Source organism: Bidens hawaiensis, unplaced genomic scaffold (genome assembly GCF_021521415.1).
Source record: "Bidens hawaiensis isolate Kalapana, Puna unplaced genomic scaffold, B.hawaiensis_p1.1 tig00062135_1, whole genome shotgun sequence".
NCBI lineage: Eukaryota > Viridiplantae > Streptophyta > Magnoliopsida > Asterales > Asteraceae > Bidens > Bidens hawaiensis.
In genome coordinates, this window is record NW_027501144.1 from 1 (window position 1) to 59498 (window position 59498).

Here is a 59498-nt window from a genome sequence, read left to right on the forward strand (position 1 = left end):
GTGCAAAATTTCAAGATCCGAGACTAAACGGATATTTATTTGTGCTAAATGGAACTTAAAAACAAACTTTTAAAGCTTAAAACGTGTAAACCGGCAAAGTTCGCCTAAGCGAGCTGACTGGTGTATAAAAACCTTAAAAATGGACTATTTTCATGAAACTAAGTTAGTCAAGTAAAAATAAATCATCCGAAAATAATTCGGATGATTTGGGTAATTTTACCCGATTTAGTCGTTTCCGGTATATTAAAGACGGAAACGGGCCCCACGGCCAAACGGGGTGTCTAAACCGAGCTCTAATTTCACCACTTTAATTAAAATATCAATAACAACTATTTTCGGGTCGTATGTGGCCAAACTCATCTTTTGAAAACATAAAGACGAATAACCGTGCTAGGCACGCAAAACGAGAAAACAAACTAATGGTAGTTTTGACTAAAGAACTCTAAGTGATATCACAATCTAAGTCCTGAGAAGTGTATCGGGGTTAACATTGTCCCCGGATCGTGTACGGTACTGGTTAACAGTGTCCCCGGACGTACCGGTTAACACGAATTTAAGTTATATTAATAGAAATTGTGTAGTAACGACTTAGGGATCGTATTACAGATCCGGACAGGTAGCCGTGCCAGTATTACATCCCTGCTCACCAAAAAGGTGAGTTTTCACGAGCCCCTTTTTACTGAACTGTTTTAAATATTTTCCCGGGGCGGAAAGCATGTTTTTATCAAAATGTTTAAGTACATGCCGATCGCATGGAAATGAATGTATTTATATATGTTTTATTGTACGGGAATCGTACGGAAATGTACTAAGATGGTAATTGTCTGAGTTACTAACATTGTAAGGCCCCGCAACACCAGTGATTAGCTAAAAGCCGGTAGAGTGTGAATAGTACTATTGGTCTGACAAACCCAACTGGTCCGGCATGGATTTGCTGATGTTTCCCAGCCAGTTGCACATGTCTATTTTGGGTGTTATATATATTTTGCTATGTAATGTTAGACATAGCGGTTTGGGGCAGTTCCGTGGACGGGGGATATGTCACGGGTCCGTGGGCGGGGGATATGCCACGGGGATTGTGTGTGATAGTCAGAGGTTTCACTTGTGGGCTCAGCATAATTACATCGATAATAATATGATTATTATAATGAATTGTCACTGTTGTTTAAATTAGTGAAACTCACCAACTATTCGTAGTTGACCCGTTTTCTTTACATGCTTTCTAGGTACACCAAAATTGGAATGAATGATACGTGCTTGCTGATGTGTGCTATTTTGTGGAAGCTTAAGAGTCTATATTTTGTTTTAAATATGTTAATGTACTATCGGTAAAACTTATGTGATAACACCTAGATGGTAACGAAACTCGGAACAATGTAATTCGTTTAAATTAATGTAGTGGTGTTTTCTTTATAAGCAATGCTGTTGATATCAGATGTGTCTGTTGCATCCCGTGTACGTTTCCGCTGCGGTTACGGGGTGTTACAGAACTTGGTATCAGAGCCATTGGTTATAAAGAATTAGGATGTCTTTAAAAGATACCTAAAATATAACCAGTAGCTCCATTATTATAAGATCTGAATATCAACTAATAATTTATTGTGACGAGATCGGGATGAACTTGGATGGACAAGTGAGTTATTATGGTCCGGAACATAATAACATATTTGTCCGCACGAGGGAATTCAGAGGAAGTCACGGGGGACTTTAATATGTAAAATCGGCAACATATGTGTCAGTATATGATAATATTTTTATGTGACAAGGTTGTATGAATGTGTGTATTTTAATTTAATTAGGATTTACATTATGAAAAGGACTATATGTTTGCTAACTTGTGTACAGGTAAGCATGTCAAGATCACGAAGTTTATCTGTAGAGGAGGACCCGGAGGAGGCCAGTTCCGGGGACTCTAGGAGTGTACGCTTAGCTTCCAGCACCGAGCCTTCTGAGACTAGCCTTAGGAGTGCTAGCTTGTCCTCCCCTGCTAGGGTTACCAGGTCTCCCACCCCACCCGCACCTCAGGTCACCCTCACCCCTCCCAGACCAGGTCCCCCGCCTCACGGCGCGGATCAGTGTCCCGTATGTTCCACCTACCTTTACCCCACCCAGATCCACTTACCACAGAGGCGAGTCCTCCCGCCCTCAGCCTGGGCCTGTGCCGCCACCTGTGTGGGGTACCCCCAGGCCAGTGAGGGATGAGCGTCCCTCCACCGAGGCGGCATGGCTCGCGGGTGCTCACCGAGCGGATGAATGAGCACACCACCGCCTTGACGGTGGGTATTTAGAGGAGGAACCTCTTGGTGGATTGCATACTGGACAGCCAGCATGTGATCGCGCAGCTGAGGAGGGAGGACGCGTACTCCCTGGGGTTGATTGACCGGATGGAAACACGGATCCGGGGTTTAATGGCAGTGATTGTGGGGATGGCGGCGGTGCTGGTGTGGTTGGTATACCACCGTGTTTAGTTGTGTTAGGACGGGAGTAGACAAGGGCCGCTTTTTGATACTCTGTGTAAGCAGTTAGTGGTGATGCTAACATGGAGTGAATCTTGGGTAGTTATAATACAACCACTGGCCCTTAGAGGGTCTCTTTTGGGGTATATCGTTATAGATACTTTTGGGTATCATTCAAGCACTAACCCATTGTGGGTTATGTCGAGATGATGCCGACATAGGCCCTAAGTAGGAAAACTTAACTTATGTAATGATGACAGGAAACGTATGTGAACTGATATGGATGTAAAATGTACTAACGTTATTAATGAATGGAATGTTTGTTGTGTTTTATGATTGGAACTTGTATTAATTATATATATTTTCTTGATGTTGTGTAGAATGGCACCAAAACGTTCAGCCCAATTGTCGGAAGTAGACGTGAGCCGTTTGATTGCTCAACAGTTAGAGGCGGCGATACCGGATATAGTATCGCGCATCGCCGCCAGTATTAACAATTCGACCAATCCAGCCCCTCCGAGCAATCAAACGACCACCAATAATGACGGGGAACAAAATGTTAATCCTCCTCAGAATGATAACACGATTCCGAGTAATGACGCACCCGCCTAGGGTGGTCGTTACAGATAGTAATGGCCCTATACCTACGGTAGAGACGAACCGTACTGAACCAATTCCTGTATCCAGGGGATGTTCAATCAAAGACTTTATGTTGTGCAAACCCCTAGAATTTAGCGGAACTGAGGGACCCAATGGGTTGGTTAAGTGGATTGAGAAAATAGAGGCTGTTGTGAACATCAGCAACTGCCCTGAGGATTACGTTGTTAAGTATGCTACCTGCACGTTCACGGACCATGCCTTGACATGGTGGAACACCATAGTGCAGACTCGCGGTCAGGCGGCGACAAACCGCATGACCTGGACAGAGCTCAAGGCTCTCGTACTGGAACATTTCGGCCCGAAAAACGAACTGCAAAAGTTAGAAAACGAATTGTGGAACCTGGAGATGCAGGGGGCAGACCACTTAGGTTATACAAACCGATTTAATGAATTGTCGCGATTGGTGCCATGGTTGGTCACCCCAGAGTCAAAGAGGGTTGAGCGTTATATTTGGGGACTAACTCCACTAGTAAGGAGTATAGTCAACTCTGGGGGACACCAGACGTTTGAGAGTGTGGTGACGCAAGCTGGTATCGTCACATACGATTTCGTGAGGAGTGGGTCACTGAAGGTGGCAGGAGAGTCTGCTGGGGGAAAGCGAGGTACATATGACAATAGGATCCGGGAGAAGCAGCAAAGTAAACGTGCTAGGCCCGCTGCCCAGAAATACACCATGACTAGTTCAGGCGGAAGGCAGGAATCGCAGAAAGGGACGTTCCCTAAATGTGGGAAATGCGGTTGCCAGCATGGTGGCGTGTGCAAGGAGGTAGTGTGCCACCGGTGTGGCAGGAATGGGCACTACGCACCGAGTTGTAGGACAACCCTGAACAATCTGAACCGACAACCGCAACCTATCCGTGCGCAGCCATTTAGGACCCAACCAACCCGACAACAAAACCCAAAAGGAAACCAAATGATGACCACTAGCCGTGCTTGCTTTGAATGTGGCAGCACAGATCACTTCAAGAGAAACTGTCCGAGGCTGAACCAGGGAGGAAATGGGAGACAAGCAGTGGGTCAGGCATCGTCGTCCAATCCGGCGAGAGGCCGAGCTTTTGTGTTGGGGGCGAACGAAGCACGCCAGGACCCCAGCGTAGTGACAGGTACATTCCTCATCTCTAATCATTACGCTTCTGTATTATTTGATACAGGCGCCGATAGAAGTTTTGTCTCTGTCAAGTTTCTATCAATAGCAAACCTTCCGATTAGTGAAACCATAGAACCTTATACTGTAGAAGTAGCTAACGGTAAAACCATGATAGTTAATCAGATATTTCGGAATTGCCCTTTTATTCTGAATGATCAATCCCTTCCGATTGACTTGTTACCCGGTAGAATTGGGTAGTTTTGACGTGATAGTGGGAATGGATTGGTTAGCACGTAACAAAGTAGAAATAAACTGTGAAAAGAAAATCGTCAAGATCCGGGTGTCGGATGACGAAGAAGTATTAGTGCAGGGTGAGAAGTCGGGCAATATGATACCATTTATATCCCACCTCAAGGTGTTAAAATATATACGCCAGGGATGCGTGGCATACCTAGCGAGCCTGACGGCCACGGATCCTGAGGAAAAACGGGTGGACGATATTCCAGTGGTACGCGAATTTCCACAAGTTTTCCCAGAGGAACTTCCTGGATTACCGCCAACCCGACAGGTCGAATTCAGAATCGACTTATTACCTCAAGCTGGCCCTGTTGCTAAGGCGCCCTACCGACTTGCACCATCCGAGATGCAAGAATTATCCAACCAGTTGCAAGAATTGTGGAATAAAGGATTTATACGTCCTAGTTATTCCCCGTGGGGTGCACCGGTACTATTCGTGAAAAAGAAGGACGGAAGCCTTAGAATGTGCATTGATTACAGGGAGCTGAACAAGTTGACAATCAAAAATAGGTATCCTCTCCCCCGAATTGACGACCTGTTCGACCAACTGCAAGGTGCGAGCTATTTCTCAAAAAGTGATCTTAGATCGGGATACCATCAGGTTAGAATTCAGGAGGAGGATATCCCAAAACCGCATTCCGGACTCGCTACGGCCATTACGAGTTCTTAGTTATGCCTTTCGGGCTAACAAATGCGCCAGCAGTGTTCATGGATCTCATGAATCGAGTCTGTAAACCCTACCTCGATAAATTCGTCATCGTGTTTATTGACGATATTTTGATATACTCGAAGAGTAAAGAAGAGCACGAGCAACACTTAAGATTAATTTTAGAGCTTCTAAATCAGGAGAAGTTGTATGCAAAATTCTCCAAGTGTAACTTCTGGTTACAAGAAGTGCAATTCCTTGGACACGTTATAAACCATCAAGGAATACACGTTGATCCAAGTAAGGTTGAAGCAGTTAAGAATTGGCAAGTGCCTAAATCGCCAAAGGAAATCCGCCAATTCTTAGGCTTAGTTGGATATTATCGTCGATTTATAGAGAACTTTTCCAGCATCGCCCAACCTTTAACCCTTCTGACCCAAAAAGATCGAAAGTATGAATGGGGTGAAGAGCAGGAAACGGCGTTTCAAACGCTAAAACAAAGATTGTGCCAAGCGCCGATCTTAAGTCTCCCCGACGGAGACGATGGTTTTGTCGTGTATTGTGACGCATCCCGGAGAGGGTTAGGATGCGTGTTGAGGCAAAATAATAAGGTCATAGCCTATGTTTCTCGACAGTTAAAAATACACGAGAAAAATTACACTACTCATGACTTAGAACTGGGAGCAGTTATCTTCGCACTTAAAATCTGGAGACATTATCTCTATGGTACAAAGTGCATCATCTTCACCGATCATAAAAGTTTGCAACACATATTCGATCAGAAAGAACTGAATATGAGGCAACGAAGATGGGTCGAGTTGTTAAGCGACTATGACTGTGACATCCGTTATCACCCCGGCAAGGCTAACGTTGTAGCCGATGCCTTGAGTAGGAAAGATCGAGTTAAACCATTGCGTGTGCGAGCGCTGGGGATGATTGTCCAGTCGAACCTTTCAGATTTAATTCGAGTCGCTCAACGCGAGGCGTTGAAAGAGGAACAATTGGAAAAAGAGGGATTTTACGGTAACGAGAAGAATTTCGAACAGCGCGTGGACGAAATTCTCTATTTCAAAAATCGGATTTGGATCCCGACCCTCCATGACCTTCGTGAATTAATCATGGACAAAGCGCATAAATCGAAATATTCCATACATCCCGGATCGGATAAGATGTACAAGGATGTGAAGGAGTTCTACTGGTGGTCGGGTATGAAAAAGGATATAGCCACATACGTCGGCAAGTGTACGACGTGTGCGAGGGTTAAGGCGGAGCACCAGAAACCCTCAGGAATGTTACAACAACCGGAAATTCCTGAATGGAAGTGGGAGCAGATCACGATGGATTTTGTGACACATCTCCCCAAGACGTCCCGAGGACATGATGCAATTTGGGTAATCGTGGATCGATTAACCAAAATAGCACATTTTATCCCGATTAGAAATAATTATAACACAGAGAGACTTGCGCAGATTTATATAAATGAAATTGTGTCTCGTCATGGGATACCCATCTCAATCATCTCCGATCGGGATAGCCATTTCACCTCCAAGCTTTGGCAAGCTGTGCAAGAAGCGCTGGGAACACGTATTAATCTAAGCACAGCTTACCACCCTCAGACCGACGGTCAGTCTGAGAGGACCATACAAACCCTGGAGGATTTGCTTCGTGCATGCGTACTGGATTTTAAGGGAAATTGGGATCAACATCTCCCACTCGTTGAATTTTCCTATAATAACAGTTATCATAGCAGTATAAAGGCAGCACCATACGAAGCATTATATGGACGGAAGTGCTGGTCACCACTCTGCTGGACTGAAGTGGGCGACACACAGGTTATTAGATCAGATCTGGTCCAGGAAACGACCAGCAAAATTCTTGAAATTAAGAACAATCTGAAGGCCGCACGGGATCGGCAGAAGAGTTATGCCGATACCCGTAGAAAACCGTTATCATTTGAGAAAGGTGATAAAGTGTATTTGAAAGTATCACCTTGGAAAGGAGTAGTCAGATTTGGAAAGGCGGGGAAGTTAGCCCCAAGATTCATTGGACCGTTCGACATTATTGCAAAAATCGGTCCTGTAGCATACCGATTAGAACTGCCTGATGAACTGAGTGCAGTTCACAACGTGTTTCACGTGTCGAACTTGAAAAGGTGTCTGTAGGATGAGACATCGGTGTTACCTTTAGAGGGTGTCCAAATAAATGATAAGCTCAACATTGTAGAGGAGCCCATAGAAATAGTAGACGGGAAGATCAAGCAACTTAGACACAATAAGATCTCGTTGGTCAAAGTTAGATGGAACTCGCAACGAGGCCCAGAATATACTTGGTAACGAAAGGACGAATTTCGGAAGAAATACCCCCACCTATTTCCTCAAAAGAAAGTAGTTGACGCGTAAAATTTCGAGGACGAAATTTTTATAACGGGGGGAGAATGTAACGATTCCGGCAAATTCAGGTATACCCTAGCCGGAATATACTATTTACGTGTTATTCAATACTGAATATATGAATTATAATGTGTTTATACGAGTATATAAGATTCACAGTACGAATTATACTCGAATGAACAGTTAGTCGTATTAGAATTACGATTAACCGATGAACTGTTATTGAAACCCGAACGAATCGGGGATTACGTCATAGATGAAATATATGATGTTTAGTAAGGTTTACGAAGTATTAAGGCTTCGGGATAAGTGAATTTATAGCACAGAAAAAGGATTTCGATTTATTAGTACGTCGGTACGTTAAACGAAACCTTTAACATCAAACCAAGCAAGAGACGATCGATCAAGCCGAAAAAGATGCACAATGACCGACAATATGATGTGTTGAGTCAATAAATGTCATGGTTTAAGTTTTTAAAGATTTTAAATCGGTTTTATATAAATTTTATTTTTAAGCCGAAAAACGACCGTTTTGGCCTCGTTTTAAGCCGAATTAAGTGTTTAACCGAAAAACGAACTGAACCAGATTATCCACAACATTATCCGGATTACACAATCCAAATGTGTGGCCATGGTTGGAGATGTGGGCCCCCCCCCACACATACTAGGACCGATCGGTCCCAATACACACACACACACATTTCATTTTTCTTTTTCTACATTCCAACTCTCCAAATCCTCTCAACCCTTTACACATTCATCCAACCCCCTTTGATTTATACCAAGAAACCGAGGTAAAGATCGGATTATAGTCGTGTTCATCGTCTTTTTCTCGAGTCATTTACAAGAAAATGAGGTTTCAAGTGAAAAATGGGTGAAAACCCGAGATGAAACCGATTCTTGCATGATCAAGGGATGTATACAAGTTATACAAGGGATCTTGGTCCAAGAAAGGAGTTAAAAGAGTCAAAAACGAATTTTTACGGTTAAAATCTTTGTTTTGATGTCTTAACCGAAACCATGAAAGTAATGGCTTGATTGTGGGTATAACTTGCTTGGTGTGGTGTTGTTGTGCTTGTAGGTGTTGTATCTAGTTGCTAGCAAAGGCTAGAAATCAAGATCTTTGCGATCTAAAGCTAGAAACACAAGGTAGTTCGGTTTTTCGTATGATTTGTAAGATTTGGACAGATTGTGGTAGACTTAGAGTTGAGTCATGAAATTTCACAGAGATGATCTACACATGAAAATATGAGATCTGTGAATTTTTGGTAATTTTTGGATAAAGGATGAATATTTGGTGAATTTAATGCTCGGTTTTGGCCAAAAATGGTGAAAAATAGCTAAACATCATGAAAAATTCTGGAAAATTTAAGATAAGCTTTTTATAACATATAAAATTCACACACAAAATTTTAGGTCCATTGGAGAAGTCTAAGTAGGCTTTTTGGTAAAACGAGTTCTAGGGTTTTCTAGCTCGGTTTTGGTGAAAATGGCATGAAAACTGAGTTTTTGGTTCTGTAAAAATTACTGGGAACCATATGGATGGCAGTAGTCATCTCAGAAAAGTTTTTGATTTTTCTAAAGTCATTTGGTATTTTCGGCATATTTGGTGTTTAAATGACGTTTAAAAATAGATAAGTAAATGTTAAATATAAAAATTAATTCTGGAAATATTTTTTATAAAATTCCTTACTGTCAAAAACTGAGTTGTGCAAAATTTCAAGATCCGAGACTAAACGGATATTTATTTGTGCTAAATGGAACTTAAAAACAAACTTTTAAAGCTTAAAACGTGTAAACCGGCAAAGTTCGCCTAAGCGAGCTGACTGGTGTATAAAAACCTTAAAAATGGACTATTTTCATGAAACTAAGTTAGTCAAGTAAAAATAAATCATCCGAAAATAATTCGGATGATTTGGGTAATTTTACCCGATTTAGTCGTTTCCGGTATATTAAAGACGGAAACGGGCCCCACGGCCAAACGGGGTGTCTAAACCGAGCTCTAATTTCACCACTTTAATTAAAATATCAATAACAACTATTTTCGGGTCGTATGTGGCCAAACTCATCTTTTGAAAACATAAAGACGAATAACCGTGCTAGGCACGCAAAACGAGAAAACAAACTAATGGTAGTTTTGACTAAAGAACTCTAAGTGATATCACAATCTAAGTCCTGAGAAGTGTATCGGGGTTAACATTGTCCCCGGATCGTGTACGGTACTGGGTTAACAGTGTCCCCGGACGTACCGGTTAACACGAATTTAAGTTATATTAATAGAAATTGTGTAGTAACGACTTAGGGATCGTATTACAGATCCGGACAGGTAGCCGTGCCAGTATTACATCCCTGCTCACCAAAAAGGTGAGTTTTCACGAGCCCCTTTTTACTGAACTGTTTTAAATATTTTCCCGGGGCGGAAAGCATGTTTTTATCAAAATGTTTAAGTACATGCCGATCGCATGGAAATGAATGTATTTATATATGTTTTATTGTACGGGAATCGTACGGAAATGTACTAAGATGGTAATTGTCTGAGTTACTAACATTGTAAGGCCCCGCAACACAAGTGATTAGCTAAAAGCCGGTAGAGTGTGAATAGTACTATTGGTCTGACAAACCCAACTGGTCCGGCATGGATTTGCTGATGTTTCCCAGCCAGTTGCACATGTCTATTTTGGGTGTTATATATATTTTGCTATGTAATGTTAGACATAGCGGTTTGGGGTAGTTCCGTGGACGGGGGATATGTCACGGGTCCGTGGGCGGGGATATGCCACGTGGATTGTGTGTGATAGTCAGAGGTTTCACTTGTGGGCTCAGCATAATTACATCGATAATAATATGATTATTATAATGAATTGTCACTGTTGTTTAAATTAGTGAAACTCACCAACTATTCGTAGTTGACCCGTTTTCTTTACATGCTTTCTAGGTACACCAAAATTGGAATGAATGATACGTGCTTGCTGATGTGTGCTATTTTGTGGAAGCTTAAGAGTCTATATTTTGTTTTAAATATGTTAATGTACTATCGGTAAAACTTATGTGATAACACCTAGATGGTAACGAAACTCGGAACAATGTAATTCGTTTAAATTAATGTAGTGGTGTTTTCTTTATAAGCAATGCTGTTGATATCAGATGTGTCTGTTGCATCCCGTGTACGTTTCCGCTGCGGTTACGGGGTGTTACAGAAGTGTCGACATTAGAACACTTTAACAACTTGTTTCCCGGTTTGTTCTTAAAGTCAATTAAGTGTAAGTTAGAGTTTTTTGGTGAGACCAAGAGGTGATCTAGCTTTCTTGAGTGAACCTTAGTTGTGTTATCCTTAGATACCGGTGTCGTGAGATTCTTCAATCCATTTGCTTATTGTAACAACTCGGATTTTCAAACTACTGTTTTATATCCGTTAACGACCCGCTTTTACGTTCGGGTTATTTTATCAAATAAATATCGAGTTAATTAAATTTTATGATAATATTATTTAATTATTTATATTATATATTTATAACTTGTACATTATGGCATTTTTTGCCCAAAACTGTACTTTTACCCCCTTGTGTTTCCATCTCTATATTTGAAGGACCAAAATGAAAATCTGCATTTTATAACCCATTCACCCAATTACCTATTAACCCAACCCGTATCCATGACCCTTTACCAAACCCGTAGACCCGAATTGATTTCTTGAACCGCAATTGTCGGTTAAATTATGGAATTTATTATTGTAAATCGCGTATATGGTTATAACTAACTCACCGACGTTGTGAATTAGGTAAACAGGATTCCATAATAAACGAGTTGATCTTATGTTCAAGTCATCTTTAACCCGGCTGCGATATACCATATAATCATCTTCATAATTCAATTAATCATACCCACAATATCCTCCACCCATTGTCGTCTTAACCTATACATTTAATTGGATTATCGCGACTGTAGAGGCATGTTTATGAAGCTCGTTTCTGCCGACGGTGTTCGTTCTATATGGCCATCAATTAAACAGCTTTAAGGTAATTAATTTATGTTACAGGATCGTCTTACTGTGTTTAGCATTAACACTATTGATAATTGAATCAAAGGCGAACAAACTGAACGATTGCAGATTTAGGGTTCTAATGGATTTGGGGCTTTTTGATCATTGTCGTATTACTATATCTGTTTTGGTAGGGTTCTAATGGATTTGGGGCTTTTTGATCATTGTCGTATTACTATATCTGTTTTGGTAACATAACCAACTGGAAACACCGGTTTGTGTATGTTAAACATGGAGCTGTTGGTCCACCCGGGTTCGAGTCCCAGCACTCCCGTTATTATCTCTTTTATTTTTTTAGGCCTATTAATGATTTGCAATTATTAATAAATATTAAATAAACACTATTTTATTAAAACCGACATCTAAGAGTTTACGGTCTTGTCAAATCTCGTTACAAGCTTTCAGTTGCGTGTATATATACATGTATGTGTCTATATATATATATATATATATATATATATATCGGTATATGTATGTATTTTAAGTATATTATATATATTAATAATAAATCATCATTACCTTATTAAAACCCGACACTTTAAATTCACGTTTTATTGTCATTGAACGTTTTACAAACTTTTATCCTTATTGCATAGGTATTATTTGTTTTTTTAAAAAAAATAACATAATAAACGTGTCAACTATATCTTTACTATTAAATTTTGTTAGAGATTTAGGAAAAATATTTATTAAAAATTAATAGCTTTATTACTAAATTATTATAATTATTTATTTAAAAACTTATATATTGGTATTTTATATATTCGAATAATTATAGGTATGTTTTATATTAAAATTAGTTATTTAAATTATTATTTGATTATTTATCATATCAAGTAAACAAGGGTGATTTTATAAATATTAAAAATAATGACTTTAATAAATAAATCTGAAACAATAATATTAATCTTTGCAATAAGAATAACCGTAGAGATCGATCAATCAATAACGCACTAATCACAAATCATAACTTAAATCACATCGAAACTTTAATTCATTATACGTGTTGTCTCATTAATAGTTAATTCATATTGATACTATTTAACTAGGAATCCGTGATGGTATATCCGAAGGGTTCATCTTTCACACATCATCATTTATACTTTGTTCATTTAATCAGGTGAGTAATTACTCCCCTTTTTACTTATTTTTAACCTTTTTGGGGACATACGCGTATCGTATCATAGTTATCTATTATCTAGTATTCAAAATCGCAATTGTTTAATCATTGTGTGTATATCAGTTTATGCCTAACTTGCTATTTGCTTACTTGCTTTATTTGAACTGCATTCGGAGAGGTCCACCATATTCTCAGTCTAGTATGATCATACGACCGTCGTAGTAGCCGGCATCCGACGCATTGACAATGGTTTCACCGACACCTCATTTTTGGTAACCAATGCCCATTCGCATGGCAACGGTTTAGCCCTTTCTTTATGTTTGATTGTTTGTGTATGTGCAATGGTTTAACTGTTTATCTCACAGGAACAGTTTGCATTTCTCTTTATATATATACTATATATACTATTAATGTTGTGTCTTCAACTGGTGTTTTACTCACTCAACATGTGTTGTTGACAAAGATATATTTTATACACATTTGCAGGTTATCAGTTTGGTTGTTTAGCAAGATGAAGATCACGTAGAGATGCGTTTTAGGATACAAACTTAATTAATCATTGTTGTAATTTTATTATACTTGAGGTACTTAACTGTAATTGTTTTGAAATTATTAAATAGATATTGAAACTTAAAATGTTGTATGATAGTAACCTTGTGAGCTGTGACAATCAGTTCGCGCCCCGGTATTTCTGCCGTAGGTTGGGGTGTGACATTTATTATACCTTCAATATTATTCTTACCTAGGTAGACGTTTTCTCCAATTGCAGTTAAGTCTCTAAGTTTCGTTAAGTGTTTAGTTAAGTTAAGTTAAGTTTAGTTAATTAATTTAGTTAAAGTAAGTTAGGTCAAGTAGTTAATTATTAAAAATCATTTAAATATTATCAGGTGAGTCTTGGTTAGGGTTAAGTATTAAAAACGTTTTCACGTGTCCTTGCGTTCGATACTCGTACTTCCTTAGTTCTATACTATTAGTGATCGGTACACTTTCCGGTCTTGTGTGGTTTCTTTAGGAGTCTTGTTTATAAATTTAAAGCTTAGTTGTGAGTTACTTAGAAAGAGCATCATTAGACACACATCAAGTTTTTGGCGCCGTTGCCGGGGACACGGTTAGAGGCGTATTGAGAACGACTCGAGTTAGGACTTACCTTGTTTGCTACTTGTTTTTCTTATTTGCTTTGTTTATTAGTTTAAAATAGTTTAGCTAATTTAAGTTTATTTTGTTTATTTTAATAGTTGTCTGCGACGTACTCGATCTCTAGGACCACCAGAACCCGAAGGATTTCCCGAACCTGAGAGAGAGTTGCGTGAGAGACGTCGTACAAAGCCGTCTTCCAGTTCTTCTTCGTCGTCTGTTGGTAATACATCCTCTTCTCCCACTTTTTCTGAATCCGATATTAGGGATAGGATTATGGCCGACGCACAACCGAGGAGGACAGTTGCAGACCGGGCCCGTCCGGTCGACCCTGGCGCGAGATCCAGCATTGCTCCACCAGCCATCGCAGTTCAGACAACTTGGCAGATTCCATCGAACGTTCTGAACACCATTTCCCATTCTGCTCAATTTCACGGGTTTCTCCACTAAAACCCGCATTCTCATCTCACGCATCACACGTATTTGCGACATGTTTCATCTTGCCGGCGTATCCGATAACGCCATCAAACTCCGCATCCGATCTCACTCGTTGATCAGGCGAGTCTGTGGCTTGAGTCCCTCCCACAGGGATCCATTGCTACTTGGGCCGCCATGCAGACCCAGTTTCTTGAGAAATACGATCCTCCAGCTAAGGCCGCTCATTTTCGTAACCAGATTCATTCTTTCCAGATGGAGGACACCGAGAGCTTCTATGAGGCATGGGAGAGATTCGAAAATTTACTCGCTTTATGTCCGAACCATGGCCTACAAGACTGGGAAGTTGTTGAGAAGTTCTATAACGGTGTGATGTACGCGACTCAGAATATGCTTGACACTGCTGCGGGAGGCAACTTATTGACGACAAAGGATACCGATGAGTGAATTTCCTTGTTTAACGGTTTAGCCATGAGTGGATACCAGCGACCATTCGCTAAGAGCACCAAAACCGTCGACTCCTTATCACGCGGTATACATTCGATCGACACGAGCACCGCACTTGCGGCATAGGTTGAGGCGTTGGCAAAGATTGTGAAGGACTTGCAGGTGAAGAGTAAGTTGTGCGAGATCTGTAGAGGAGGGCATGATACCGTTCAGTGCCCCATTGGTTTCCAGGAGGAGGCTGTCAACTTTGTTAATAATCCAAACCGAAATCTAAATTCATTCAATTTTTATAATTCGGGTTGGAGAGGTAACCAAAATTCCAACTGGAGGAACGGAAATCATTTCGGCTTCCAGCCGCGTAAGAGTCTATTCCAAGATTCAAGTGAGGGAGCGAGTAGTGGGGAGAAGAAGCCCACATTAGAGGAGATTATGGCACAGCAGACTCAGATGCTGTCTCATCTTATGACTCGAGAGGACTCCCGCCACAAAGAGACCCAAGATAAATTTCGGGAACACGAGTCATTCTGGAGGAATCAGGGGGGCATCAATTCAAAATCTTGAGCGTCCGATGGGGGAAATAGCAAGTCGTCTAAATGAGAGGTCGCCAGGTACCCTTCCGAGTAACACTAAGCAAAATCCGAAGACATTCGCAAAGGTTGTGACGACGAGGAGCGGTGTAGGGGCACGTAGTGAGAGAGTGAATCAGGAACCTGCAGTCGATGGAGAGGAGCAGGTGGATGAGGAGATCCAGATGGAGTCTCCACTGGCCAAGGTGCATCAGAGGCGAAGCTCAGGAAGTACAGCACAGGCCGAGGACTAGCCATTACCAAGCACACCACCGAGAGTCTACAAACCTAGACATCCATATCCCAGGAGAGTCCGCAGGGATAGAGACGAGGAGCAAAACTCCAAATTTCTTGATCTTCTGAAGCAACTTCATCTTAACATTCTGTTCCTTGAGGCACTAACTCAAATGCCCAAATATGATAAGTTCCTTAAAGATATTCTTTCGAATAAGGAGAAGTTAGCCGAGGTCTCTTCCATCCCACTGAGTGTTGGTTGCTCTGCAGTCTTGCAGAGAAAGTTACCAGAAAAGATGTCCGATCCTGGAAGTTTCACGATTCCCTGCATCTTAAGTGATAATACGGTTGTTCATGCGCTGGCGGATCTTGGTGCCAGTATTAATCTCATGTCATATTCTGTGTATCGCAAGTTGGGCTTAGGCGAACCGAGGCGTACCCGTATGAGTATCCATCTTGCTAATCGTTCTATGAAATACCCCCGAGGAATGGTCGAGAACATGCTCGTTCGTGTCGACAAGTTCATCTTCCCGGTGGATTTTGTCATCTTGGACATGAACGATGATGATGGTGTCCCACTTTTCTTAGGCCAACCATTCCTTGCCACTTCACAGACGTTGATCGACGTATGCGAGGGTAAGTTGATTTTGAGAGATGGGGATGAGAACGTCACCTTTGACGTTCGACAGTCACGGAAACACCCCAAGTCTGCTGATGACTCCTTATACTTCATCGATACCATCATGGAACATGTAGGGGAGTTTTTCAGCGAGATCTGTGGAGGATCTGCCTCCGACACCCAGATTCTCGAAAGGGAGATTCCGGAGATTGAGATGGTTGCCATGACCAATCAGTCCTTAGATGACGACACCAAGTCGCATATCCCTGAATCTGGTGTGTCTGCTGAAATCGTACGAGAAAATCCGATGGACCGACCTTTCTTCGAGAGTCCTCCTTCTTCCTTAGAGCTTAAGGATTTGCCTGCCCATCTTGAGTATGCGTTCTTAGTGAAGAGAGGAAGCTTTCGGTTATCATTGCATCTGCTTTGACGGAGGTCGAGAAGGAGAAGTTGTTGAGGGTGCTATGAGAGCACATGGAGGCGATTGCATGGAAGATTATTGACATTAAGGGTATCAACCCTTCGTTTTGCATTCATAAAATCCTCTTGGAGGATAATTTCAAAACTGGAGTTCAGCCGCAACGGCTGCTTAATCCGAAAATGCAAGAGGTCGTGATGAAGGAGATCATTAAACTCCTTGATGCGGGGATTATTTACCCCATTTCTGATAGTGCTTGGGTGAGTCCAGTCCAAGTGGTTCCTAAAAAGGGTGGCATGACTATCGTCGCCAACGATAGGAACAAGCTTATTCCCACTAGGACTGTGACGGGATGGCGAGTCTGCATCGACTATCGCAGAGCGAATGATGCCACCAGGAAAGACCACTTTCCTTTACCCTTCATTGATAAGATGTTGGAGTGTTTAGCAGGTCAGCAGTACTACTGTTTCTTAGATGGTTTCTCCGGGTATTTCCAGGTTCCGATAGCTCCTGATGACCAGGATAAAACCACTTTTACCTGCCCTTACAGAACGTTTGCCTACAAATGTATGCCGTTCGGACTGTGTAACGCTCCGGGCACATTCCAGAGGTGTATGGTGGCCATTTTCCATGATATGATCGAGGACTCCATAGAGGAGTTCATGGATGATTTTTCCGTATTTGGGAGTTCCATCGATCATTGTTTGTCTAATATTGAGAGGATGATATCCCGTTATGTTGGCACCAACCTAGTCCTTAATTGGGAGAAGTGTCATTTCATGGTTCGTAAGGGCATTGTTCCGGGGCATCGGATTTCGAGTGCGGGGATAGAGGTTGACCGAGCGAAGGTCGAGACCATTTCTAATCTTCCCCCACCCACTTCTGTGAGATCCATTCGTAGTTTTCTAGGTCATGCTGGGTTCTACCGCCGGTTCATCAAAGATTTTTCTGAGATCGTGAGACCCATGACCAAACTTCTGGAGAAGGATGCTCCACTCGTCTTTTCTGAGTAGTGTATCGAGGCACTTGATCTTCTGAAAGACAAACTCATTAACGCCCTGATCATGGTTTCTCCCGACTGGTCGTTACCATTCGAGTTGATGTGTGACGCAAGCGACTTCGCAGTCGGAGCGATTCTTGGACAGCGGAAGGATAAATACTTCCATCCGATTTACTATGCTAGCCGGACCTTAAATGGCGCAACGGAGAGCTATACCACCACCGAGAATGAGCTTTTAGCTGTGGTGTTCGCATTAGATAAATTTAGGTCCTATCTTGTTTTGTCCACGATGATTGTGTACACGGACCATGCTGCTATTCGATATATCTTCAGCAAGTAGGATGCTAAGCCTCGTCTTATCCGTTGGATCATGTTGCTTCAAGAGTGTGATATTGAGATCCGTGATAAAAAGGGGACCGAGAATGTTGCGATCGATCATCTTTCACGTCTAGAGGGAGCAGAGTTAGGAGATTCGGGGGTCAGGATCGACGATCGTTTTCCGACAGAGAGTCTCATGTTCGTTACGGCACAGGAGGAGGGTTTTCCAGGGTCCGCTAACTTCGCAAACTATCTTGCTGACGGATACCTCCCGAAGATGCCTTATCAGCAAAAGAAGAAATTCTTTGCTGATGTTAAGTTCTACCTATGAGACGACCCTTATCTTTTCCGTATTGGTGCTGATAAGTTGATTAGGATGTGTGTAGATGTTAAGGAGGGAAGGCAGATCTTGAGCCATTGTCATGTGGGATCGACAGGAGGTCACCACGGTGCGAGTTCGATGGCGAAGAAGGTGTTTGATTCTGGATTCTATTAGCCATCGATTTTCAAAGATGCACAATTGTTCGTTAAAATCTGCGACCGATGCCAACGTGTCGGCAATATCTCATCCCGGAATGAGATGCCCCAAAATGCGATTCATGTATGTGAGGTTTTTGACATTTGGGGTATTGATTTTATGGGCCCGTTCCCGTCGTCTAGATGGAACAAGTACATCCTTGTGGCTGTTGATTACATTTCAAAGTGGGTCGAGGCCAAAGCCTTGCCCACCAACGACGCCCGAGTTGTAGTGAGATTTTTGAAGAATCTTTTCTTGTGTGTTGGAGTCCCGAAAGCCTTGATCAGTGATCGAGGTACTCACTTCTGCAATGCGCAGATGGAGAAGGCGTTGCAGCGCTATGGGGTCACCCATCGGCTTGCGACCGCCTACCACCCACAGACTAGTGGGCAGGTGGAAGTGAGTAATCGGGAATTAAACGTATTCTTGAGAAAACCGTTAGTGCGAATCGTCAGGATTGGTCCAACAAATTAGATAACGCTTTGTGGGCCTTCCGTACAGCCTACAAGACTCCGACTGGTTCCACACCATTTCGGATGATTTATGGGAAGGCCTGTCATCTTCCAGTTAAGTTGGAGCACCATACTTCATGGGCCCTTCAGAGGGTTAATCTTGATTTATTCGCCGCATAGGGCAATCATTTCCACCGTTACACGAGTTAGAGGAGCTCCGGGATCATGCGTATGCACAGTCATTTAGGTATAAGGAGCGGACGAAGGAACTGTATGATAGAAAGCTGAAGGGTAATAAGCAGTTCAAGTGTGGGGATAAGGTCTTATTGTATAACTCCCGGTTGAGGTTATTCCCTGGAAAGTTAAAATCCCGATGGTCGGGACCGTTCACAGTCACTGAGGTATTCCCGTATGGCACGATTGAGATACAAGATCAAAGCAGGAAGTTTAAGGTGAATGGTAATAGGTTGAAGCACTACATAGGCTAGTCGGTTGCTGATCAGACAGTCGAGGTATTCTACCTTGACTCATTCACCGAGGCGTAGACGTGTCGGGAGGTAGCCCGAGTTGTATAGTTTGTATTATGATTTTCTTTACTATTTGTTTTATTTATTTTATCTTTTTTATTTAAAAATAAAAATAATAATAATAATAAATTTAATTAAAATTAATAAAAAATTCAAAAAAATTAGAAAAAAATCAAAAACATAAAAATATGTTTACTTCTTATGTTTTTCTTATCTGTTTTGTACGCCGCTACATGCGAGCGAGTTTGAGTTATTGCAAGTTTTATTATGCGCATGGTAGCTCTGGATGGCGTTTTGGAACTGGTTCTCCTGAGGTTGCGGCCGCGAATAAAAGGCTATACAGTCGTTCGATTGATACACAGCTGGTGAAGATTCTGCATATAAACCAGGGGAGTAACTCGTTCTCTATTTTACTTTTTGCTTTCAATTTTATTTTTATTTTATTTTATTTCTTTTCCTTATTCTCATCGAGGACGATTTCGTTCTAAGTGTGGGGATGAGAATTTATTTTACTTAGTTGTAGGAAAAAATAAAAAAAAAATAATAAAAAGTTTAACTTAGTTTTTGTTTTTCGTTTTCGTACTTAGTTTTATTAAAAAATAAAAAAATGAAATAAAATATAAAAAAATGTCCCTTGAAGTTGTTTTTGTTCTACGTTAAGCACGAAATGATATTACTACCAATGTGCTAACGAACTCTCGAAACTTTTGAAATATATAATATAATAATAAAAGAAGGGATGGTTCACATATTTGATTTAGCAGTTTTTTTATATATAATAATTTGAAAAACGGTAAAACCGAATTTCGATTATTAGGGAGGAATACCATAATCTGAAAACTTTGAGATGGTTATACTTAGATGCGCTCAAACCTGCACACACCACATGTCCATCTTTCTACGAGCTTAGAAATAGTTATATATTTTAGAGTGATATACAGGATTGAAAAAAAAAAAGAAAGAAAGAAAAAGAAAAGTATGTATTTAAAGTTATATTTGTGTATTCTCAAAAGTTGTTCAAGAAAAGAAAAATTCTTGTGAAGAATGTTATGTATTGTAAAATGCCAAATAAGCATTCTTTAAAGTTAGTAAAAGAGGCCAAAGATGCACATACTAGACGGGACTTAGAGTTTACGTGTTACCTTGGGGATGGTGTCTCTGAGGATACACTATTGGGGCTCGAAGGTTCTTAGTCAATAAATATCAAGTTAGGAATTTATAGGACAAAGTCCAATAATATTTAGGAATAGCTTGTACAACCTACACATGACCATTCATCCATCAAAATTTCACCAAGTGCATCTAATTAGTACCATCAACGAGTCCTTGGATTATGGTGATTTGTCGAACCAGTTTGCTTCGACTCTAGTCTTCTAGCTCTCTTTGTCTGAGATGAGGTAGGTGTAGCCTTAATTTTTGGACTTTAAACGTTTAATGCAAAAAGGGGGGCTTGATTGGCTAGTGGCTGGGTTTAAATGGACAACAATATCGGCAATCGCGGTCAATATGTCAAGCCCTTTCTTGTGCTTTGATAATGATTAATAATCTGGGAGTTTGTTGTTTTTTTCACTTGGTTATGATCCTGTGTAGATTTCTTTTTCAAGGACGAAAAAGTCTTAAGTGTGAGGATGTTTGATGTGTTGTAAAACACACTTGTTTTCCGTACCTTTTTATCATGTTTTAAGTGCTTAATTGTATAATAAATAATAATTATGGCGTGTTTTTATATGATCTTACAAATTTTATTATTTTGTGTAGGTGACAAGTTTTAAAAGAGAAAAGGTTTGGGTTTTTGAAGATATCGGAGGCCTTTATGATCAAGTTAACAAGACCAAAGCTCAAACCCCGACCCAAGACCGCTAGAGAAAGCCTTTCATGTCTTAATATATAATATAACTTAAAAAATAAAACCCTAAGCACCCAAGTTGGCAGTTCACTTTTCCGATCGGGAATTATCAAAATGCATAAGTTTGTTGTTTGTTTGTGTTGAGGTGGTCGGCTGTTTTGTTTAAGGAGACAAACCAATTTTTTGGTTTGTGTAGCTGGGCAAATCTCCACGTGAGCAGCAGTAAAAAAAAGGGCCAACTAACATTATTAAAACAAAAAAAAGAAAACCTAACTTACCCTATCAGTTCAGATCGGAACAGCCAGCAAGGGAAAGAAGAATAATATTTTTTTTTGAAGCTAGTTGGCTGCTAGGGAAAGAAGGAGATCATCGAGGGGAACTTGGTACAGCATCTAGGGTCGTTTTTCATCACCTATCTCAACCACAATTGATAGTAACTCTCATAAACTTTGTGTTCTTGTTCAAGATTCATAACTTGTTGATTTTGATCTTTAACTTGAATTGTTTTGCAATTAAATTGAAGATTGAGTTGTGCTTGATTGATATTGATTATTGAATGAGTTTAATTATGTTTTGGTTGAGTTTTATGATGTTTACGTTAAGTGTTTGCTGCTGTCCAAAAATCATGTTAGGCTAAACTTGTTAGTTCAACCTAGGTTAGATGTTTATTGTTAGGTTTTAGTGAGTAATATGGATTGTTGATCATCATGACTTGATTTGTTAATGAAAAGTTTGGTTTAACATTGAATTAGGTTGTGTTTATTGGCTGTGTTTTTATTAATTATACTCATATACCTCTTGCTTTGATTGATTGAATCGGTTTTGGTTGATTTTAGCTTGTTTGAACTCTTTACTTTGTGTTTAGAGATTGTTTGCGCGGTGTACAACCGTAGGGTTTAAGTGGGTAAGTTAATTGATTATATTCAGTGGGTGAACACCTTCTTAGAGACCGAGAGGTGATAAGAAGTAAAATCGTCTCATAGCTTTACTTGTTAGGATTAAGATTGCGCGAGAGCGGGTTCGGTTCTTGTTGGGTTTGGGTTTGTGAGCGATTAGTTGATCTAGTTTAAGTTAAACCAAATTGTTCCTCTATCCTTGGTTGCGTATTATTCGTTTCCATTAGGGTCGTGTGTCGGTGAGACCGAGCGGAGAGTCGACATTAGAACACTTTAACAACTTGTTTTCCCGGTTTGTTCTTAAAATCAATTAAGTGTAAGTTAGAGTTTGTTGGTGAGACCGAGAGGTGATCTAGATTTCTTTAGTGAACCTTATTTGTGTCATCCTTAGATACCATTGTCATGAGATTCTTCAATCCATTAGCTTATTATACCTTCAATATGATTCTTACCTAGGTAGACGTTTTCTCTAATTGTAGTTAAGTCTCTAAGTTTTGTTAAGTGTTTAGTTAAGTTAAGTTTAGTTAATTAATTTAGTTAAAGTAAGTTAGGTCAAGTAGTTAATTATTAAAAATCATTTAAATATTCTTAGGTGAGTCTTGGTTAGGGTTAAGTATTAAAAACGTTTTCACGTGTCCTTGTGTTCAATATTCGGACTTCCTTAGTTCTATACTATTAGTGATCGGTACACTTGCCAGTTTTGTGTGGTTTCTTTAGGAGTCTTGCTTTATAAATTTAAAGCTTAGTTGTGAGTTACTTAGAAAGAGCATCATTAGACACACATCAATCTGATCTAGAATCTGTGCGAAGGATCGGACGACAAGAAACTGGGGTTAAAATCCGATATGCAGACCAAGGTAATACAATTGACCATGGGGTTATTGTTGGCGATGTTTTGAAGGTCATTTGTGTAGGTTTAATTGAATTATAATCCTTATTATAATGTATATGGATACACGGGTGAAAGCCGGTTTAGGTTATTAGTTAATACGTATAAAATTTGATTTCGTTTTCTTAATTAACAGTGTCAGCGAGGACGATTTAAGCAAGAGGAATCAAAACCATGATTCTATTCCTAGTTTAGAGCGAGAATTGTGGTTTAAGCAAATCAAACTGGTCATCGGGTACGATATGGGTTGGGCTTGTGTAACTGGGTAAATGGGTTTTTGTTATAATATAATAATATATTCACAGATTTGCTAAATAGCCCCTGCAGTTTGGATATGGATACAAAAATAGGTTAAAGTTTTGATTTGGGTGAGAATTGTATATATTTGGAAGTTAATATATAGATAATAAATAAATATAAATAACAAATATTAATAAAATAATATTATCTCGAATAACGCGATATTTTCTTAGGTAAATTTCCCGAATATAAAAACGATTCGTGTAACGAATATAAAATATAAATTTGAAAATCCAAGTTGTTACACAGACTGTGTTTCAACTCTGTAACAAAATTGACATTTTCGAACTTAAGAACACCATTATTTACTGCAACCTTATGTGTGATCTTCCCTTTTCTTCCTCCCACAAAGGAAACATACCCTCCAATAAATATTTGAATGTCGTGCAGTTGAGAGATGTATCCTGTCATGTGCCTGGAACAGCCATTATCAACATACCAGGGCCTGATGATATTCCTCCATAGTTGTTCCAGCACGATGTGCGGAATTAATTAGTTTTTGGTACCTAGTCCATAGTAATACTGGGTACTCCTGATTCATCTATTCTAGATACAGGTTGCCATGACATGTCTTCCTGGTTATCTAAGACCGAACAGAAAGTCTTTTGTGATTTGGACACCAAAGATTTAGGCAACCATTTTTAGTCGGGTATTAGAATTTTGTGACTAATGTAAACAGTTGACTTTGTGTCTGGTTTGCGGACGAAAGTCATGTTGTACTTTGGTTTCCAGATTGATTTCGATCTAGAGGCCGAATTTGGTCTCGAGACCTAAATCGATTTTCCATCACACTTTTGAAACATGGCAGGCTTAGTCTGATGGGATTTCAACCTGTCAGCCTTGTTTCTTTTCCAATTATGTTCAGGAGGGTTTGCCCTGTAATACCTTAATTTATTAGAATTAAATTTATTGAAGGTATCTCGAGGCATATTCCTCTTATTATGTCTGTAGTATTGGACATAAGGACGGTGTGGGCAATTTCTAGCAATGTGACCAGGAATGCCACAATTAAAACATGTTTGACTTTTAATATAAAAATCATTATGGTCAACCCCTGGTCTTGACCTATTGTGTGAGTCAGTTTGTCCTGCTTTGGACTGAACATTTGATTTGTTACAACTCTGCACACATGAATTTCCTTCTTTAACAAACTTAGGTGACAAATGTTTATGCAAACTTTTTATTTTTATTAGTTTTATTTGAAACCACACCACAAGTTTTAAAAGTTTTAGAAGGATCAACCACACAATTGTCTTTTCTCTTAAAAAAAATAAAGCCCACACAAACATTAGTAGCAACAGAATCCAAAACAGGCAAATTTAAAGAAACAGTAGAATTAATGTCTTTATTATTTAAAACAAGTAAATCTTCCTCCCCATCAGTCCAACCTCTATAATTACTTCATCTGCACGTGAAGTAAACACATTAGTATCGTATACTCTCAATGTTGGTTCAGTAGATTTGACTGAACCATAAACAGTTTTGCCATTTGCAGTCGGCTTGCCGTACTGCATGAATGGTTCCCTTGCTTCCTCTTCTTTAGTAAGAGGAAGCCTAGTGTAATTGTCATTATATGGAGGAGGAACTACGTTGTACCCAATACCCTCACCCTTGTTCTCTTTCCATTTTAACTGTTTTTCAACCATAGATTCAACAACAGCATTATAGACATCAAATTTTTTAAAGTTGAATTCAACGTTTTCAAATTTATTAGTTAATTTTGCAATCTCCAAATTAGAAGCATCTAAGTCGGAAATTAGCTCGGCAATTTTCTGTTTTGCATCTAAGTGGTGACAACATCTTACGCTAAAATCTGTATGAAGTTTGGAGAAATCCTTTTGTTTTGCCGCTAGTTTATCTTTTAAAGCCTTTTCAAGTTTCTTAAGGGCAAAATTTTCATATTTTATACCTTCCATAACTCTAATCAGATTACTATTGTGAACTCTATACATGTCTACCTTATTAATGCAAGATTGAAAACACAGTTCAAAACTTACCTCAGGTGAGCGGGGAGAAGTAGAGTTTATGAAAGCAAACTGAAGATCCTTTACTTTCTCCCCTGCATCGTTCTCTTCTTCAACACCATCAATCTGAGCAAGGTTCGCAGTCTGATTGTTTATGTTTAGTGATGCCATCTAGTCTTTCCAATCAAATTGCTGAGCCACCAATCCCCGCTCATTCTCTCCAGCAACAGCTGCATTTTCTCATCTAGCACCATTCACCGAAATCAGTTCCCTTTCCCTGTTTCCCTCATTGGTTGGATTCATGCATTCATGAGCAAAGTGACCCGGCTCGTGACCGTTATAGCACCTCTGAGTATCTTTATTGAATCCCACTTTCTTGTTAGCTGGTAAATTCCAGTTGTTTCTGCATGTTCTCTTGGTAAACTTCTTTGATCTAAACACTGCCATGGCTATTTGCCATAAGATATCCATTTTCTCCACAACACCTGGATGGATTTGATCCAACTCAGCAAAGAAAAGCATTGTAGTAGTTCATGAAACCTGCCATTAAGGCAATGTTTTCTTGAGTCTCCTTTGAAATAGCAAGAACTTGAGTGGGAGACTGACTGGAAGACCCAACAGCTGATTGAGGCTTAGCTGCTGGAGCAGGTTGTTGAAAGAACACAGGAGTAGGCTGTGGTGGTGGATAAGTAGATTGACCTTGGGAGGACCTAAACATTGAGAAGTTGCTCTGAGCCTGCTGTGGTTGAGCATGTTGACCTTGAGATGATTTGAACATAGAAAAATTGTCTTGTGATATGAGAGCATTACTAGAAGCAAAACTATAGACAACCCATTGTAGGAGTTAGCATGATTTATGGCACGTTTCTTATCATCCATGTCACATGACTTAATGATAGCTATCACCTCTGACAAAGTTAATCTGGCTAGATCCTTTGTCTTTTTGATCACTGCAACATCCATGTCCCAGCTTTGTGGCAGAGAGTTGACCAACTTGTTATTTGTTTCAATAGAAGTCAGATTGATGTTTGCAGATCTCATTTCGGTAACCAACATAATAGATATTTTGAAGTTGTGTTTCCAAAGATTCTCCCAAAACATGATTGAACATATTAAATTTTTGTCGCAACAGATCCTGCCAACTCCTTCTCATATCCTCGTTTCCCTCATACACCTCAATAAGGGCTTCCCATAACGCTTTAGCAGACTGTAGCTCTCTGAATCCTTGAGCAATTTCAGGTGAAAGGGCCATTGTTAGAGCGGCAAGAGCATTCTCATCCTCTTTAATCTTTTCAAAATCCGATTCGCAGTACAGTTCGACGGGCTTTACAACTACTTCATCACTATTTTCTCACTGATAAGTGATAGGTTGAGGACCCCTGGCAATGCTTCTCCAAATATATGCATCCTTCATCTTCACATACTTTTCAAACCTGAACTTCCACTCAACAAACCCTTCATGAGACAATAGATGGGGTAAACGAGTAGCAGTTCACATAATGGAATCCAACTTCATCACTATTTACTTAACTGGTCCATTTCAATCTAAAGTCCAAGAAACAATCCAATATAGCAGTTCAAAAAACTTTAAGCCCAATTATCTATGGCCCAAAGTATCTAGGCCCAAAAGAAAATGAAAACCCGAAAACAGTGGAAGCAGAAAACTCCGTGGTCGAGAACCCAATAGCAGAGAACACACTAGTTAGACCCGAGAACCCTTGAACTGAGCTGAGAACCCGAGAACCCTTGAACAATTAGACTCGAGAACGATCAAATGAAGCCGAGAACCGTGATTAATTGCCGAGAATGCTTGTTTGACACCCGAGAATGATCAAAAGATGCCGAGAGCCATGATATTTTCCCGATAACAATGATTTGTTTCCGAGATTAAAAAGTTTATGCCGTGAACTTTGATTATTGCCCTAGAACCTGATGTTGATCAGATCAAATTTGGTAAACAAATCAAATCCCGAGAATTCAGGGATTTGAATTGAATTCAGAGATCAGGACAACAATACCCTAAAAATAGCTCAAACAACCCGATGAACAAGAAGAACATATAGTTTCCACAGATCATGATTTCCAGAAAAATTTCAAAGAACATCAACCAAAAACACAATCTTGAATCCTTGATATCACCAACACCGAGCCTAGAATAGATCTATAGGCTCTGATATCAATTATAAGTCCCAAAACAGGATCTTTCAATGTGATATCAATAAACCCGATGTTAGGCAGAAATTAACAACGAATTGATTCAAGACAAATACGAACAAACACAAATAAACACACGATTAACTTCAAAACACACTTTATATAACGTCGGGTGCTTAAACCCTTCACAAGGATTACAATATGATTAAGAATACGATGCCGATTAACCCTATACCTCACACCCCGTTCTACTACTGATCGACCCCCTATAATGACCTAGTTACAAGGTTTATATAATACCCAACACCCTACGACCCAAGCCCATACAAGAAGCCTAACGTTTTCGATATTACATAATAGCCCAAAACCAAACCCAACTAGATTAAGTATAAACCATAAAGTCTAGCCTAACACTCATATTCACCGATAACAAGATCATCATAAACAATCTCAGTCAATTCCACAACTGAATCAAATGTTGCGAGTTTATTAGCCCTAACCAATGTTCAGACATGTTATGATAGTTCTCTTACGTAGAAATTGATTCTCTTCGCTTTAGTATTAACCATGTTTGGAACCAACCTGGACATACGATTGTATTCAGTGGTGTACTCGCGGTGTGTCTTTTTACCCGCCTTAAATTTCAAAAATTGAACTCTTCCCTTTCTACCTTCGCGTCAGCATAAAAACGCTTCATCACCATCTCCTTCAAATCTCATATGAGTTCTTTCTTTGCTCAACCGTTTTCCACCAGAAGAGGGTTTCATCACCAAAAGACTTGTCCAAACCCCACTGCTTGATTGGGACGGCATTCATTGATTCGAATAATCTTGTACAAAGCAGTTATCCATTGGAGAGTAGCTACCGCGTCTCCCAAACTAGTCAGTTTCGGTGGGTCACAACCTTTGAAAGACTTATAGTTGCACCTGTCATTACCCTTCTTCCATTTTTTAACTTCCACAGGCCGAACAATGCTCGAGGCGGTCTTTTTAGTCTCATCGTCCTTCTCAGTGTATTCCCATACTGCTTGGTAGTTTTGGTGTTGCTTCAAGCAGACTTTTATGGCGGCAGGTTCTTTATCGCATTAGTTACGACGTTAGGAATGGCAGCTTGAATAGCAGGGTCATGCTGGTAGCCTTCAATCTTACTATGCTCTAGAGTAGTTACGACGTTTTTTCCCTTGAATCAACCATCAATTCTTCTGAGGGCCACCCGATAACAAATGGCCTACCACGACACCCAGTACGACCTCCTCCGCGCACTCTTCTTGCACCAGCCATCCGTATTCTATAAGGGGAACACGAACGTCGTCACTCTAGGAACCATTTAGCACAATATTTATAAGGTAAACAATTAATGACGTTGGCTAGTTGTAAGTAACCAATCACGTTACTTCCCTTGTCCTACATACTTCCCTTCGTGATCACACTTGTGCTAGATTCTACACCTTACTTACGTTAATCATACTATAAACATTCACATATATACTTACCTCTAGCGATTAAGCTAGCATTCACAACAATTTATATCAACCTATCCTAACTAACACATGACTTAGTCATGTACTTTAACGCATACTTTCTTTCATACTATAGTGTACATTCTAACATTCAAATCAGTTATATTCTTTACTACTTGCGAGCTTGCTTGAGTGGCATACAGCTATCCATACTGACTATCTTCTTCAGTCCCATTCTCAGTTTGAGCCTAAGCATGTAAGGATGCTTAAATATCTCAAACTTTTGATATGATACCAACCTGTAAGGCACCGGACCCGGGAACCCTACTTTAGCGTTGGATTTACTCATAAACTAAGTTTTTTACAACGGAAGCATATGCAATTTATAGCGGAAACTAAAACTTTTACATTTAACTTCATTCTACAACTAATCTTAAATATGGATAGCCTCGTACGCACCTCAAGCTCGCCACGTCATCAACCATACATGCATGCATACTAAAAGTCAGCTACACGTTGAGTGATTTCTAGCTTTATTCTTTTCACGTAAACAACTTTTATAAATATCCATAAAAGGAACATTACATAATATATATTAAAAAAACATTTACTATTATCCATATAAGGAACACTATATATTATCCATAGATGGAACAATGTTATATATAGAAGCCTAGAAGGAACGTTATATATTATCCATAGAAGGAACAATATTTATTATCCATAAAAGTAACGCTAATAATATATGCGAAGGTTAAAGGGTTGCAGACCCTAATAATATGTACGAAGGTTAAAGGGTTGCAGACCCTAATAATATATGCGAAAGTTAGAGGGTTGCATGCCTTAATAATATATGTGAAGGGTAAAGGGTTGCAGACCCTAATAATATCTACGAAAGTTATAGGGCTAAAAGCTCTTTATGTTGTGTATGAGTAAAGTATAGTAAGTAAAGATGAGAAAGTATGAAAGTAAATATGAATGAAAGAATGATGAACATGCTATGTAAGTAATGTGTATCTCCGGATACGTATGTGTAAGTATGTGTATGGTATGTTGTCTGTTAAACTAGAACTCCCGCAACGTAGTTGACTTTTAGTATGCACGCTGAAAAATATGATGAAACAGTTGTCTTGAGGAGCACACATGACAGAAGAATAAAGAAGTTGTCACCTGAAGATTGGAAGTTATGATGTTTAGTGATGTTAGAACTTAAAAAACATGTTTGAATATTTTGTTTAATATAAGATTTTGTAATGACGGTTGAAGTTTAATTATTCCGAGAAAATTTTAATTAATTCTGATATTTAGAATTATGTTTATGAGTAAATTCAACGTCCAATATAGGACACCAGGACATGTGTCTTACATAATTCTTTTGTTTGATAATAATAACCTGATTTGCATAATTAGGATACACATTATTTTATTTGTAGCTTATATTAGGCCAGTAAACAAACCCAAAACTTTTGATGAACCGTTTGACGGGAAATTCATTTATGTTTTTTTAATTAATAAATGGAAGAACATGATAGAAACTTTTGTTCGTTTAGTTAAACGATCGACATGAACACGTGTCTGGTTTGTTTGTTAGTTTATGTTTGTATAAGGTCATTCATGCATTTCTTAATATATTCATTTAAATTTTTTAGGTTAGTTACGATATAGTTTAGTTTGAATAAATTTTAAGCCGTAATGTTGTTTACATATTTTTAGTAACGTTCGTTTAATTATGTTCGTGAATCGTTTGTTTATACACTTAATGGACGGACACAAACGAAAATAAGCACATTTTTTCTTAACGAACAAGAAAACCTCCTTCATAGTATACCTAGAGGGGCGTGTCAGCCGTTAAAAGAAAAAATAAAATAAAAAGGAAAAGAAAGAAAGAAAGACAGACAAAACCTTAACGCTCTGTTCCCGAGTTCAATAAATAAGAGACAAGAAAAGAAAGAAAAATAAATTCTTTTATTTTCTTTTCTCTTTTACCTTTCCTTTCTTTCTTCACATTTCTTTTTAATTTTTTTTTTATATATAAATAATCGAACTTTTTAAAATTGAAAAGAAAACAATTCATTCCAATTTACTCTTTATTTCTTCTTATTTTTCTTCCATCTGTTTTCTTTTCTTTCATTTAATGAAACTTGAGAACACAATTTTCTCTCATCTCATTTCTTTTCCTTCTTTGATAAAAACTTTGAAACACAATAATTTTTTTCTTTCCTCTCATTCCATTTCTTTTTCATCAATAAATTAACTCGGAAACATAACGTTAAGAGTTCTCAAAAGAAAAATATTATAAATAAACAACTCAGTTATTCATGTAGCCAAATATAATATATACTATTTTAAAAAGCATTCATAGCCTACGGCTTGAACTTAAAAAAACATTTTACATGAAGTTCTTAACATCTCTGATTATTCATGCTCCATCTTATTTTCCATATTCATAACCAAGCTAATAAAACCTTACAACTCATCATGAGTGGTAATTTTCACACCATCTTCATAGGATTTCAAGTAAGAAATCGCAACAGCAGCATGAAAGACTGCCCCCACCTTAACCGCCTCTTCATCAATAACAAAATTTGGCGAGTGTAAATTTTCTGGTACGGTATGTGTCTCGTTGCCAGTCCCAATGAAAAACATAGTAACAGCCATTTTCTGTCCAAAAAAGCTGAAATCCTCGCCTCCCATTACTACAGGCATCAAGTGCACGTTGGCTTTTCCTAATATGGTTTCCGCCACCGTCTTTGCATGTTCATACATCCCTTTATCATTTATCATTACTGGGTATGGTAGCGGTGTTTCCTCCCTAAAATTCAATTCCGCTTGGCAATTGTGAACACTGGCTTGCATTTCGATAACCTGAAATCATACGTTTTTAGGTGTATGCTTATAAAATTATGAAAAAATAATATGTTTTTATATTAGTCTTGGGCTTTTGGTTTCCTTTCCAACTTGATTTTTAATTTATAGTGTAATCACACTTGTGAAGTGTAAAGGGTGTTCACGAAACAAAAATAAGCTAACTATAATAGGAATAACCGATCTAAAGACAAACAGCCATTGTGAGGCATATAGAGTTCTGTTTTACGTTTTTCAAACAATTATTTTTCGGTTTAGTTTCGATTTTGTTAACAACAAAATATCAAGCCTAGCCAATTAGAACCCCAATCACATAAACCGCTAACAAAAAAAAATCATTTTTAAGTAATTAATAAATGATACAACAAAAAAGGATTTATATCCAAATTTGTACCAAAAAGTTAATTGTAAATAAGTAAAAACTTAAGCCTTAAAGCTGCAAACCCAAATTAATTATTTGGGGGCGTTTTTCCATCTAAATTTTTAAGCCAAAAGATAAAGCGGAAAGGCTGAAACCGAACTAAATCCATAAGTGAAAGTCAACAACAAAAAAAAACCACATGAAACCGAAATCGAATGATTTTTAAATTCAAAAAATCGAATGACATTAGATCCGACAAAAAAACCATGCACAGCCTTTAAGACCGAAGTGTGACTTCTTATTCCTTTTTTGTGTAAGAAAATACAACACTAGCTAGATGAAATGTTTTCATTTGAAATTCCGATTAAATTTAGGTCTAAGAAATAGCAAATTCGATCCCAAGGAGTACTGCACTATATACTTAGGTCAATAAAAAACACTAAATGCAACATTTTTCATAAATCTAGTAATGCATAGGATATTAGGATGTTTGAAATTTCTCATAGTTAATTACCTGCTTAATTCTTGTCTTTGTGTGATCAAGACCTTCCAAAGACAAACCTCGAAGTTCCCGAAATTCTAAAACTATCCGGAATCACATTATCGGCCACGCCTCCATGAAATTGTCCGACAGTAACAACCTACAAAGTAGCCGTCAAAAAAAGGACCTTAAAGCAAAGAAAGTTCTATGTATAACGCGCGTGTGCGTGTAATACACGGGATGATCTAAATAATTAATTTACAAATAAAGAAATACATAATGTATATAAAAAATGTATTACATCTATGATTGTATCATTATAAATAAATTGATTTTATTTATATCACAAAATGATTTTTTTCAAAAAAAAACAAACTTAATAAAAAAATGAACGTGCAAAAACATACACAAGAACACTAATATGTTGTGAAATATATTCTAATAATGTATTGTAGTATAAAATATGTATATATTTATTTTTATAAAAATGTATAGTTATAAAATAAATAAACTTTAAATAAAAATGAATAATTTAATCATGTTTTAGATATAATATAAATGAAATGTAAAAGGAAAGTGAATAATTATTAATCTATGACATATATTAGTTTTGGAGGGAAAAACATTGTGAGGATTAACCACAAACTGACACATGTTTCAATTATTTTACTTTATTAGAATAGGTAGATGCTGTTCTATAAAATAATTAATTTCAATACTTTGAATCCTTTTAGAGAATTAGCTAAGATCCGTGCCAAGATCTAAACAGCTTTCAAATCATTATTTCAACCATTCATATATTTCTATTAAAGCTTTTCACTAATTTTACATTATTAGTTGACTATGTTAGAAACTCGTGTTTTGTAGTTAAATACAATAATATTATATATTCTCTCTGTCCCATTTTAAATGTCTTAGTTTGATTTTTCAAATCTTTCTTGATTAATTTTGACCGACAATATTTTTGTTTGTGTTATATATAATACTTGATGTAAAATATATGAATAGATTGGATTTTAAATGTATTTTACATTGATATAATTTTCATCAAGTATTATATTACACGGACAAATATATTTACGGTCAAGATTGCAAAGAAAAGACTTGAAAAGTCAAACCACGACACTTAAAATGAGACGGAGGGAGTATTTTATAGTGAAAATTAATAATTTATAAATGATATTTTGAGATAAAATATAATTATAATGATTTGGTATGATGAAAATCAATTATCTTTCTGAACCAAATTCAAAACACAAATCAATCGAATTATTTTTATTAAGTTTTAAATCCGTATGTTACAAACGTGTATAGGTGAAATACGAGAAATGTGAAATAATAGTTTAGGCTCACAGTACAATTGAAGCACGTGACAATGTACCATTACTAATCTGCTAGGTATAAGGGTAAAGTTAAAATACAAACTAAGATAAAATGAGAAATGTAAGAAAAATTTGTAAACACACAAAGAAACCTTTAAAAATAAATTTAGAAAAATAATAAAAAAATCATAACTCAAAATATAAATAAAAACGAAAAACTTTAAAGGACTAAAACGTTTCCTCATCATTCCCATTAAAAAAACAATTAAGAAAAGACACAATACCGATATCAAATACACAATGACGAAAATGAACAAAAGACACAATTATAACTAAAAAAAGACACAATAGATAGCAAGATATAACAAAATGCCAAACAAAATATGACACAATGTTGAGTAATATAATACAATATACAAAAAAAAAAGACACAATGTCAAGATAAAAAGACACAATCAATGGCAAAAATAAACAAAAAACATAATGATAAACAAAAAGACACAATGATCTTTTTCACTCACTATTGTGTCCTTATTTTAGAACGAAAAAGACGTTGGAAACATTTTGGTGTTTTTACCTTTTTCGATTTTTTATCAAAACTTTGAGTTATGGTTTGTTTTTTAAGGGTTTTTTTTCGTGGCTACAAATCCTTCTCATCCCTCTAATTTTTATTATCATTCGTAGAATAACTTGACCCAAAGTACAAATTCAGAATATTGCTCTAGAATCGAGTGGGTTGGTTTCTCTAGATACTATCTGTTGAAGAGCAACAACCGCCATTGAACCAGCCACAACCGGATCTCTCGATAAATGTGGGTTTGCCGCATGTCCGCCGGCACCTTTAATGGTGGCTGTAAACCTTCCTGAACCCGCTAGCATCGTACCAGGCCGTGAAGCCACCATACCCACCTTTAATTGTGGCACTACATGGATGGCAAATGCGGCTTTGATGTTGTCAAGTGCGCTATCTTTTAACATATGGTATGCTCCAGCGAGACCCTCTTCGGCAGGCTGGAAAACCAGCTTTACGGTTCCCTTAAGTTCATGTCGTTTAGCTTGGAGCAACTTAGCGGCTCCTAGTAACATAGTTGTATGAGCATCATGGCCGCAAGCGTGCATCTTTCCGTCGATCTTGCTTTTGTGTTCCCATTGGACCAATTCCTGATAAGAAACACCAATTTAAAGAGATCAAATACCTTAGAAAAAATAAATATACATTCTCCTTTAAAACTATAAACACGAAACACAAAATTTAGGAGTAAAATAGTTTTTTTTTTGTTAAAACAAATCATTAGGACTAAGGGTGTGAAAGAGTCGGTAAAGAGTCGGTTTTGAGACGATTTTGAACTAACATAAGACTTAAAACAGAAATTTTTGAAAACCGTTTTGTTTTATATGTTGTTGGATGTGGTTTGTTTTCGATGCCATTTGAGCTTCAAATATTTGGCCAGCAAATAAAATGAAATTGGTCTGAAATAACGAATTTGTGTCTTAATTCGTGTCTTAATTTGTTTTGTTAATTAATAATTGATCCACAAATAGAAATTTAGGCTAAAGTATTTAGGTTGTATTATTTACTAAATTCTTATAAATTACTTAAAATAAAAATCACATATGAATATGTATAAATCCGGTTTGATCTTTTTAGTTTCATAACATGCAAAATCAAAACAAAACCGCAAGTTCGCTTTTTACGAAAAACATAAAACAAACTATAGATTCTTGTTTCATTTTGGTTTTTCAGTTTAATGGATGCTCATGGTCCATAATAGTAAAATAAATAATATGTTAATCACAGAATTAAAATTCGGAAAAAATAGTTTATATGTTAAAATACATATATAATTAAGTAAAGAAATTAATATACATTAATTTATTTAGTGAGATTCAACCTGGGCATTGTAACGACTAATGAGTACGTGACGAGAATTCGGTTGATATTGGTTTCGTTCTACAAACTGGTATGGAAGAGGCACAAACCAAAAGAGAAAACAAAAAACTTATATATTGCATATTTTGATTTTTTTAAGGGGGTGTCTGGTGAGTTTTTAAAAATGCCTTATTTGCTTATTTAATTTTTAGAAAGTTATAAGTTGTTTTTTAAAAATGCCTTATTTGCTTATTTTATTTTTAGAAAATTATAAGTTGTCAGTAAGCTTCAGTTTAAAGCTTGAAAAACTTCAAATTAAAGCTTTTTAAAATTGCTTTTGCTTTTGTTTAAAAAAAAAACAGCTTTAAGAAGCTCGGCCAAACACCCCTAGACGATATTTACGAAGATGGTATCGTTGATCAGTAGCGAAGTTTGGCCCAAAAGTTTCAGACAAAAACATCTAAGTTTATACTAATAAAGAAGAGTATCTATAGTTAAATAAATAATTATTAAGTTAAAAATATGTACTTGGATAGGAAGAGCATCCATATCAGCCCGTAGGGTAAAGAAAGGTTCTTTGCCAGAACCAATGGTGGCAACAATACCAGTCTCCGCCACCGGCCACGTGTACTCGACACCAAGCTTGTAAGCGGTGGTTCTGTGTATGAATATTCAGGTTTTTTTGCAATGGCCTTGTTTGGGAACAGAGGAGTTAAATAAACATTTATAATTTCGTTTAGGTACCCTCAACTTATATGGAATTGCCAATAATACGTCTGTTAAATAGTTAGGTAATTATAAAGTTCCGATAAATTCATTTCCTTTTTTACTCACACTTTTGTCCTTTTTATTTCTGATTTCTGCTAATTTGTCCTTTACTTAAAAAATAATTTCTGCTAATTTGTCCTTTATTTTAAAAAAATTATCAATTTAATTTTTTTCCATTAATGAATGTTAAGTTTTCATCTCTCTCTCATATGTATTGCTCATGATAACATTTTAATCATTTTGCCCCTAATTAGGGACCAATTGAGTATTTGTGTAAAATCTACTCTATTCCCCATAAATAAAAAGCCATTTAGTGACACACATTTCTAGTGGCATTTTGCTTTTGTGCCACTAATTTAGGTTTTTAGTGGCATTTTGCGTATGACATCTTTGTTTATAATGTCATTTAGTTTTAGTGCCACTAATTTATGATTTTAGTGACACTTTAAGTATGCCACTAAAAATCTAGTGACACACATTTTTAATGGCATTTAGCGTTTGTGCCACTAATTTATGTTTTTAGTGGCACTTTGTGTATGTCATTTTTGTTTATAACACATATTTGGTGTCACTTAGTTCAAGTGTCACTAAATTATGATTTTAGTGGCACTTTGAGTATGCCACTAAAAATGTAAATATATCAAATGCTAAAATTAAAATAAAAAACAAAATACATAAAATGAAAAAAATATATAAAAAGGCTAAAGAAAGACCAGACTCAACAAATTCGATCTCGAAGGGGTTTCATTTCATCTTCTTCGTGTTCATCATCACCCCTAAATCAACAAGCCGTAAACCTACTCCATAAACAAAAGCCCTGTGAAGAGGTATGCACCCGCCTTAACATCGAGCGGGGCGGGTCAACCCACAAGATATACACAAGAGGCTTGAAATCAGGATGTCATGAAGACACAAAGCCAAAACCTATGCGCAAGCGCATGAAACATCTGCCAGTGGCGCATATCACATATGCGCAAGCGCATGAAACATCTGTGAGAATAAAGAGAAGACCTTGCGCATCCCCGGGATAGGCGCATAAAGGCCGCGCGTAAGCGACACACAACAAATGAGACAATATACTAATCTAAATCAGGATAAGGACAACCATGATTGTACTCATCAGGCAACCTTCCAGAAGGTATATTTTAAGGAATAAAGAATGTGCTGATGTTGACAGCTGCCAATGAAGGGTGGACAACTCAGCAAAGCCCATGTGTCACCACGTGATGGCACATGGGTCAGGTGAAATACCTTGGTCAGAGAATAATCAATGAAAAAGCACCAGGTGTCCTAAGTACACGTGGCGCGAAGCAATAGGAGGAGGCCAAAAAGGCCCTAATTGGGTCTGAGCCCAGTCATTGGAAACCCTAATACTATAAATACCACACCACCTCCACAGTTTGAGGGGGCAAGAAAATATATTCTAAGTCCTTTACTCATTTTTACATCTTGATTATCTTCTCCTACAATACCTGATTCTCACACCGGAGGGTTACCCCAAAGAGGACCCCTCTGTCCCTTTCTGAGGGGTAAGCTCACGGTGCTGTTCGTTTTGTAGGTGGAAGAACTCGTATCTCGGAAAACCATCGGTGATATAGCATATTCGTACCCGAGGAACGTTGATCGTATACAAGTAAGTCGATCCACGCTTCTTCATTGGCGCCATCACCTGTTACAACGGCAACAAAACTACTATTTTATCAATTTTCTCTTCACCATGGTTTCCGGTGTTCGAAACAATGATCAAGTTCTGGAGGATAATGAGCTTGAGGATGTTAATGAGGGACATCAGGTTCTGAGGGCGCCGCGTGACACTGCGCGCACCACCAGTAACCATCCCTTCAACACAACACTTCATAGTCAAACTGAAACTCCCCCAGACGATCTCACGTTCCAAAATCTGACTGGTGCAAAACAAAAAGGACCAATGGCCCCGGAAGTTGAAACCAATGACCCTAAAGAATGGCTCATAAACGAACAACGGCGTTTAATGGACAAATACAATGAGTTGGTAAAACACAAAAAGTTAGCCGATTTAACACAAAGGCTCGCATTTGATAAACAAACCATTCAGGGAACAACAAAAAAGACGCGCGCGCTGGAAGACGGTCATTCTGTTCACACCGAACAAGCTGATATTAGTGATGAGGAAGAGGTGCACAACATGAAGAAGACGCGAGATACTCATGCAGGAGGTTCACAGCTTCGCGCACACATGCACATAGCATCTGGAGCCAAAGCTGATATGGATTTATACATACCATACAACCCACAAGCGAAAGAGCAAGTGGACGTAACCACACCATATAGGCCAGCCATCTTGGTAAAACATTCAAAATTCGCTGAGCGTATTGCGAAGGCTCCCATTCAACACAAAACCAAGATGCCAAGTGGTTTAGGCAAGTACGATGGTACAACAGATCCAGATGATTTCTTACAAGGTTTTTATAACACTGGAAACTTAGAAAGCTGGACGATGCCAACATGGTGTCACATGTTTGCTCGCTGCCTCACGGGCGCAGCGCGTGTCTGGTTCGAAAGCTTGCAGACAGGACAAATCGATGGGTTCGAAGAGCTATTGGAAAAGTTCCAGGCTCACTTTGTACAGCAGCGCAGACACACGCGCGACCCCGATGACATCATGCACTGCGTACGCAGGAATGATGAAACCATTGAAGACTACATAACTCGTTTCAATCAGGAATCTCTTGCAATTGGAGGCATCACTGAACAACTCTTGCGCGTGGCCTTTATACAAGGTGCGCGCAGTGATCAACTCCGCAGAGCTCTCGTGAGCAGAGAAGGCATGCCAACCACTTGGGCTAAGCTTATGGAAGCATCGCGAGTCTTCGCGCGAAATGAAAAGCAAATTGCCCAAGACAGAGCAAGAGATAAAGGGCATCAAACAGAAGCACCACGCAACAATGAAAAGAGGCGCAAACAAAACTCTGTATGGTCCAGGTTGCAACAAACCAATTATTCTCCTACAGAAAAGCAAGCGCAACAAAGTTCACCCTAACCCCAAAAAGACATTTTTAATCGCGGAGAAGGTGACAATAAGGAAGGCGGCAGAGAGCCTAACAGACCTCTATCAAAAATATGGACTCCCATCACCAAAACGCCTTCGCAAGTGTTAAGCACAGAGAATGTCCAGTTTAAAAACCCCAGGCCATTACTCCATAAGGGACCACCGAACAGTGGCAAATATTGTGAGTTTCACAAATCCACAGGGCACAACACTGATGCATGCCATCATTTGAAGGATGCGATCGAAAAAGATGTGAAATCAGGCAAGTTGGCTCACCTGGTAAAAAATCCAAGACCAGAGAACGAACAACCAGACGGAGCCTCAGCCAGTAAAAAATTCAAAAGAATCTGTGTAGCTGAAGGAAGAAGGCAAGGGCAAAGATCGAGGAAGAGAAGCGCGCAAATCCAAGGGGATTGGCGCGAGCAACAAATAATCTTTCCAAGAATCAGAGGAAGCCCGTCTATCAGCAGCCCTCTAGTCATCACTGCACACATCGCTCATTATGAGGTGTCAAGAGTCCTGGTGGACACCGGTAGTGAGTCAGACATCATGTATGAGCAATGTTTCAGGAAGTTGGATCCAGCAGACCAAGCAAGGCTTGAAGTTGTGGGTGCACCAATCTCGGGTGTCTCAAACGAAATTATTCACCCCCTAGGTCAGATACAATACGAACTAACTATGGGGGATGAGAAGCACAAGCGAGCTGAAATTGTCAACTTCCTGGTCTTGCCCACCACTTCATGCCATAGTATGATCTTGGGCAGAGGAACGATTGCCCAATTCAACGCCATACCGTCACCAGCGCATGGCGCGTTGGGGTTCCTAACACCAACAGGAGTAACATTTGTGTACTGAGATCATTTATGCGCAGTAATAAGTATACCTCGAGAGGGGAGAATGAAGCTTCCAGTGGCAAACAACGCGCCAGAAGAATGGATTCTCAACCCAAAATTCCCAGAACAAACAATCACAACGGAGCCACAAGAGTGAGAATGAAAAGATTGCTCACAACGTATATGTCAGTCTTCGCGTGGCAACATTCTGATATGACTGGGGTTCCGCGAGAGCTGGCGCAGCACTCTCTCAACACATTCAAGTCCGTGGAGCCAATTGCTCAAAAGAAAAGAGTCATGGGAGACGAGAAGACAAAGGCCATGAATGAGCAAGTAGAAGATCTACTGCGCGCGAATATCATTCGCCCAATACGATATCAAACATGGGTAGCCAATCTTGTGATGGTAAAGAAGAGCAATGGGTCATGGAGAATGTGCATTGATTTCAAGGACCTCAACAAGGCGTGTCCAAAAGATTGTTACCCCCTCCCAAACATTGACATGAAGGTGGACTCTGTGGTGCCGTTTAAGCTCAAATGTTTCCTGGATGCCTATAAGGGCTATCACCAAATTCAAATGGCACCACAGGATGAAGACAAGACTGCTTTCAGAACTGACAAGGGTGTTTTCTGTTACACAAAAATGCCCTTTGGTTTGAAGAATGCAGGAGCCACTTACCAAAGACTCATGGATGCAATTTTCAACGAGAAGATTGGAATAAACTTAGAAGTCTACGTGGATGATTTGGTGATTAAAAGCAGGGAGGAAAAACAAATGCTCAAAGACATCGAAGAAACCCTTCGGCGCCTAAAGGAAGTAAACATGAAGCTCTGTCACACCCGGCCCTAAACGGCGGAAACAGCCGGGTGCGCGCGAGTGGGAATTGATAATCAAGCACGGGTCATTGCAAACATTCAAATAAATTTTCCATTGCGCATGAAATGTCTAGTACAAAATACATTACATTGTTTAGAATTACATATAAAAACATCCACATATGAAAAACGTTGAAGATTTCCGCGCCATATCCCCTTACACGGCGGGAACAACCACGCGTGTGGAAGGGATAGAACTAAAATCTTCCAAAAACCATTTTTATAGATGTTCTGCGTGAAGTGCTCTATGTGTGACTCCTTGCGCTACTAATTATCACCTGAAAGACACGTAAAAACATTTGAATCAGTATAAACTGAGTGAGTTCACAAGTTTTGGTGACTTGATAAATCGTATTGCATCATATCCTTGATAAAACCATATTGAAACATATTTCTGATAACATCATTAAAACATTTGCTTGATAAAGCCGTCCCGCGGGTTACGCGCGGACATTTCTGAAAACCGTGCTCGTCCATGCAAAGTGGCGCTGCCACTACGAGCTAAAACAATACCGTCCCGCGGGTTACGCGCGGACGTTGTGCTCGGAAAACTAGGCGCTCGTCCATGCAAAGAGGTGCGACCCCTACGAACGGGCTTTACAACCAGTAGTACTACCCCATGACCATACTAGGCACTCGTCTATGCAAAGAGATGCGACCCCTACGAGCGGGTTGATCAAACACAGTAGTCCCTACCCTTAGAGTTCCATTGACGAAGTGATCACTTTCTAAATCTTGCGCACTCACATTGAAAACCAAGATAAACACCATGAACAGATAATCGTTTGCATTGCTTGTAAATATACCATGATAAAACATAATTTAAACACGTGTCCCTCGCCCCGAAAACAGTTTAAAAACAGTGAAAATAGGGGCTGTGAGACTCACCTGTGATTCTTGTTAAGTGATGGTTTAGAGAGAGATTAAACGAGATTCGGGTTTCCTGATGTTAGCCTCGAAATTGGAAGTCTAGAATATGTTTAAATAACAAGAAATATGTGTATTAAGACCAAATAATCGAAGAATATATGGGCTGGTCAGAAAAGTAAATCTCAAGACTAAAGTTTCGGCTTACCTAGCGATGGAACTGGAAACGGATGCTTGGGGAATGGTTAGTGCAGAATTAAAGGTTTAAGAGAGGAGTTTGGAGTGTGTTTCTTGTGGTTGTGATATTTTTATTCAAGAATTGATACTTATTTATAGGCAAATTCAAGGGAACACAATCCCTTGATTTAGGGGATTGAAATCTTATTTATATTGGGTGTAATGATGACAAGGTATGGGGTTTATTATTATTTATTTTAGGGATGGGGGTGATGGTCCTAGGGAGTGGTTATAAAGATTCTGATGGATTTGACAGTACATGCAGGACTGTGGTTGGTGAGAGTAGGTGCGGCTGACAGCTGACATTTCGTGTTTCAGTATACTTTTCCTGGTACTGTTGTCAGTGTGCAGTCAAAAGGTAAAAATCTCTGAAACACGCAACTGGTTCTTTCTGGGCGGGGGTAATCCCCTTACATCTGAATAATAGACTAAGTGTTTTGTGCGTGTAGCCTTGCGCGTATAGCCTTCTGCGTGAAGGCCATTTCTTTAAACGTTGTGGGTGCGTAACCTTCTCATAGTCAGGGACGTTGAGTTTCATTTGTAGATTCTCCATGAGGTCTTGGTATTTCAACATAGTGATCAGTTATGTTGAAGTCAATTCCATCTTGGAGCATCAGACAAACTAGCTCTCAATGTTCCCGCCATGCGGGGAGGTTAGTTCCCTCTCCGCACGCGCACAAATGATTTGATTATTGAAGAGGTATGCACCCGCCTTAGCATCAAGCGGGGAGGTTAACCCATTAGACAAACGACATGAAATTAAGTTGTGAAAACACAAAACCTGTGCGCGTGACGCACATAACATATGCCCGCGCGGATCCTAACATGGCGCGCATCGCATCAGCGCATGGCGCATATAACATATGCCCGCGCTGATCCTAACATGGCGCGCATCGCACCAGCGCATGGCGCATATAACATATGCCCGCGCTGATAATGGCGCGCATAACATTCACAATCTCCTAATAATTAGGTTGGTTACATGGTTTATGGGGTTGGGAAATTACCGGGTGTCACATTCTCCCCCTGTTAGGAGAATTTCGTCCCGAAATTAGGAGGTGTCGCTGGTAGGAGCTATCCTTTGGAAGAGGTATGGGTACTTTTTGCGCATTTGGTCTTCTCTTTCTCAAGTGAATTCAGGTCCACGCTTTGAGTTCCATTGAACCTTTACTAACTTGATTCGGCTTCTTCGCAACTTTTGTTCTTTCCAATCGGTTACTGCTATAGGCTCTTCCACGAAGTGTAGTTGTTTGTCGATATGAACCTCGTCCAATGGTAAAATTAACGTTTCATCAGATAAGCACTTCTTGAGGTTGGATACATGAAACGTGTCGTGAACTCCACTAAGTTCGGCGGGTAAATGGAGTTTATAAGCAACTGGACCGATCCTTTCCAGGATCTCAAATGGTCCGATGTATCGTGGATTTAACTTTCCTCGCTTGCCGAAACGGGGGACTCCTTTCCATGGAGAGACTTTCAAAAGTACTCTATCCCCTACTTGAAATTCCAACGGTTTTCTTCTCACATCTGCATAGCTTTTCTGTCTATCGCGCGCTGCCTTAAGGCGATCCCGTATCTGGAAAATTTTGTCCGTCGTTTCTTGGATCAATTCTGGACCAGTCATTTGCTTGTCACCCACTTCAGCCCAACACAGTGGGGACCTACACTTGCGCCCATACAAGGCTTCAAATGGCGCAGCCTTGAGGCTTGTGTGATAACTGTTATTGTATGAAAATTCAACCAATGGGAGATGAGTATCCCAGCTACCCCCGAAATCGATTGCGCACGCGCGCAACATATCTTCTAATGTTTGAATGGTTCGCTCGCTTTGTCCATCCGTTTGGGGATGATAAGCCGTACTCATGTCAAGACGAGTACCTAAAGCCCCTTGTAACGATCTCCAAAATCTTGAAGTGAAACGACTATCTCTATCAGAAATGATGGATACCGGAACTCCGTGTTTTGAAACTACTTCTCGGATATACAATCGGGCCAACTTTTCCATCTTATCGGTTTCCTTGATCGGCAGGAAGTGTGCTGACTTAGTTAGCCGGTCTACAATAACCCAAATCGTGTTGTAACCCCTAGGTGTCCTCGGCAGTTTGGTAATGAAGTCCATGGAGATTTGTTCCCACTTCCACATGGGAATTTCTGGCTGTTGAAGCAACCCCGACGGTTTCTGGTATTCAGCCTTCACCTTTGAACACGTCAGGCACTTACTGACATACGTCGCGATGTCGCCCTTAAGATTGGGCCACCAATACAGCGCTTTAACATCTTGGTACATCTTGTATGCGCCAGGATGTACGGAATACCGCGTTTTGTGAGCTTCGTTTAACACTTGCTCGCGCAATCCTCCTTTGAGAGGGACACATATGCGGTTAGCAAAATATCGAGTATCGTTCTCTTTGAGCTCCAAATTCTTAATCATACCCCCAAGAGATTCGTTCATGACAAACTCTGATTTCAAGGCTTCTTGTTGAGCTTCTCGGATGCGGGTAGTGAGGTCTGCGCGAATGGTCAATCTTAGAGCCTTAACTCGTAGCGTCTTTGCTCGCTCTTTCCTACTTAAAGCGTCTGCTACCACATTCGCCTTTCCAGGATGATACTTTATTTCACAATCATAATCATTCAATAATTCAACCCATCTTCGTTGCCTCATGTTTAAATCCTTTTGATCAAATATATGTTGAAGGCTCTTGTGATCCGTAAAAATCAAACACTTTGTACCATAAAGATAATGGCGCCAAATCTTTAGCGCGAAAACAACTGCTCCAAGTTCCAGATCATGCATTGTATAATTCCTTTCATTGACCTTGAGTTGACGAGAGGCATACGCTATGACTTTGTTTCTCTGCATAAGGACACATCCGAGTCCTTGATGTGAAGCGTCGCAGTAGACGACGATGTCGTCCGTCCCCTCGGGTAGCGACAAAATTGGCGCACTACATAACTTTTGCTTTAACATTTGAAACGCTGCTTCCTGGTTTTCGCCCCAATCAAACTTCTTATCTTTCTGAGTTAGCGCAGTCAGAGGTAAAGCTATCTTGGAGAAGTTCTCAATGAAACGTCGATAGTAGCTAGCTAGTCCTAGGAATTGCCTCACCTCAGTTGGTGTTTTTGGCGCTTCCCAATTCTCGATGGCTTTGACCTTGGAGGGATCGACGTGTATTCCTTTCTCGTTTACAACGTGACCGAGAAAGTGAACCTCTCTAAGCCAAAACTCACATTTAGAAAACTTTGCATACAACTTTTCTTCCTTCAGCAACCCCAAAATTAATCTCAGATGTTGTTCATGCTCAGCTCTGGTTCGGGAGTAAACCAGAATATCATCTATAAATACAATCACAAACTTATCCAAGTATGGTTTGCACACACGGTTCATCAGATCCATGAATACAGCCGGCGCATTAGTTAGCCCGAAAGGCATCACTAAGAACTCATAATGGCCGTATCTAGTTCGGAAGGCTGTCTTCGGCACGTCTTCCTTATGGACCCTAAGTTGGTGGTAACCTGACCGTAGATCTATCTTCGAGTAATAACTGGATCCCTGCAACTGATCAAATAAGTCGTCAATCCTCGGTAAGGAGTACCGATTCTTGACTGTCAGCTTGTTCAGTTCCCTGTAGTCAATACACATTCTAAATGAACCATCCTTCTTCTTTACAAAAAGTACTGGAGCTCCCCAGGGTGAAAAGCTTGGGCGTATGAAGCCCTTATCCAATAGTTCCTGCAACTGATTGGATAGCTCTTGCATCTCGGATGGAGCTAGTCGATAGGGTGCTCGAGCTACTGGTGCAGCTCCTGGAACCAAGTCGATTCGAAACTCGACTTGTCGCGGTGGCGGTAATCCGGACAGATCTTCAGGGAAAACTTCCGGGAATTCGCGCACCACTGGTAAGTCTTCAATCTTTCGTTCATCTCCTTTCTTCTCTACTACGTGCGCCAGGAAGGCGTAGCATCCTTTCCTCAGGCACTTGCGCGCCTTTAGACACGAAATGAGTTTTGTCGCAACTCCACTTCTTTCCCCTTGAATTACCAAGGTTTCTCCGCTCAACAGTGGGATCCGAACCTGCTTCTCATGGCAAATAACTTCCGCGTGGTTCTCGACTAACCAATCCATGCCTACCACAATGTCAAAACTTCCCAAGTCTATTGGCAATAAGTTAATATTGAATCCGTGACCTCCCATGACCAATACACATTGCTCAGTCCTCTCGTTCGCGCGTATCTGCCTACCATTGGCTAGTTCTATAGTATAAGGCGTGTCTAGCCTGCTGGTTGCTAGGCCTAGGGAGTTTTTAAACTCAGTGGATATGAAACTTAGGTCAGCGCTAGTATCAAATAAGACAGATGCAAAATGGTCGTTAAGTAGAAACGTACCGGTTACCACATTCGGTTCTTCTTTTGCTTCGCCCGCGCCGATCACAAAGGCTCTCCCGCGAGCTTGGTTTCTCTTTTGCGGACAATCCCGACTGAAATGTCCTGGCTTCCCGCATGCGTAGCAGTTGTCGTTCGCTCCAGCTTCCTTATGGCAGTTTATCGCCTTGTGCCCTGGTCTGCTACATTTGGCGCATACGATGCTTGCGCATTCACCCTCGTGGTGATACTTGCATCTGCTGCACCATGGGCGAGGCCCATTGTACCCTTTTCGTGATGGCTCCAGGGCTTGTATCGCGTAAGCCCTTACGCTCTCCTGTCTCTTGAATGGTGGTTGCTTGGAGTCGGACCCTCGGTGGTGAGAGTTCCATTTTCTCTTGGGGTCAGAGGTTCGCTGCTCGTTCCCGCGCGAGGTCAACATGCCCGCACGGACCGTATCTCTTGTAAGAGTGATGGCCCGCGCCACTGCCTCATCAAAGGTTGGAGGCGCTGCGGCATTGAGCGGAACTCTGATAACATGGGGTAACCCAAAGATATACCTCTCGATCTTTTTCTCCTCCGTGTTTGCCATATCCGGCACCATCTGGCAAAGTTCGTTGAATCGGTTGTTGTAGGCGTCTATATCAGTTCCTATCATGGTGTGGTTCCAAAATTCCTGCTGTAGACTCTGAATTTCGGCGCGAGAGCAGAACTTTTTCATCATCATTTCCTTCAGCTCCTCCCAGGTCTTGTGGAGAGCAACTTCTCGTCCCAATGTTTTCACTTGAAGCCTCCACCAAGACGAGGCCGCTTCTTGAAACATGCAGGTCGCGTAAAGGACCTTTTGATTTTCACTACACCCGCTAATGGAGAGAACTGTCTCCATTTTGTCGATCCAGTTGTAGAGCCCAATGGCCCCTTCGGTGCCCTTGAATGGCCAAGGCTTACAGGCCATAAATGTCTTATAGGAGCATCCTTTCTCCAAAGCTCCTGATTCGGGTTCTGGGGTTTCGGTCTCTTGACGACCCTGACTTGATTCGGCCTTGCTGGCCTCATGCGTTGCGATCGCCTGTGTGATTATTTCTGCGAGTTCCTCGGGTGTCATGGTAATTCCCTTGGCTCTGGTTGGAGGCATTCTCGTTTTTCTTAAAAGAGAACGAAAATATATCAAACTTAGCGCATGTACCCTGAGCACATAATGTTCTTATCCTTAGTGTTCACTAGACATTGTGTGACCCGTGTTCCTAAGTGTGTGTGATTTTTCTTTCGAAAATATTTTCTTTAAAAATATTTCATGCGATTCCCCTACGGTTATAGTCTAGGTTAAAACTTCTATCCTAGTTCGCTATAACCAGTGCTCTGATACCAATCTGTCACACCCGGCCCTAAACGGCGGAAACAGCCGGGTGCGCGCGAGTGGGAATTGATAATCAAGCACGGGTCATTGAAAACATTCAAATAAATTTTCCATTGCGCATGAAATGTCTAGTACAAAATACATTACATTGTTTAGAATTACATATAAAAACATCCACATATGAAAAACGTTGAAGATTTCCGCGCCATATCCCCTTACACGGCGGGAACAACCACGCGTGTGGAAGGGATAGAACTAAAATCTTCCAAAAACCATTTTTATAGATGTTCTGCGTGAAGTGCTCTATGTGTGACTCCTTGCGCTACTAATTATCACCTGAAAGACACGTAAAAACATTTGAATCAGTATAAACTGAGTGAGTTCACAAGTTTTGGTGACTTGATAAATCGTATTGCATCATATCCTTGATAAAACCATATTGAAACATATTTCTGATAACATCATTAAAACATTTGCTTGATAAAGCCGTCCCGCGGGTTACGCGCGGACATTTCTGAAAACCGTGCTCGTCCATGCAAAGTGGCGCTGCCACTACAAGCTAAAACAATACCGTCCCGCGGGTTACGCGCGGACGTTGTGCTCGGAAAACTAGGCGCTCGTCCATGCAAAGAGGTGCGACCCCTACGAGCGGGCTTTACAACCAGTAGTACTACCCCATGACCATACTAGGCACTCGTCTATGCAAAGAGGTGCGACCCCTACGAGCGGGTTGATCAAACACAGTAGTCCCTACCCTTAGAGTTCCATTGACGAAGTGATCACTTTCTAAATCTTGCGCACTCACATTGAAAACCAAGATAAACACCATGAAAAGATAATCGTTTGCATTGCTTGTAAATATACCATGATAAAACATAATTTAAACACCTGTCCCTCGCCCCGAAAACAGTTTAAAAACAGTGAAAATAGGGGCTGTGAGACTCACCTGTGATTCTTGTTAAGTGATGGTTTAGAGAGAGATTAAACGAGATTCGGGTTTCCTGATGTTAGCCTCGAAATTGGAAGTCTAGAATATGTTTAAATAACAAGAAATATGTGTATTAAGACCAAATAATCGAAGAATATATGGGCTGGTCAGAAAAGTAAATCTCAAGACTAAAGTTTCGGCTTACCTAGCGATGGAACTGGAAACGGATGCTTGGGGAATGGTTAGTGCAGAATTACAGGTTTAAGAGAGGAGCTTGGAGTGTGTTTCTTGTGGTTGTGATATTTTTATTCAAGAATTGATACTTATTTATAGGCAAATTCAAGGGAACACAATCCCTTGATTTAGGGGATTGAAATCTTATTTATATTGGGTGTAATGATGACAAGGTATGGGGTTTATTATTATTTATTTTAGGGATGGGGGTGATGGTCCTAGGGAGTGGTTATAAAGATTCTGATGGATTTGACAGTACATGCAGGACTGTGGTTGGTGAGAGTAGGTGCGGCTGACAGCTGACATTTCGTGTTTCAGTATACTTTTCCTGGTACTGTTGTCAGTGTGCAGTCAAAAGGTAAAAATCTCTGAAACACGCAACTGGTTCTTTCTGGGCGGGGGTAATCCCCTTACATCTGAAGAATAGACTAAGTGTTTTGTGCGTGTAGCCTTGCGCGTATAGCCTTCTGCGTGAAGGCCATTTCTTTGAACGTTGTGGGTGCGTAACCTTCTCATAGTCAGGGACGTTGAGTTTCATTTGTAGATTCTCCATGAGGTCTTGGTATTTCAACATAGTGATCAGTTATGTTGAAGTCAATTCCATCTTGGAGCTTCAGACAAACTAGCTCTCAATGTTCCCGCCATGCGGGGAGGTTAGTTCCCTCTCCGCACGCGCACAAATGATTTGATTATTGAAGAGGTATGCACCCGCCTTAGCATCAAGCGAGGAGGCTAACCCATTAGACAAACGACATGAAATTAAGTTGTGAAAACACAAAACCTGTGCGCGTGACGCACATAACATATGCCCGCGCGGATCCTAACATGGCGCGCATCGCATCAGCGCATGGCGCATATAACATATGCCCGCGCTGATCCTAACATGGCGCGCATTGCACCAGCGCATGGCGCATATAACATATGCCCGTGCTGATAATGGCGCGCATAACATTCACAATCTCCTAATAATTAGGTTGGTTACATGGTTTATGGGGTTGGGAAATTACCGGGTGTCACAAGCTCAACCCGAGCAAATGCACATTCGGCGTGGAAGAAGGGAAATTTCTCGGCGTAATGGTCACCAAGGATGGTTTCAAGGTGGACCCAGAGAAGGTGGAGGCTATCCTCAGCATGCCCTCACCGTCCACCATGAAGGAAGTTCAAAAGTTGAATGGTAGATTGGTATCAATTAACAGGTTCCTAGCAAACCATGCAAGCAAATCTACCCCATTCATTAACACATTGAGAAATTGCTTAAAGAAAAGCCAATTCAAGTGGACGCCTGAGGCCGAGCAAGCTTTCAGTGAGATAAAAGAATGTCTGATAATTCTGCCTGCGCTCACAGCTCCACTACCTGGTGAAACTTTAACGTTGTACCTGTCAGCAGGAGAGCGCGCCATTGGCGCAGTATTATTGGTGGATCGCAAGGGAATCCAAACACCAATTTATTATGTAAGTCGGGTGCTGACAGATCCTAAGACGCGCTACACCATCGTAGAAAAGCTAGTTTTATCACTAACACATGCGTCGCGCAAGCTTCACAGATATTTTAATGGTCAATTTATTTAAAAATGCGAACGTAAGAAACAATACCAACTACAATACCAATCTACATAAACAATGACTTATAATAACAAAGAAAAGAACCTAAAAACTACAACAAAAGAATCAAAATCAAGAACAAAATAATAACAGCATATACCAGCAAATACTTATAACAGCAAAAGAAAACATCTAATAATAATAACAAAATATAAATAAGCAAATACTTATAACGTCTCATAATCAAAAATTAGCAAATACGAACAAAAAATAGCAGCAAACACCTATAAAAATAAACATAATCATAACAATAAATTGTTTCTCACCGTTTTCATATTAAAAATAAAATGTATTTGATTCTGTTTCATATCTTATATGGGTTGTTAAGAATAAATAACACTTGTATAATGGATTGTTGGCCAGAACTACGAGCGTGCATTTTAATATATTTTTTATTCAGCCAATTGGGCCATATGCAAGATAGATTTGGGCGGATATGGCCCATAATATTGCCACAAAATTGATCCAATTAAAGGGGCTTAATCCAAACTAACGTCTCATTTGTTTCTTGTTTGATCTAGAGACGCAAACACGCAAATACTAACCCATGATTAAAAAATATATTCTAAGTCCTTTATTCATTTTTACATCTTGATTATCTTCTCCTACAATACCTGATTCTCACACCGGAGGGTTACCCCAAAGAGGACCCCTCTGTCCCTTTCTGAGGGGTAAGCTCACGGTGCTGTTCGTTTTGTAGGTGGAAGAACTCGTATCTCGGAAAACCATCGGTGATATAGCATATTCGTACCCGAGGAACGTTGATCGTATACAAGTAAGTCGATCCACGCTTCTTCACCCTGGATCCGTCACGATTCTTACTCTGATTCCAATTTGGAAGAAATCCGATGAATTCAACTCCGAATCCTACTGTGAATCCTACCGTGAATCCAACGAACACTATTTGACGGTGGAGCTTCATAATATAGAAATCCGACGAATTCGATTTGCCTCGATGCGAAAATGTTGATTAATGTTCGTCGTAATGATCTGAATGAATATCCACCGTCAAATAGTGTTCGTCGGCGATCTCCGCCATAACTGTCCGCCGTAAAACATAGTAACTATTCTATTTTAGCTCAATTTTTTGTAGTGTTATCGATTAGGTTTTCGATATTGTTTGTGTTCGCGAATTGAGATAGTGTTGGTATCCAATTATGCAAAAATTGATTAGGTTTTTGATATTGTCTGTTGTATTTGATGTATTGAGGTCGGTAATTTGACGAATAGTTGTTGATTTAAGATCCATTAGGTTAGTTGTTGATTCAATATGTATGTAATTACTTTGTATATGCCTAGAAATCGAGATGTTAGTTTGTATTTGTTATGATTGATGCTTAAGATCTATTGATTTGTTGTTTTGTTTTGGTTTCGCTTCTGTGTGTAATTGATCGATCGAATTAGGGTTTGGTAGGCTAGTATACCTTAGCATCTGGTTGATTAATGCTTATTTAGAGTTATGAAGGTAGAAGATATCATTTGGATTGATTTGGTTATCTGATGTTAATATTAGTAATGCACAATTTTGAAATTGAGTTGTGAGGATCTAAAAAACTCTGTTATTTGCAAGTTAGGGCTTCAATTGATGAATTAGCAGAACTTCAATTATTAATATATTATGAAATCAATAACATTATTAGCAATTTAGCATCGATCTTACATGTTCTCATAATTTGCAACTATACTAAAACGTAATTCCTAAACTAGTTTAATCTTATTTAACTTACGACAGTAGCTTTTTAGGCTCGAGCTCAGGTAATCTAGCTCAAGCTCGGCTCGGTATTGGTTGATTTGATTACATCCGACAACTTGCTTGGTTTTACTCAAATAAGATGGTTTTTTGTTGCAAAACAGCAAAAGGTAGCTAATTAACTAACGATGATGTTTGCGATGCTTACACAATGGTATTGCTTTATTTATTACAAATTTATAATAGTTATTATTCATTTGTAGTTATATATCTGTTTAATGTTAAATTTAATTATCGATTACATACATATTTTTTTGAGACATGTACATTTTAAGTCATCTCCAAGAAGTTTTTTTACATTTAACACATGTGTATATAATTTTAATTCCTGTTACATACACACATATTTAATGTCATCTCTAAGAAGTTTTTACATTTTACTTTTTACACATTACAGACCAAAGCTTACTACCCATTTTGTTGGAGTACATTCAAGATTATATATGGCTGGAGATGAATTAGCAAAACATCTGTTGTAGGTCTAATGTGCAGCCTCGCCTTTGTCAGTTTAGGTACCATTTTAGATATTTTTGTAGGTATCATGAAGTTGTTTAATTTGATTTTAAATATAATATTGACTAATCATTAAAATTGCAGAAAGAAGCTTACTTGGTTATCTGTCAATGCAAATGGTACCCTTATCTCCAAAGATGCTATTGGCTGAGCTCTAGTAAAAAAGAGCACTTGGTAAGTACTTATTATTTTTGGTGACATAACTATAATAACATTTATATTACTGGATATTGGTGGAAGTTATGTGTGGACAACAGAGCCATATACAATGGCTTGGTTAGTAAAGAGGATTTTGTGTTATGATGATCATTTGATTTCTTTACAGGGCTTTAAGTTGGTGTGATTGGCTCGTACGGTACCATGCTTGCACAATTGAAGTATAAATATGGAAATCGGAGTTACAACTATTTTGACTATGTTGAAGCTGTGATGGTCAACGGTGATCGGCAGGTTAGTGGCTCTTCAACCCATTATGCTTTTAGTTGCTACTTTTTCTCCAGGTTACCTCATTATGGAATTTGTTGGAAGCGTAAATACGGCAAATGGTTTTTGTACATTTTACCGAATCAAGTTATAAAGGAGAAATTAGGAGATGCATCTTCGCTCGTCAGATAGTGAAGCCTTTTGGAAAGGTATAGAGTTATCTTTCATGCTGTCTACAAAACTTATATAATTTTGAATGGACAATAGATTGTCTGTCACAACTACACATTATATTATGAAAAATAGATTCTTAAATAAACTTGGTTATTTCACATTTTGGGTTAAGAAAATTTTACCAAAGATATAGACAAATGAAATTTTGAAATTATCAAAATATATAGTGTTTTGTTTTTATTCAAATTTTGACTACCATGATGGGTATAAACTAGAGTTATCAAATTATATTTTTATTTATCACCCGCATTATGTTTTATCAAACTTATTTGGAAACTTACATGTCTTCAACTTAATAACATAGAGACTACAACTGAATTTAGCAAAACAAAGAGCTGCTCAACTTGAGTCTGAAACCATAACATTATAGAGGTATGCTAATCATGTACTAATTCATAACTATTAATCTTTCTTTGTTTATTTTCATGTTTTTTAATGAATTGTTCGGTGGGAAGTTCGTTTATGTTTGTTTGTTTAATAAACAAATGAACATGAACAAACTTTTTTTGTTCATTCAATTTAGTGAACAAACATGGACACACATTTTGTTCATGGACATTCGTTTATGTTTGTTCATTTTGCTCATTGATGTTTGTTCGTTACACAAGTTAGTTTCCATATTGTTTACATAGTGAAAAAGTATTTATTTTTCTCTCAGGTACCTCGCATAAAGATTAAAGATGGTGAAAGAGGTTAATGAGCGTGATGTAGTTTTAAGTTTTTATTCAGATATTTGTTACTTTCTTTTCAAACGTTTGATATTTTGTCTTGATTTGATACTTATTAGATATTTGGTATGTGTTTGTAATGTGATATAACTTTTTAATTGTGATAAAGATATGATATCTCTATTCAAAAAGCTTTTAGTGGTAGTAGAAAAAAAGTGTCACTAAGCCCAAAGGTTTGTAGTGATAGATAAAGAAAAAGAGCCACCAAAGTCTGTAGCACAAAAAAGTGTCACTAAAAGTCCAACATGTTTTTAATGGCATACGAAAAAAGTGTCACTAAAGCCTAACCGTCTATAATGGCAGACAAGAAAGTGCCACCGAAAATCCAAAATGTTTTTAATGGCATACAGAAAAAAATGCCACTAAAAGTCAAAAATATTTTTAATGTCATATGAAAAAAAGTGCCACTATAAGTCCAAAAGTTTTTAGTGACAGGCGAGAAAAGTGCCGCTAAAAGGCTTTAGTGGTAGCGCTTCTAGTGGCACTTTTTTTGTGTGTCACTCATTCCAACAAGGTTCTTTAATGGCACTTCTTTGGTTTCTTGTGACACTTTGTTTGTGCCATTAAATGACTTTTTATTTGTGGTGATTTATGTCAGTATTAAAGTTAATTAGTTAAAATAATCTATATACTATTAAACCCCAAATTATTTTAACAGTACATTATTTTAAAATAATCTACATATCATTCAAAAAAGGTTATGACCCAGCTTGTTGTCTGCTTACTTGTCTTTATTACAATTAGATCCTTTTATGAAATTATCATTGGAGATTGCGGTTAACCAAAAATAAATAAATAATATATTAAACCCTAATAATGTATAGCGCACAAAAGTGCATTCTTGAAGTATTACTTGTTTGGGTTGAGACACTTTGGTGGATTAATTAGGGATTATTTTGTCTATCTTATGATTTTGATGTGTGTTTGTTCTGGACTGAGGGAGTAAGATTAATGATCACAACAAATAATAGATTGTCCACAATAAGAGATTAAGACAATACACATGTAGAGAGAGAGATTTACATACAATGCATGTTAAGTTAATGTTGATTTATCATGGCATGCAGGAAGCTGCAATACATAACAATTCAGTATAACTTTTAACATTATTCAAAGGAGTATATACGATGTATTGGATGAGTAGTCCTCTAGACACTTGCGGTTTGTCAATATCGAATGAATTTGGCTTAATGGGTGAACTTGTCGTTCACGTTGAGGATGACCATTGAATATGATTCACTGTTTTCCCCTGTAGTAGTTCGGTCCTAGTTGTCCATATGTAGGTTGACATAGAAGTTCCATAGTTCAATTAAAAACCGTGAAACCGTCTAACATGTGATCAGGTTAATGTCATGGTCATCTTCTTAAACCGCGTGGAACAATTTGGTTTGTGGTTTAAACCAAAAACCGGTCGTATAAAATTTGAACGAACCTGACATATTTATTTAAAATATATTTCATTTATAGTAGGATAAAATTAAATTAGATTTAACTTTAAATAATTTGGTGAACTGGTTATTACCTAATTCTAGTACTAGCCCCAATGACACCTATCGTTTTTAACCCTCCTGGCTCGCATTTGAAGTTTGGACTATACTTAGCACCTATTTCATTTTAATTTATTTATGCTTTTTTCTCATAAATTTATTTTTTTGCTCGTTTGGCTTCTTGCCACCGCTTTTTTAAGATATTCATACAGCCTGTTGTATTTTTCACATTGGACAGTTTTTTTTTTTTAACTTCATTTATGCTGTTCGGCATCTTGTTTAATTAACCTTATTTTCAGAGAATATTCAGAGAAGTGTTGATACCTGTGTTTCTTTTTCTTTCTCATGAGACACGTAGCAAGCAAATTCGCACAGAAAAATAAGTAAGAAGTGAACAATGCATATTGTGTCTAGCAGTTTAAATTCAAAAGATAAATTCCATATGTGGTTCAAGCTTAAGGGGTTTATCAAAGTAGTCTTTTTTTGTCCAAATAAAGTATTCATATATATATGCACCGGTCAAGACCAAATTATACCCGAAATACACCAAGTCACCTACTTACTTTACATCAATAGTACAGAAAATGTCCATTTTAGAACGGTTAAATAAGGTTTAGGTAACTGTTTCTAAACCTTTTTTAATCTTGCGTGTAAAATGTAAATAAAACGGTTTATAAGCCGGTGTAAAATGGTATTAAAAAACAACGCTTCATTGTGATAAAGATAATATAAAAAAGACCGTTGTAAAATATATAAAAAGAAAACAACGGTTCTTTTATTACCCAAAAACAACAGTTCTTTGATTATCTCATAAACAACGCTTATACATATTTCTTTCTTTTAAAAAAAATTATATTTGTATTAACCAACACATGTATCAACCAAAAGCCTCAAATCCAATTTATATGCATAAATCATCTTACATTTATACATTAATGGTCTAAGTCATAAATAAAAACTAAACAAAATATACAATGTTATTTCTACTTTCATGCATTTGTTCAAAGTGTTTCTCAGATAACATCCTTAAAACCCTCAAAATCGCAACTACATATTTTTCAACAGTTTGAGTAGAAACCCTTATTTCCTTCTTTTCTTCTGGTAACACTATGTCTATCTTTCCATCTTCGGTCCAACTAAAGATAAAAGCAACATATATCAATTCTACTAAACTTAACAAGATTATAATATCTATCAACATAAAGAAACCAACTATATAATATATGTGAAAATGGATCACTTAGCATTGCATGAGACTACAACTTTAACCAAAGTAGGTAACACAAATTAAGTTTATGTGAAAGCTACTTTGTGTGGCTTACCAAGTCACATTGTATTAGATTAGAACTACATAAAAAACAATTTAAATGTGTTTATAGTCACTTAACTATTCTTTCTTGGGTACACTCATCAATCATCATTCACTCTCTACAGCTCTGAGCCATTCCTAAATGCAACTTGTTTTTCCAAAATCCATATATAATATGTAATAGCCTAAAGCATTAATTTCAAAACATACAATGTTGATCACTAACATTCCCTTTACATTAGGGTGCAAACGAGCCGAGCCCGAGCCTGAGCCTGAGCCCGAGCTCGACCAGGCTCGATCTCGGCTCGTTTAACTTACATAGACCTCAAGATCGAGATCGGGTCGTTTCCAACTCTATTTACAAAGATCGAGCTCGGCTCGTGAGTATATTTTCAAGCTCGAGCTCGGCTCGGGCTCGGCTCGTTTACCATTTATAAGTTATTTTTTAAATAATATAATTATTTTTATATACTTTTTTCTATTATAATTTTATGTATAAAATAATATATATTATGTAGTTATTTTTATTTATTTTTTATAACACAATATATATATATATATATATATATATATATATTATATTTCAAAAAATTATATAAATGGTAGGCTCGTTTAGGCTCGCGAGCCGGCTCGAGCTCAATAAGTGAAGCTCGGGCTCAGGCTCGTTTATTAAACGAGCTTACTTTTATGCTCGAGCTCGGGCTCGATTAAGCTCGGCTCGTTCGAGCTTTTTGGCGAGCGGATCTCGAGTAGCTCGCGAGTAGCTCGGCTCGTTTTCATCCCTAGTTTACATGGTGTAACAATATATACTTCCTCATTCAATCTTTTTATCAAACACATGATGTATTTTGTTTTCCTTTAGTTTTGTGATTCTTTCATTTTCTAAAAACTCCGAAAACAATATATCACTTCTATTTATAAATAAATTTATCCAAACGAATAAAACTCCAAAATGTGGAAGAATAAGTGACACTGAAGTCTAGTATAGCAGAAAAAGATCATTCCTTTAGTCAGAAACTTTAGGTTTAGAGAATGAAGACAATAATGGAATGAATCTTTAACTGTGTAACGAAATCAGAGACATCAAATAATCAATAAGCTCAACAAAATGATAAACCCTATGCAGATGCAATCTTTCAATCAATAAACATAAAGTAAATTGAGATCTACAACTTAAGCATAACAAAATCAAGCCTCATATAAATCCTAGCTGAAATTACAAATATAATCAACGAAATGTACTCAATTTAAACAACATATGATGAACACATATGCAATTTGAAAGTAGGTTTAGAGATAACGATGAGAAAATTTAAAAAATCCATATTTAGAGGTTAAAGAGGGGAGATGAAATTTTATGAAAATTTTCAAATGAGGGAAATAAAAACATTATAAAGTGGTAGGAGTGAAACTTAGAATAAATATCACTCAAAAAGAATAAACAACGTTATTTTCTTCATATTTACAACGGTTGAACTTCACATCGTTGTAAACATTTTCTTTGATAGTTGTTTAAAGTTGGGTTCAATAAACAACGCTAGTTTTCTTCTTATTTACAACGGTTACACTGTTGTAAAACTTTTTTTTCATTGTTGTTTAAAGTTTTGTTCAATAAACAACGCTAACTGTCTTCTTATTTACAATTGTTTACCTTCACACTGTTGTAAACATAGTTTTTTACCGTTGTTTAAACTTTTGTTCAGTTAACATTGCTAATTTTATTTTTATTTAAAACGGGTTTAGAAAATTGTTCTTTTTAAAACAGTGGACAATATTTTATACAACGTTTGACCTTTACACCGTTGTAAAATATTTTTTGACCGGTGCTAACGTTTTTATAGTAGCGCATTGTTATATTACAAAACTCCTCCACTTATCCCACGTTCGCGTTGTCCGTTTTGATGGTTCTTTATCCATAAGTAGCCACGGCCCATGGGACTTTTTTCCCCCACCATGTTTACCAAAAGAACCGGTCTCTCATAAAGAACTAATTCATTCCTAGCCTTCCACATACTCCACAAAGTTGTAAGGCAAACAACATCAAAGTCTAGGGTGCGTTTGATTAGAGCATTCACCATATGTACTTACATCATCTTCATCTTTATAATTAAACTAATAATTATTGGATTTTCTATCTCATTTTTTAATTAAATAATATACTTTATACACTTTTATCATTCCTTTTTTCCTTCTCTAC

The 59498-nt window shown here is 38.6% G+C and overlaps 1 pseudogene across 1 annotated transcript; it reads right to left on the minus strand.

Moving 5' to 3' along the window:
• Window positions 1–31216: 31216 nt before the first annotated feature.
• LOC143603562 (IAA-amino acid hydrolase ILR1-like) lies at window positions 31217–36427 on the minus strand (annotated as a pseudogene). The gene is made up of 4 exons (XR_013148084.1): window positions 36298–36427; window positions 34620–35060; window positions 32611–32737; window positions 31217–31735 (listed from the first exon to the last, which is right to left on the minus strand). The product of XR_013148084.1 is annotated as an IAA-amino acid hydrolase ILR1-like (transcript).
• Between the last annotated feature and the right edge of the window lie 23071 nt (window positions 36428–59498).